Below are 71,091 nucleotides of genomic sequence, written 5' to 3'. Positions count from 1 at the left end.
TCTGACATCGAGCAGCGTGGTTCCAGCGGGGAGTCAGATAGTGAACAGGTAGCCTTTAGTAGTCTGCTGATTTACAACACACTCCTAGAGAAAGGTGGGTAGAGCCGTTCAAAGTCATCCAGGAAAACTTGGGAACAGAATTTTTGCTGTATATCAGCAGTAATTTAATGTTTAACTCTTTTTTCTTCTTCTTATTTTTTTATTAAAGTAAGAGGCGGGGAGGCAGAGAGACAGACTCCTGCATGCGCCCCAACTGGGATCCACCAGTAGGCCTGCTACAGGGCAATGCTCTGCCCATCTGGGGACACTGCTCCATTACTTGGCAACTGAACTATTTCAGCACCTGAGGTGAGGCCATGGAGCCATCCTCAGCAGCCGGGGTCAACTTGCTCAAACCGTTAGAGCCATGGCTGAGGGAGGAGAAAGGGGGAAAGGGAGAGGGAAGGGTAGAGAAGCAGATGGTCGCTTCTCCTGTGTGCCTTGACTGGGAATCGAACCCAGGACTTGTACATGCTGGACCGATGCTTTACCGCTGAGCCAAGTGGCCAGGGCAATATCTAGCTTTTTTTTTTTTTCTTTTAAGAGCGAATTTTTTTTTTTTAATTTAATTTAATTTTATTTTTTTAATGGGGCGACATCAATAAATCAGGATACATATATTCAAAGATAACATGTCCAGGTTATCTTGTTGTTCAATTATGTTGCATACCCATCACCCAAAGTCAGATTGTCCTCTGTCACCTTCTATCTAGTTTTCTTTGTGTCCCTCCCCCTCCCCCTTTCCCTCGCCCTCTCCCCCCTCCCCCCGTAACCACCACACTCTTATCAATGTCTCTTAGTCTCACTTTTATGTCCCACCTACGTATGGAATAAAGCAGTTCCTGGTTTTTTCTGATTTACTTATTTCACTTCGTATAATATTATCAAGATCCCACCATTTTGCTGTAAATGATCCGATGTCATCATTTCTTATGGCTGAGTAGTATTCCATAGTGTATATGTGCCACATCTTCTTTATCCAGTCATCTATTAATGGGCTTTTTGGTTGTTTCCATGTCCTGGCCACTGTGAACAATGCTGCAATGAACATGGGGCTGCATGTGTCTTTACGTATCAATGTTTCTGAGTTTTTGGTGTATATACCCAGTAGAGGGATTGCGGGGTCATAAGGTAGTTCTATTTTCAGTTTTTTGAGGAACCACCATACTTTCTTCCATAATGGTTGTACTACTTTACATTCCCACCAACAGTGTATGAGGGTTCCTTTTTCTCCACAGCCTCTCCAACATTTGCTATTACCTGTCTTGTAATAATAGCTAATCTAACAGGTGTGAGGTGGTATCTCATTACAGTTTTGATTTGCATTTCTCTAATAACTAACGAAGATGAGCATCTTTTCATATATCTGTTGGCCATTTGTATTTTTTCCTGGGAGAAGTGTCTGTTCATGTCCTCTTCCCATTTTTTTATTGGATTGTTTGTTTGTTTGTTGTTGAGTTTTATGAGTTCTTTGTATATTTTGGATATTAGGCCCTTATCTGAGCTGTTGTTTGAAAATATCATTTCCCACTTAGTTGGCTGTCTGTTTATTTTGTTATCAGTTTCTCTTGCTGAGCAAAAATTCTTAGTCTGATGTAGTCCCATTCATTAATTTTTGCCTTCACTTCTCTTGCCTTTGGAGTCAAATTCATAAAATGCTCTTTAAAACCCAGGTCCAGCCCTGGCCGGTTGGCTCAGCGGTAGAGCGTCGGCCTAGCGTGCGGAGGACCCGGGTTCGATTCCCGGCCAGGGCACACAGGAGAAGCGCTCATTTGCTTCTCCACCCCTCCGCCGCGCTTTCCTCTCTGTCTCTCTCTTCCCCTCCCGCAGCCAAGGCTCCATTGGAGCAAAGATGGCCCGGGCGCTGGGGATGGCTCTGTGGCCTCTGCCTCAGGCGCTAGAGTGGCTCTGGTCGCAACATGGCGACGCCCAGGATGGGCAGAGCATCGCCCCCTGGTGGGCAGAGCATCGCCCCTGGTGGGCGTGCCGGGTGGATCCCGGTCGGGCGCATGCGGGAGTCTGTCTGACTGTCTCTCCCTGTTTCCAGCTTCAGAAAAATGAAAAAAGAAAAAACAAAAACAAAAACAAAACAAAACAAAAAAAACCCAGGTCCATGAGTTTAGTACCTATGTCTTCTTCTATGTACTTAATTGTTTCAGGTCTTATGTTTAGATCTTTGATCCATTTTGAGTTAATTTTAGTACAGGGGGACAAACTGTAGTCCAGTTTCATTCTTTTGCATGTGGCTTTCCAGTTTTCCCAGCACCATTTATTGAAGAGGCTTTCTTTTCTCCATTGTGTGTTGTTGGCCCCTTTATCAAAAATTATTTGACCATATATATGTGGTTTTATTTCTGGGCTTTCTATTCTGTTCCATTGGTCTGAGTGTCTATTTTTCTGCCAATACCATGCTGTTTTGTCGTGGCCCTATAATATAGTTTGAAGTCAGGTATTGTAATGCCCCCAGCTTCATTCTTTTTCTTTAGGATTGCTTTGGCTATTCGGGGTTTTTTATAGTTCCATATAAATCTGGTGATTTTTTGCTCCATTTCTTTAAAAAATGGCATTGGAATTTTGATGGGAATTGCATTAAATTTGTATATTGCTTTGGGCAATATGGCCATCTTGATTATATTTATTCTTCCTAACCAAGAATAAGGAATATTCTTCCATCTCATTATATTTTTTTCGATTTCCCTTAACAATGGTTTATAGTTTTCATTATATAAATCCTTTACATTCTTTGTTATGTTTATTCCTAGGTATTTTATTTTTTGTTGTTGCAATCCTGAAGGGGATTATTCTTTTGAGTTCGTTCTCAAATGTTTTATTGTTGGCATATAGAAAGGCTATTGACTTCTGTATGTTAATTTTGTATCCTGCGATCTTACTGTATTGGCTTATTGTTTCTAGTAGTCTTTTTGTGGATTCTTTGGGGTTTTCAATGTGTAGGATCGTATCATCTGCAAAAAGTGATACCTTTACTTCTTCTTTTCCGATATGGATGCCTTTTATTTCTTTGTCTTGTCTGATTGCTCTGGCTAGAACCTTTAGTACCACATTAAATAAGAGTGGAGAGAGTGGACAACCCTGTCTTGTTCCTGATTTAAGGGGGAAAGCCTTCAGTTTAGTGCCATTTAATATGATGTTAGCTGATGGTTTATCATATATGGCCTTTATCATGTTGAGATATTTTCCTTCTATACCCATTTTGTTGAGAGTCTTAAACATAAAATTGTGTTGTATTTTATTGAAAGCCTTTTCTGCGTCTATTGATAAGATCATGTGGTTTTTGTTCTTTGTTTTGTTGATAATGGTGTATTACGTTAACTGTTTTACGCATGTTGAACCATCCTTGAGATTCTGGGATGAATCCCACTTGATCATGATGTATTATTTTTTTAATATGTTGTTGTATTCGATTTGCTAGTATTTTGTTTAGTATTTTAGCATCTGTATTCATTAGAGATATTGGTCTGTAGTTTTCTTTTTTTGTGCCATCCTTGCCTGGTTTTGGTATGAGGGTTATGTTGGCCTCATAAAATGTGTTTGGAAGTATTACTTCTTCTTCAATTTTTTGGAAGACTTTCAGTAGAATAGGAACGAAGTCTTCTTTGAATGTTTGATAAAATTCGCTGGTATAGCCATCAGGGCCTGGACTTTTATTTTTGGGGAGGTTTTTAATGGTTTTTTCTATTTCCTCTCTACTGATAGGTCTGTTTAGGCTTTCTGCTTCTTCTTGACTCAGTCTAGGAAGGTTGTATTGTTCTAGGAATTTATCCATTTCTTCTAGGTTGTTGAATTTAGTGGCATAAAGTTTTTCATAGTATTCTACAATAATTCTTTGTATATCTATGATATCCGGGGTGATTTCTCCTCTTTCATTTTGGATTTTGTTTATATGAGTTCTTTCTCTTTTTTCTTTGGTGAGTCTTGCCAAGGGTTTGTCAATTTTGTTGATCTTTTCAAAGAACCAGCTCCTTGTTCTATTAATTTTTTCTATAGTTTTTCTGTTCTCTATTTCATTTATTTCTGCTCTGAATTTTATTATCTCCTTTCTTCGGCTGGTTTTGGGTTGTCTTTGTTCTTCTTTTTCTAGTTCCTTAAGGTTTGAAGTTAAGTGGTTCACTTGGGCTCTCTCTTGTTTGTTCATATATGCTTGAAGTGATATGAACTTCCCTCTTATCACTGCTTTTGCTGCATCTCATAGATTCTCATATGCCATATTATATTTTCATTCGTCTGTATATATCTTTTGATCTCTGCACTTATTTCTTCTTTGACCCATTCATTTTTTAAAAGTATGTTGTTTAGTTTCCACATTTTTGTGGGATTTTTTTCCTCTTTTTTGCAGTTGAATTCTAGTTTCAAGGCTTTATGATCAGAAAATATGCTTGGTACAACTTTGATTTTTCTGAATTTGCTGATGTTGTTTTTGTGGCCCAACATATGGTCAATTCTTGAGAATGATCCATGTACACTGGAGAAAAATGTATACTCAGTCACTTTGGGATGAAATGTTTTGTATATGTCTATCATATCCAGGTGCTCTAGTGTTTTGTTTAAGGCCACTATATCTTTGTTGATTCTCTGTTTGGATGACTGATCTAGAGCCGTGAGCGGTGTATTGAGGTCTCCAAGTATGATTGTATTTTTGTCAGTTTTTGTTTTAAGGTCAATAAGTAGCTGTCTTATATATTTTGGTGCTCCTTGGTTTGGTGCATATATATTAAGAATTGTTATGTCTTCTTGATTCAGTGTCCCCTTAGCCATTATGAAATGGCCATTTTTGTCTCTGAGTACTTTTGCTGTCTTGTAGTCAGCATTATCAGATATGAGTATTGCTACGCCTGCTTTTTTTTGGATGTTATTTGCTTGGAGTATTGTTTTCCAGCCTTTCACTTTGAATTTGTTTTTATCCTTGTTACTTAGATGAGTTTCTTGTAGGCAGCATACAGTTGGATTTTCTTTTTTAATCCATTCTGCTACTCTGTGCCTTTTTATTGGTGAGTTTAATCCGTTTACATTTAGTGTAATTATTGACACTTGTGAGTTCCCTATTGCCATTTTATATATTGCTTTCTGTTAGTTTTGTGTCTTGTTTGATCCTTCTCTTTCGTTTTTCTATCTTTTGTTTTTATTTGGTTGTATTCCATACATCTTTCCTCTGTTGCTATCTTTTTTATCTCATGTGCTTCTGTGGTGGTTTTTTCAATGGTGGTTACCTTTAAGTAATGAAAAGCGTTCCTACCCTGTTCATTGTAGTGCACTATTTTGTGAGTACTTTTGCACTCCATCGTCCTTTGCTACTGTTAATCTCCATCCTTTCCCCCCCCCCCCTTTCTTTTTGTTGTTGTCACAGTTTAAATTTGGTTTTATTGTATTCTTTTTGGAGCTTTTACTTGTGGCTTTGTTTTTGTTTTTTTTTTGTTCTTTGTATCTGATTGGAGAACCCCCTTTAGTAATTCCTGTAGTGGGGGTTTTCTGATGATAAATTCCCTCATCTTTTCTGTATCTGTGAATGTTTTTATTTCTTCTTCATATTTGAAGGATAGCTTTGATGGGTATAGTATTCATGGCTGAAAGTTCCTATCTTTCGGGACTTTAAATATTGGGGTCCCCTCTCTTCTAGCTTGTAGAGTTTCTGCTGAGAAATCTGATGATAATCTAATGGGCCATCCTTTATATGTTGTATTCTTCTTTTCCCTGGGTGCCTTGAGAATTTTTTTCTTTGCCATTGGTTTGTGCCAATTTCATTATGATGTGTCTTGGAGTAGGTTTGTTGGGGTTATCGGAGTTCTGTTTGCTTCTTGAATTTGAGGCTTTAGTTCTTTCCACAGGCTTGGGAAGTTCTCATCTATTATTTGTTTGAGTATGTTCTTTATTCCATTTTCTCTCTCTTCTCCCTCTGATATACCTATTATTCTTATGTTATTCTTTTTGATGGAGTCAGATAATTCCTGTAGGGCTATCTCAATTTTTTAAATTTTTGAGTCTCTTTCTTATTCTCTCTGTTGTGCCTCAAGTTGCTTGTCTTCTATTTCACTAATCCTACCTTCTATCTGGCCTGTTCTATTAGCTAAGCTTGTTACCTCATTTTTCAGCTCTTGAATTGAGTTTTTCATCTCTGTTTGATTTGTTTTTATAGTTTCAATTTCCTTGGTAATATATTCTTTGTGTTCATTGAGTTGTTTTCTGAGCTCCCTAAATTGCCTTTCTGTGTTTTCTTGTATATCTTGGAGGATTTTTAGGATTTCTATTTAAAATTCTCTGTCGTTTAACTCCAAGGTTTCCAATATATTAATTTTTTTTTCCATAGATTTTTCCTCATCTATCTGTGTTACCTCTCTTTCTTTTGTATCCATGATATTTGATTTTCTCTTTTAATGGCATCTGAGGGTGGTTTTGTTGATAGTATTAATGAGATTTAATAAAGAATAAAAAGTTAAAAAAATAAAAAAATATCGAAAAGAGTTGTTTTTTTAAAAAAAATTAATAATTAAAGAAAAATAAAATAAAAATTTTTTAAAAAGGAAATTATTCCCCCCCCTCCTTTTTTCCTTTCTTCTCCTCTCCTCTCCCCTCTTTCTTGAGGAAATCTTGTGGTGAACTGTGAATTATATTGTACTAAATAGAACAAACAATGCCTGTAATGGAAGGCCTTAATTGGGGAGAAGTAATAAAGAAGCAAAAAACAAAAAACAAACAAAACAACAAAAAGGGGGGTATGGACCCACAAAAAGAAAATAAGGAAAAAATTTGGGTCAAGACTAAAATGATTTGCTTTTAGATGTTGGTTGACTAAGAGTTATGATGAGAGGAATAAGAGGGAAACAGGAAAATGGGGGGACAAATTTAAAAGTTACTATTGTATTTAGTGGAACAAGAACTAGAGAAAATGGAGAGCCAGGGATGGGAGCTCTGCTAGTGAGTTAAAAAGGTGAAGTAAAAAAACCCCAAAATGCCACAAACATAAGTTTGAGTCCCAGAGAAGATATTGTTCGTTTTTGAGGTTTGAATGAGAGGAGACGTAAAGAGAAAGGAAGAAACTAATATAGAGGGAGAAAAGAAAGAGAGAGAAAAAAAAGAGGGAACCAATAAAAGAAGAAAAAAGAAAAAAGATAGAGAGAGTTAAAGGGTTTTGGAGTGCAACCCTCATAGAGAGAAAGGAAGAGGAAAGAAAAGATAATGGGAGATGTAACACTTATGGGTAGTGTAGTTCAAGGAGAGGAGAGAGTAAGACCGGCAGAGAGTTAAACGACCAAATTGGAGGAGGAAAAAAAAAAAATCAAGAATGAAGATAAGAGAAACAAACGAACAAATATAATAAAATGGGATAGGTTATAAAGTCTGCGGATTATTCTTGATTTTGAGAGGTTATCTTCTTGCTTTTTCTTTTCTCTCCTTCTTCCTGGTCGGTGACTCTGTACCCCGGGTTCTGCCCCTTTGGCACGCTCAGGTAGAGGTTTGCAGTTGATAAGTCTCTATGGCGATGTCATGTATTGTGCTTCAGTCTCGTTGGCAGTCAAGGCTCATTAGCATTTATAGGCTCCGCCAGTGAGAGAGTCCATGTTCCTGGAGCCTTTCTCCTAGTCTTTCCTTCCTCAATTAGTAGCCTGATAATCCAGCTATGGGGTTGCTGCTGCCTCTGCCTGGATAGTAAGAGGTCAAAGAGCTGGCAACTCCCCACTCTCTTCCCACTCAGCACAGGGCTCTGGGTAAGGCTCAGTCAGTCAGAGCTGCTAGCATAATCAGGTGAGGCTTCCACCCACTGAAAGACCTCTGGCTCTGCCACTCTGTCCAGTAACACAGGTGGGCGCCCACTCCTGGGGCGCTTGGAGGAAACTCTCGCTCACTATCTGTGCGCAGACCAGGATATCAGGCTGGCAGTCTCACACTCTTGAGAAATCCCCGTCCGCACGGAAAAGTTCCAGGGTTGGAATTGGCTCTCACTCCATCCCCGTGCGCGGCTTTTTCAGGGCGCTGGGGCGGTCTGGAGATTCCACACACAAAAGGTCCCTGACTCTGCCCCTCTGTGGGATAATATGAGCACCCACTGCGGAGGCACTCGGAGGAATCTCTCGCCCACTATCTGCACGCGCCGACCCGGAGATCGGGAAAATGGTTGCCCCACTTGTCTTTCTTTGTCTGGGTTTGGCGCGAGTGTTAGCTTGTATTGACTGGTTTGCCACAGGCACCGTTTTTCCTCGGCTTGGATCTCCGTGCCACAGCCTGGTTCAGCTGTTTGTGCCGCGGCCTGGATCTATTCACCCCCTTTGCCCGCCTTAGTTTCTATATTCTCAGTTCCCAGTGAATGCAGCCCTGTTTAGGTTAGTGAGGAAGGCAGAGCATTTCTTACTCCCTATTTCCTTTGGGGTTTGATTATATATTTAGCCAATTTTTCGCTCGACCATACCTTCAGGTGTATTGCGAAACATCTGGAGGCTTCAAGGATAGGTTTTTCTGTTTCTGGTTGAAGATCTTGTTGAGTTTTGGGGGAGATTTATCGTTATCTCTTCCTACCGCGCCATTACTCTGACGTCATCTCTATCTAGCTCTTTATTTGTGTTTATTCAATACTAGTCTTAGCACTAGTCTGTCTAGCTTTAGTTTAACTAATTCACTTGGTTCCTTTTTTTAAAACAAAGGTTTGGCTTTGTACACACATGCACACTTGATATCTACCCATAAATATACTTTATTTTTTTTTAAACTTTTCCTCAGTGTCTGTTTTGTTAGCAACTGCACCATTACATTTTTCCCTTTTGCTTGTGGCTTTCCTGGTTCTGAGTCTCCTGTTACCTTTCTTTGCAACACTGCCCTTTTTCTGTGGTGAACTGTTTTAAGTAATGTTTAAATAAGTGTTAGCTACTATTATTATCATTAACATTTTTGAGGGCATATTATACATGTCAGGTACTCTTTTTTAACTGTCCTAATTTATCCTCAAGACTGCCCGGTGATTCAGTTCCTCATTCCCCCATATGACGGGTGGGGAGACTGGGGCACAGAAGCCCCATGTGTGCCCGGGGTCACCCCCAGGCAGTGGAGAGCTGTGAGCTCAGACCCACATCTGGTTCCAGCTCCCACAGGCTCACCAATCACGTCAGCTCCACTGCCTCAGTCATGCGAGGAGAAATGAAGGTCAAACTTATAACACATATAGAAATACTATTCCAGAGAAGCGTCTTCTTAGTAATTTTGAAGTAAAATACCATTTTGGAAAATTAGGAAATGTGTGAATAAAATGCTGACTTTTGATGAAGACAGTTTGGAAAGATACTAATTTATCCCAATGCCAGATACAAAATACTGTTCTCTGCTGAGGGCCACTTCTCCTTAATTATTTTTATTTTAAAGATCTTTCTTTAAATGTAATATTTAAGCCATGCAGAAAAGTATAAAGCAAAAGTGCAAAAAATTCTTATTTACCCAATTTAAGAAGGCATTGCCAACACAGTTTAAACTAGGAGTGGAGAGAGCTGTTAGGTCACCATTATGTTATTGTTCTTTTTTATGTCTAAATATCATAAAATTAACAGAATAATTATTTGGGGAAAACTAATGAGGGTGTATACAAGTTGAAGTGTCAGAAAAATCCATAAATTAAAAGAAAGTATGTATCTGATCATCGATTGGAGAGGAACTTCCTAAGAATAAAAAACAAAGGAAAGAAATAAAGTCAAAGATTGGCTAACCGAAAATTAAAGCCTTGAAAACTTTAAAAACACTACATATTTGCAATACAGTATCTTTGTATGTCGAGTTCTCAAAGAAAGTATAGTATTAAAAAAAGGAGATTGCCACTTCCCAGTATAAAAATTAGAAACATGCAAGGATTGCCATAAATATGAAAAAGCAACCAACCTATTAAGAAATTAAAATTAAAATTATGTTAAAATCATTTTCACTTGCCAAACTGGTACAAGTTAAGAAACTTAGTATTGGCAAGCTGAAAAGAAATGGGCACTCTTGTGTCCTGCTAGAACTCAATTTAAATGTGCCTTTTCAGAAGCTATCTTGGCAGTAAGTTTCATGGACCTGAAGTGGTTGATTAATTAAACGGAAGAGAGAGACAGTTGAACAGATACTGTTTAAAATGTTGTTTCTAGTAGATTCATGAATGAGTGTTATGGGGGGGCAAAGGAAAAGTGTGGAGAATTCTGCCTGAAGGCATCAAGATGTGTCAGAAAATCTGGAGTGTGAGGAATCTTCTGGGAAGAGACTTCCGGGCAAGTGTAATGTGTAGGACTGGCTGTGGAATTACTGGTGTGTGTGTGTCCTGCTGGATTCGGCTGGGGAGAGGGTACTGAATGGAGTGGTTAATGGTGATGCCGGAGAGAGTCCTGAGCCAGATGAGAGGGACTGTGTACATTGTGCTGTAGTTTTTATTTTGTTCTTCAAATGGAAGTCTTTCAACAAGAGACTGGTGTGTTTGGACTCGACGAGACCCTACTCTAAGGAGCTGTGGTGGAAGAAGCTGAGTGGAAGGTTTAAGTTGAACCTGATGGGTGGTGGTGCATTAGGAGAGCGTCCACGGGAACGCAGAGGTCGCCAGGCCATGACCTGGGGCCTGCCCAGTCAGGGCACACACGACAGGCAAGCGATAAACAACTACAGTGCAGCAACTGTGAGGTGATGCTTCTCGCTCCCCACCCTGTCCTGCCCTGTAAAAGCAATAAGAAAATCTTTAAAAGTGACAAGAATTAGATGAGTGGGAAGGGATGAAGGCGGGGTTTCAGGGACGCCTTGTCCTGTGCCGCCTAGTGTCAGACTTTTCAGTTTGAAAGGTACACAAAGGATGCTAAAATTGGGGCTTGGATACCCAGGAAGGCCTACTGAATTCAACCTCCTGAGCAAGAGGGTCAAAACCAGAGCTGAAAGTTACTTTATATGCAAGCCCAGAAAAATGAGTATATGCTATGTTGTCAAACATGTTAAGTGAATATATAATTATATCCGAGTTTGTATCTTTTCTCAAATATTCTGCATTCAGCATGTTTTGAAATAGAGTAATTTGAGTTGGTTTGTTTCCTTTTGGACTAGGGTAATCATCCATCAACCTACTTGGCCAATGATTCTCAGAGTCAACTCGCTGCATCAGAATTTATCTCAGGGTTTTTATTTAAAATGCAAATATTTTACTTTTCTTCAGTTTCATTATATCAGAATCTCTTGGATGTGCCCTGGGAACATGCATTATAACTATTCAGTAGCACTGGGAAAATTGTGTATACTAAAATTTTAGGGACCAGAGAGTGATCACAGATGAGACTCTAAGGACCAGATGAGTTTCTTGGCACACGCTAATTCATGAACACATGTATAAGCCATGAAAAAGTTCTATTTTTTTTAAATAGAGATGTTCGCCATATTAAATTATTGGATTGGATTGGAAAGGCCTGATATACTTCTGCTATAAGTCCATTTTATTTAGCCAAGATAACTTGCTAACGATGTTTATATACCTGTGACTTTTCCCTCACCTGTATAGTTTTTCATGGAGTATATAACTGTGGGTGACTCTTTGAGCAAGTAGGGTCCTCCTGGAATGGAGAAAGCCATGTTTTTTGGGTTTTTCAAAGGTTTTACTTATTTATTTTTAGAGAGAGAGAGAAAGGTGTGGAAGTGGGAAGCACCAACTCATAGTGTTGCTTCTTGTATGTGCCTTGACCCGGGCAAGCCTGGGATTTCAAACCGGTGACCTCAGCATTCCAGGTGGACACTTGAACCACTGCGCCACCACAGGGCAGGCAAAGCTATGTTCTTAATACTACTTCCCTTTTATACTAGAGTTTATATCACTATTCTATAAAAATGTGAGCTAACAATCTGGGCACTTTTATGAAGGGAATGTTGAAAATGTCAAGCTTTCATAGTTCTCCAAACTCTGGACATCAGGGCAGTTATATCTTCATCTGGGACTGATGGAGAGAACATTGCGTCTTATCCCCAAATGTTATCTTTGTCTCCAGTTGTCTGGTATTCTGGGACACACACCTGGCCAACATGATTATATGCATTTGTATATAAAGAGGAAGATTTCATTGTGTGTTTCCATCTTAATTTAATCATGTTATTTATAGATGGAGGGAAGGTTTACCATGTTCACAGCACATTCAAAGTATGATTTCTAGATTGTACCATATTAAACTGCTGTTTCTAAAGAGTGTTAGAGTATAAATTTGCCAACCTCCCATTGCAGATTGCTTGATTTGGCATTTAAAGACTGGGATTGGTCATTTGATGATGTTGATGGTGGTGATGATGATGATGATGACGATGTTTTTGATTTCTGAAGAAATAAATGGGGTAAATCAAAAAGTGAAAAATGAGTTATTTTAGTACATCCCAATTAGTGCATGTGGTTTGCACTTGAATTTTAATTATTTTTTACTCGTTTTAAATTTTACTGAGTTTTTAATAGTATATATTTGAAAAGTAGTTTTCAGAAAAGTTTCTAACTGAAATTTTTATGTTCAGTATAAAGTGAAATGCTATGTTCAGATTCTGGCTACATATTTTTCAATACAGTTGTAATTACCTAATTTTTTATCTTTGGAATGAAACATGTAGAAATAACAAAAGGAACTAATTACAGTACTTTCTGTTCATTCCAAAGAATTCATATCAGAGAAGTAAAATTGACAATGCTTTCAAGTTCCTACAACTGTATTAGTTTGTGAACATAGCATGGAGTTCCTTTCTTCCTCCACCCTTTTCTCCTTTGCTCTTTGCCTCCCTCTTTCCTTCTTTCTAACTTGCAAGAATTGAATTGAAACCGTTAAAACTTTGAAAGTCTTGTAAGTGCTGTGCAGTAGTTGTTTCTGACCTGGTTTTCTTGGTGATGCTGTAAAGTATTTGCTCTTTTGAAACTGACTGTTTCTCTTGCTGAACATTGCCAGTGATATGCTGTGAGAGTTCTTTGCTTTGAGAAGATGTAAAATAGTTTGGTTAATAGTGGCCGAAGTAGATTTGAATGAAAACCAAACCTCACAAGTTAAACCTTTTGCATGGAGTAGATTTAACCTAAGTAAGCACGTTGCAGAACATACTTAAATTGTGTAATTTGGGGGATCTGTTTATAACCAGGGAATACCAGCATATTTTTACATATATTTACTGCAATAATGTGCATGTTCCAAGTTCATAGATTTTAAGGGTGTCACATAGTCAAGTAGAACCTGGTCTACAGGCCCACTGTTCTTTCAGCTCATGAGGCAGCTGGCAGGCAGACCCCAGGTCAGACTGTGTTTACCTGAGCTACTCAGGGATGCATGGTCTCACCCCTATCGTCAGTTCACTGTGTTAAAACTGCGTGTTGTGTTTGTAGCCAATATAGGAAAATACAGGAAAGAATATAATTGCATGTGCCGAAAAATAAAGTAACACAGTAAATACGTTTTATGCATGATTTAGGTGTTAAAAGTATAGTTGGAAAACTATATAGTTTGATTATGTATCTGCAGTGCCTTTTCAAAGAATTTTAGTAATCTCTTAAAATTATTTCACTGTCTCAACTAACTATGTGTTTCCTTTCTTTCTAGCTAACTGCCTTCTATGAATGCAGTCATTATTCAAGGTGGTCATATTCTTCCAGTTAAAACAAGACTGAAATGTGATGGCCCAAAGTTTATTAAAAAGCTATATTTTCCTGAGAGACTGATATACACACACACACACATACATATATACACATATATAGTCCCTTTATTTCTGCAATATAAATTATAAATCTTAGATTTTTCTGGGCTCTTTGGAGCAACAGGTTGAACCAACAGTGATTGGTTAATATAGTAAGAACATATGCAACTCTTCCAAACTCGTTCCGTAAAGTTCTCTTGGCAGTCACTCACACTACATTGCACAAAAGGCTTGAGAAGCATTAAAGGAGTCATCTTTTCAGCTTCAACAGAGAGATTTCACCAGCATGTTTACCAGAAGAATCTGGAAATGGATTTCACTACAGTGACCTAGACTGCATCTTTTTAAGAAGTGACCATTATTCTGCACACGTGTATGTATATGTGTGTGTGTGTCCATACATATATGTAGTACACCACACATATATAGTACTGTAATACTACAAGAGGGTTTTCTAAACCTCCCACTTTATTTTTTATACTCAATCAGATATCATTACTACAGTAGTAACTATGCACTTGTATAAAGCCATAACATTGGGTTTGTGTCACTCATTGTGTATACCTGATGGAGCTGCATGTTCATGTTACTGTAACAAAAAATTTGACTTTATTATATCAGTTTCTAAATGCTTCATGATAGGCAACCTGACCCCTGTGAATGCCTTAATTTAATTTTTTCTAAGCCTCAGCCCTTTTCTGTATTAAAAAAAAACAAAACAACAAAAAAACTAGTGTTTACCAGCTCTTAGGATGCAAATTTGCTTTGCAGAAGAAAATAGTGCACTATTTTTACACATCATAATTATCGATGTCAGCCTCTTTTGATTGTATAAACAGAGTTTTTTAAGTATTGGTGATAGAAACAATAATGGATAGTATTAGAACTAATATATCTATTATGTATATCTATTTTTTATCCAGCCCTTTTCACAGACCTCAGTATTAGTGTGTGACTAGGAAATGTTTTCTCTGCTCAGAATTTGCTGGTTAAGGACATTTGTGACTATTTTTACATTTCACACTCAACATTCAAAAATTATCTCAAGTATAAAGGAAACTAAAACATACTGTAGATATATTTTAAATATTTAAATGTGATCCCTTAAACACACAGTCGTACATGGCAATATTTCAGTATTGGGTTGTGAAGAACTGGCGGCTGAGCGGAAGCGGCCTCAGAGGCACTTCCCTGGTGGTGTTAGTGCTGTTGGAGTTCCAGTCTCTGCAAGCGCCCATCTGCGGGACTTCTCATTGGCCCACAGAGCTGTCTGTTCGGTACTGCAACAGTCTGCATCAGTGATGAGCACCCCGTAGAAAATGATGTAGTCTTTTTATCAGTCTCTGCACACATACAACATGCACAGTTCGGTGTGATACTGAAATACATCATCTAATGTTTCAATGAAGGAACTAAGACATTTTTCATTGATTCTCTCTGGGGTCAGTGTGGAGATGTTGGAAGAGTCAGGTCCCCAATAGCGATGCTATTGTGGAAACTGAAGAGTGGCCTTTGGCCCACTGATGTCCTGAAACCGCCTCGCGTCCCTCCCCTGGTGCCCAGTCCGCATGCCCATGCCGTCTGTGCGGGCACTGGACACGCGTGCATAGGCCTGGTCCCTGGCAGGTGCATTTTGCAGCTCTGGTTTGGGGCACAGATTTTTTTTAAGGAGATTTAAAAATGAGAAATATATAAAATTTATATAGAATAAATATTTCCATTCATTAGACTTGTTAAAAGGAGACTGAATTAATATTTTATATAAAGATTTTGTTACACTATGGGAGGCTCTATCATATTATTCTGAATTGGAGAGTATATATATATATATTTTTAATAAACTATTAAGGTGAAATAATTTGAAGTTTACACATGAGTAATTGAGATATTTGAGTTAAAATGGCAGAAGTTTAAATTTTGAATGCTGTGTATAGTAGAGACTATGGAGAATCATGGTGTGGCGCAGCTGCACAGGGAATGTCATGTGACTTTTTGGGGGGAGACATTCTAAGGGGTGAAAATAAAATTTCTCCCATGGAGATTCTTCTTCACATTATATGGTTTGATGTAAGGGTTATAAGGTTATTTTTCAGCTGATGGAAATGTGCTTGATAAAGATTCTGACCTTGGGTAAGAACTTGCCTTGAACCCTGTTGCTGGTTCCATGTACATCCATGAATGGTGCATGCACCTGTCAGGTGTTCTCTTCCCAGCACTCATCAAAGTGATGTTGACTTAGTTTAACAACCAGATGTTGTGCCAGCTTCTCTTTTTCTTGAGGCTCCAAAGCTCCCAAGATATATATAAGAAAACCAAAAGTTGTTTGTTTCCTCACACCTGATTTCTCCTAGAGCCATAAATACCTCCTCTTGAGAACTAAGAAGTAGTGAATACTGGGATTTTCTTAGTTGGATTTTTGTACTTTTTGTGGGGATAGCAAGACAGAAATAGAAGGAAAACTGGTATTACTGTTGAGAATTAGTGTATAGTGAATTTTGGAAAAGTATTTAAAAAGTGCTATCTAGAAACAAGATTTTTTTTTTTAATCTGAACATTTCAAATGCTGTAGCTTAAGGGTAAGTATACCAACAAATCTAAAGTACAGGTCAGTGTTCTTAGAGCGAGCCTGTGCCGGAGTTCCAGGAGCCCGGCCCTCAGGGGTCTCCCCGGACCAGGCCTCTGGAGGGCCTGGAGGAGAACCCTCTCGGTTGCCAAACCGCAGGTTCGGAAGTTACGCTGCTGTCGTTCATGTGTTCTCCTAGATTCTGGTGGTAGAGAAACGTAAGACACTATGTTACCTTGTTGAAACTTGCTTTAAGAAATGTTTTTAAAAACCTGGTGAGAGTGAGTCCTCCCAAGTCTCTCAGTTGCTACTGCTACTGACTCACCTGCCCTCCCTGGAACAGGGCTTCAGTTTCCCTGGTTGTGAAGACACCATGGCTGATCTGTAAAGCACTTTGAAAACAGGCGCTGTGAGACAGTGCTGGATATTATGCTGGGGTCCTCTTACTCCCTTCCCCCTAATGATGCATTTTGTTTGGAAGTGTAATAAGTTATGAACTGCATGGTTTAGATAATCATAAGTATTTGATCGGCTGTCCCCTTTGAACAAAAATCGTATCCCCTTGATATTTCTTTTTAAAAAAAATTTGCATCTTTGTAGTAATGTAATTGTATTTTATGCCTGCTTTTTATATTAAAAAATAAATCAATAAGACATAAGCATTTTCATACTTTTACTGTGAAGTATGCCTGGAATGCTGCAACCTAAAATTGACCGCCCAAACTCGCCTTCCCTACAGGATGGGTATAGCAGACAAGTCCTAACCAAGGTTACAGGCTTGGGCATTTTCGGCCATCAATTTGTGCACGGAGAAATACCAAATGGAGAACTTCTGCTCGGAATTGGTCTCCGATTTGGATTTGGTGGGAGGGGCTTGCAAACCTGGGTCAAGGGCAAAGAGAGGGGCAGGGTACTTGTTTTATCAGAAATAGGGCGTTGACAGGTGGTTTTCTAGAAGGAATTCCTTTGGTCATCGGTGGGTTCTTTTCCAAGATACTACTGGCTGGCTGGCCTGGGCCAGGTTATGAGTGCCTTCATCTATAAGGGGAGGCCGCTTCCTGCTTACAGGGTTGTTTGGTGAACGCATCTAAGAAAATATATTCTTAAAGGAGTTGCTGCAGTGGATAAAGCGTCGACCTGGAAATGCTGAGGTCGCCGGTTTGAAACCCTGGGCTTGCCTGGTCAAGGCACATATGGGAGTTGATGCTTCCAGCTCCTCCTCCCTTCTCTCTCTCTCTGTCTCTCCCTCTCCTCTCTAAAATGAACAAATAAAAAATTAAAAAATAAAATAAAAGCACCATGAGATTGTTGGAGAAAACACTAAATTTATAAGAAAAAAAAAAAGGAGTTGCTTTAAACTGATAAAGTACTAACTTTTAAAAGTATTTAAATATTTGTTGGACTAAAATCACGTAGTTTGTATTTATACTAATGGTCAGATTGTAACTGCATATGAGGAAGGATTTACTTGGATTTTTTAAAAAGTGACAACTATGATTTTAAAAACTACATAATGGTTGATTTATTTTTAGAAGCCAGGTTTCTCTTCCTGCTTGCCCCAGCCAGTAGTTCTAAAAGGATTAACCAGTTTGTACTTTTCAAGTAGCACGTTACATAACTGAAAACTAATCACATTAAAACACAGTTTTAAGACTCAGCAGAGTTCAAAATATGAAAGTTTATTTTACATAGGAAACAAACATCTAATAAACATCATTTATTTACTGCATATATATATGGGAGAATAATGCCACTCAGTTATATGGGGAAAGAGGGTTTTATAAACTTTCGGAAAAGCACAGCATACAGGAATCTTGTCATGTTCAGAACATAACTGAGAACCTAGCAGTATACCCTTTACTGCATGTATTTATATTTTCAATACACAAACCTGGTTGAGGTAAACTGTATTTTGTACCAAATTTTAATAATGGTTAATCGTATATATATGACCCTTTATAAAATGGCAGCACTGTGCTAGAATCAGAACAAGAATTGCTTCATCATAGAGATTAAATCCAATAGTACTTTTGTTAGGAATTTCTTAAAGGCACAGTATGAAGTTAAAGGACTACTTTGGTATGTGATCTCAAGCCATCTACATTTTTACTTGCCCTGCTCTACTTGCTGTAGCCTAAGGAGGAATTATACTATGCTACAATACAATAAGGCCATCCTGTTATATCTTTGTTACCATCAGACATTAGTCCCAGAAGTGAACCCTAGTAGCCGATTACAATTCTGCTTCTGACTGAACAAAATCCCACTCCATGCTCATTAGTGCTGTGCAGAGGACTTCTTTCTTGCCTTTTTTTTTTTTTTTTTCTTGTATTTTTCTGAAGCTGGAAATGGTGAGGCAGTCAGACAGACTCCTGCATGCGCCCGACCAGGATCCACCCGGCACGCCCACCAGGGGGCAATGCTCTGCCCATCCGGGGCATCACTCTGTCGCTACCAGAGCCACTCTAGCGCCTGAGGCAGAGGCCAAGGAGCCATCCCCAGCGCCCGGGCCATCTTTTGCTCCAGTGGAACCTGGGCTGCGGGAGGGGAAGAGAGACAGGAGAGGGGGAGGGGTAGAGAAGCAGATGGGCGCCTCTCCTGTGTGCCCTGGCTGGGAATCAAACCCGGGACTTCCATATGCCAGGCTGACGCTCTACCACTAAGCCAACCGGCCAGGGCCCAGAGGGCTTCTTAAAAGATTATAAAAGCTGAAAACTAGATGTAGTTAGCTCTTTGGAAAAAACTTAAAATCATGAGTTTTAAGGGTCAGAGTGATCTCAAAATGGGTTCTTGGTGATTTCCATCCATCACCAACCTTCTCAATGCAGATGTCTGAGCCCTAACAACCTGGGGGGGGGGGAGGGGATGGGAAATCATTGTTATACAAGGGTTCAAATGGCTTTTTTTAATATTCCTTTGGCTTCAAAGTTTCTGAAATGATTCACTAAATTTATACAAGACCTTGATTTAGCAATGAGCTTTTCTTTCCTTTGGTTCAGTTATTCGAAACCCACTTTGTAAGTCACGTGTCCATCATTCAGCCTTTACAGCTGTCTTCCGGTAGCGAAGAACGGTAGCGGTCACCCAGAGATTTAAAGCCAGCATGACCACAAAACGTATAAGGACTGAAAAAGAGAAAAAGTATATATTATATACTATTTTCACATTATAAAACAAAACCATTCTGTTCTAGAAGCCTAAATAAAGTGTACACCTTCCCCGACAATTAAACAGCTACAGATCATGAGAACTTGTGAAGGACTTTGGTCCCAAATACAGTTCCAAGTATTTCTGGGAAAAAATGATCTTCCTATTGTGACTACCATTGGCCACTTGGCCTGACTGTGAGTAGTAATTTATCATCTTCAGTGTTTAAATTGGAGGAATCTGGTTCTAGCTGATAAATATTATAATTTTTTAAACCCTCTTTACTCATGTTTAAGTCTTAAGGGTAGTGAGTTGTGTCTCAGAACACGCCATGTAAGGGCAAGGTGGTATATCCAGCCTTCTGTTCAGGTAATTGAAAAACAGGCACAAACACCAAGCATACTTTATATTGAGGTAACCACGAAAATGTGTCTCTTCAAAATGTATTTTAAAAATAATGGTGATGTGAGGACCACTCTCCTGATAAGTAAGTTTCATGAGGTTTAATGTATCTTTGTGGTGTAAACCACTTATATTAGCTAAACTGGCTTTATGATACACTGATCAATTTCAGGAACAACTGTCATCTTAGATATAAAACAAATCACCATGAGAACATTAGCAATCTTTTCACTTTCAATCAGTAGGTTTGTCTTGTTTCATTATGGTTTGACTCTTCTTTCTTTTTTTTTTATTTTTATTTATTTATTTTTTATTTTTTTGTATTTTTCTGAAGCTGGAAACGGGGAGAGACAGTCAGACTCCCGCATGCGCCTGACCGGGATCCACCCGGCACGCCCACCAGGGGGCGATGCTCTGCCCCTCCGGGGCGTCGCTCTGCCGCGACCAGAGCCACTCTAGCGCCTGGGGCAGAGGCCAAGGAGCCATCCCCAGCGCCAGGGCCATCTTTGCTCCAATGGAGCCTTGGCTGCGGGAGGGGAAGAGAGAGACAGAGAGGAAGGAGGGGGGGGGTGGAGAAGCAAATGGGCGCTTCTCCTATGTGCCCTGGCCGGGAATCGAACCCGGGTCCCCCGCACGCCGACGCTCTACCGCTGGACTCTTCTTTCTACACAGAGTTCAAGTTCTGCAGAGAAGCCTTCCCGTCTCCCTTTTCCCCATTTGACCCAAGTTTATGCTTTGACAGCAACACTTTTAATCTCTTTCTAAGCTGATAGAAAGTATTTGAGCCAAAGCAACAACCTCCAGGAAGGGACCAACACGCACCCCATTGTTCTGTAGCAACAGTCTCAAAACCTACATGCACAATTTGGGAGTTAAAAAACATAGCCTAAGGAATTACTCCAAGTCTGTTCAGGGTAAACCAAGGATGTCCTCCATCATAGAATCCCTTTAAAAAACAAGATGCGGACATTTGGTCAAATGATTCTGTCACTCCGCTGCTTTAAAGGCTCTCAGCTGCTTGTGGGCAGTTCTCTGAGGCTCTGGACCATTTTGCCACTGCGCCACCCCACCCTCCTCAGAGTCCCCCCTCCCACTCCTGCAGCCCGCCTGGTACTCAGTCTGAGGCTAGGCCTTGACGCCTCTGCTCGTGACCTTCACAGATGCTGCTCCTTGTAACCGTCTCTTCCACCTTCTCCAGGTCTCTCTCACCTTCAGTTGACTCCCGACTTCCTCCAACTGGGTCAGGTTCTCATTTGGTGCTTCTGCCCCCTCTCAAAACATTTTACAGTATCTTTCAACAGCTAGTTGTGAGATTACTGTCCGTTTCCACTGGTAGAGTGGGAATTCCACAAAAACAGGAATTGACCGCGCAGGGGTCCCCAAACTTTTTACACAGAGGGCCAGTTCACTGTCCCTCAGACTGTTGGAGGGCCGCCACATACAGTGCTCCTCTCACTGACCACCAATGAAAGAGGTGCCCCTTCTGGAAGAGCGGCGGGGGGGCGGGATAAATGGCCTCAGGGGGCCTCATGCGGCCCACAGGCCGTAGTTTGGGGATGCCTGGTTGTGCATACTCTGCCAGGTACTATGGAAGCAGGTGCTCCGTACAAGACCAGTGACCAGGAGACCAACAGCACATCAGCTGGTCTCTAACCTGACTACCCAGGGGGCCACGTGCACCTGCTAAACCCCTAAGACATTTACAAACGAAGGAGGCAAAATGGCACAACACTTAAAAAGGAAGTGAGCGAAAATATTTTGCTTACTTGTAAGATCACTGGTGGTCATTAACGTTGTTACTATTCTTGCTGAAAAAGAAAATTTGGGGCAATAAATAGCAAGTTGCTTCCCAAACACCCCCCTACCCCCAAAAGTGACTTTTGAATATCTCATTTACATATTGAGCTTCTGAAAAGATTTCATTTAAAGAAAGGTTCCTAAAATGTTTTTAAATCACTGCACTCTAGCCCACTGATTTTATAAATAAAGGAAACCGAGGCCTAGGAATGGTTACGATTTTCCTAAGGGTCTAACGAGAATGTTTAGTTTAACTCATTTTTTTTTTTGGTATGGCACTTCACTCGGGAAAGTGGCCAGTTTAAACTGTCCCATGTGAACTGAGAGAGCCACACTAGACCGACAACTCAAGGCAGGCTTTTCCCTAACCCCAAACCAACCCATGCAAAGCTCCCCCTCTGCCTTTTATTTTGGCATATACTGACAATAGTTTTCTGGTCTTGTCTTCCAGCTACACTCAGCCCCTGAAAGGCAGAGACCAAATCTTAATCAAATGTCTGTTGCCAGTTTGGATAACCCAAGGGTTTCCACACAGAGTCCTGGTGAACGGCTGTTGATTAAATCAGCGATTTAAACAGGATAGAAGGGTCTTAACACAGATGGAGAGGAGATTCCATCCAGTTAGGAAAGTGCCAACTAAGAGGATTCCCAAGTTGCCTCTTATAAAGGCTGTAAATAAATGGTATGTGGCAGTACCTGGCTGCAGGGTGAACTGGACCAGAGTGACCACAGGAAATGAGGGTAAGTGCTGGATGCACACTGCATTCATTTCCAAGTTGGGGCTGAAGTCGTTAGCCTCAGCTATTAAGCTAGGCTGGGTTTAAAGCTGGTTCATCCCCCCCCTCCCCATAAAACTATAGCCCTCTATCTTCCATTCAACAAACATGTAAGTACTTGTTAAGCACAGAATCCCACGCAAAACAGACTGAAAGGTAATGCATGGTCTCTGTAGTCACAAGCTCTGAAGATTCCCTAACAGAGAATTTAATCAGCAATATTTAAAGGTTAAAATGCCTGCAGATAAAATTCAAGAGCTAGTAAAACACACCTCCAATTAGCAAGCCCAGAAGTCATATAAATATATCTAATCATATAGATCAGTGGTCCTCAACCCCCGGGCCGCGGACTGGTACTGGTCTGCAAAGAAAGAATAAATAATTTACATTGTTTCCGTTTTATTTATATTTAAGTCTGAACGATGTTTTATTTTTAAAAAATGACCAGATTCCCTCTGTTATATCCGTCTAAGACTCACTCTTGACGCTTGTCTCGGTCACGTGATACATTTATCCGTCCCACCCTAAAGGCCGGTCCATGAAAATATTTTCTGACATTAAACCAGTCCGTGGCCCAAAAAAGGTTGGGGATCACTGATACAGATAGTATATGTATATAGGACACTAACAAAAATTAGAGAGCTAGTAACATATCTAATTAGCAATTCCAGAAGGCGTGTGTGTATATATTCTAAATAACTCTGGACATAAAGGCCCCTACCAGCAACCCTAGATAAAATGGGCCCATAAGATATAGAAGAAACATGAAGAAGTAGAATTCAAATATCTACAACTACTAAACCTGATTCATGGGATAGCTCTAAATTTTAAAGTGTTTCTACCTAAATATATTTGTATTTCGGGCAGTTCCTATAAGAACCCAAATACATAGTGGGAAATCTCAAGGAGACCGAGCTATGGCTCCGGAAACACCCTGCTGCTACCAATTATATCTGACCTGAAAAGCTGACGTCTCATTTTCATCTCCTTAATCTGTCACACCACAAAGAGTCAACAGTTTAAAACAAGTTAGTGGATTCAATGTAATCATGCTCCTGACACTTTCCCAAAGAGTGGAAACTCAATACTGTGCTCTCTGGGTGAAAGATGTGCCTGCACTTTTTTTTGTAGCAGTTGGAGTGTGGCTCTTGCAGACAAGGGAGAGCAGTCCGCCTTAAGTCGCCTTGGCCACGTGGGCATTGGGAGGTTCTATCTGAGTAGCTATTTGCAAGGGACTAAGGCTGGCAGGGACTGGCTTCCTCTGGGTAGATGCTGGAAGCCTGAAAGGAAAGCCCCCCCCCCCCCCAAGTCTGCTCTTACTGGCACAGGTGTAGGACGCCAGGCTCCAGGTGACAGCGCTCACAGCCCCCGAGTCCCGTGTCTTCCACAGGGATTGCAGCTGAGCGAACTTACTGGCTGCACTGATGAGCGTGCAGAAATTCTGTGTGCACAGGAAACGGGGGAGTTAGGAATTCCTTAGTTAAAAAAACAAAAAACCAGGCACCAGAGGGGGAAAGTGTGTTTGAAGCCAAAGTGTCAGGTCAGGTAGCAATAACCAATCTGCACAAGGGCAAAGCTCAATTTAGTGAAAAAGAATGCGACAGGGAGGCATTCACTTATAACCCACCAAGCTCACCGCCCACTGAGTGACAGCCTGAAGCTCTTGTGAGGATGAGAGTAAGAGTCACTACTTGGCCCCAAGCTCATCTACCCCACCTGCCACACAGAGAGGTGCATGTGGCTGTCACTGTGTTTTAGGGTCTGGGGAAAGCCACGGGGCTTTGACCTGATGGGCTCAGAGTCAAAGTGGCAGCTAAGCAGCGGCTCTGCATCCCTGGCCCTGCAAGGAGCCCACGTAGCAGTGCACCAGGCCCCGCGCCCAGGGCAAGGAGAGATTAGTGAGAGCCTCCAGTCCGCTGGAACACGCCTTCGGGCGGCAGGGTGAGCGAGGTGAGAGGGAGGCCGGTGAGTGGCCGCCGGCACGGCCATCACCCACGTTTGTGCTGGCAATGCAGAAACAGAAGAGGGATGAGTATTCGGATTGTGGATATATTCTGAGGAGCAGCTGTCGAGGTTGATTCCCAGCACCAGGGTTTCGGGCCCATCAAGGGGAGAATTGGGATGCTGTTCACTAAGATGAGCGGCAGGACCTCCAGGGCTGGAGGTCAGCACTCGGTGCCCACCACCATGAGCACCCCAGACATCCCGGCACCTGTGGTTGGATAACCATCCGCAGAATGTGCTGGAGCCCTGGGGCCCCTCATTGAAGAAGTCAGGGAGATGAGAGGCAACCCGAGAAACACTAGGAAGTCTAGGGTATTCTGAAGTCCAAACTCTTTCTCCTCCTCCCTGTGGCTCCACAACCTCAAGCCAGCATCTTGTCCCCGAGGTCCCGGTGCGTGCCACAGCATAGGCACCAGAAAACCCTTGGGGACAGCAAAAGCACAGAGCCTGCATGCGCTTCACACTCCACGAGGGGAAAAGGAAACAATTTCATGAACTTCATATTAGGGCACCGGTGTGTGGTTAGAAAGAGAGTTCCCTGAGACCGGCACAGAAGAACTAAAAAACTCCTGTGTCCTTTGACCTCTGCACCTGGTTCCTGCCGGGTTTGTCGCCCCAAACAGCCAGAACCACATCAACTCAGCCAGCAGTAGCAGCTAAGACTCTAAGGCAGGCGTCCCCAAACTACGGCCCGGCCCGCGGGCCGCATGCGGCCCCCTGAGGCCATTTATCCAGCCCTCCTCCTCACTTCCAGAAGGGGCACCTCTTTCATTGGTGGTCAGTGAGAGGAGCATTGTATGTGGCGGCCCTCCAATGGTCTGAGGGACAGTGAACTGGCCCCCTGTGTAAAAAGTTTGGGGACCCTGCTAAGGGATGTTTTTTGGAGGGTGGCCAAATTTAGCAAATAAAAATTCAAGGCAACCAGTTAAATTTAAAGTTCAGTTTAACAACAACAAAAATTTTATATATATATATATATATATATATATATATATATATATATATTTTTTTTTTTTTTTTTTTTTTTTTTTTGTATTTTTCTGAAGTTGGAAACGGGGAGGCAGTCAGACAGACTCCCGCATGTGCCCGACCGGAATCCACCGACATGCCCAGCAGGGGGCGATGCTCTGCCCATCTGGGGCGTCACTCTGTTTCAACCAGAGCCATTCTAGTGCCTGAGGCAGAGGCCACAGAGCCATCCTCAGCGCCCGGGCCAACTTTGCTCCAATGGAGCCTTGGCTGCGGGAGGGGAAGAGAGAGACAGAGAGGAAGGAGAGGGGGAGGGGTGGAGAAGCAGATGGGCGCTTCTCCTGTGTGCCCTGGCCGGGAATCAAACCCGGGACTCCTGCACGCCAGGCCGACGATCTACCACTGAGCCAACTGGCCAGGGCCTATATATTTTTTTTAACGTATGTCCCCTGCAATGTTTGGGACACAATTACACTAAAAAGTGATTCACTGTTAGCATCGCAACCCTACTTATTTGTTCTCTCACCAGGTTGAAACATGGCATAGTTAAGTCCAAGAAAAAGTCATAGATGAGATGTTGGGGGAGAAGGGGATGAACTCATGAGCTGGGTGTGGCAGGCAGTGACGTGTGACCACCAATCAGTTCTCTCCCCTCTCTGGCTGCGCGGAAATGTTCGCTTGGTCACCTTAGAGAGAACATCTGTGGTGGAATGCTTCCTGACTCACTACCAGAACCCTATTCTCACAGCATGGGAGTTTCGGTCCTAAACCAAGAAGGGAAGAAGTCTAGGGCTTACCTACCCTTCTCCAGGGAGGGCAAAGATATTGGCATGGGTGGGGGTGGGGCAAATTTAAAAAAAATAACGAGTATGTGGCCAATTTGTAATTATTAACCAGACAGGAAGCTCGCTATACTCAGTTCTTCATTCCACTGCTAACCACCTCCCCAGTCAGACTCTCTATGGCCCTGGAAAAGGAAGTAAAAAACTTGCCATACATTGAGATGAGAATGATGTCTGTTACTGTTACTATTCAGAGAGCATGGCTCTTTCTTCTCGCTATCCTTTGGTACGGCTGAAATGTTAACACCTTGAACATTTGATCTATCAAGTTCTTTGCAGGGCAGGTGACAGGGAGAGGATGGAGTGACAGACTACTATTTTGCAGCTGGTACTCACCATGGCCAGGTCTATGATCCACTTCTGCAGGGTGAGGACAAACCAAGATGTCACAAATCTGACCAAGCATTAAGGAAGTGGCTGGGCCACCAGCTCCACCAGCCCCCACCAGGGCTCATGGAAACAAAGCCAGACCCCAGGGGTTCCACCTGGAAGTCCACTGTGGAACTGGGGCCGCTCTTCTAGAACTTGTCAGACTTGGAAAAGACAAAGATGGTTTCACGTGCACACGCGCTATGAGTTCACAAAAACAGACGCGGATCATGGAAGAAAATTACAGAGAAGTCTGTGTTCGTGGATTGTTCCTAGGGCTGGGGATATCCCAGATGATTTTCACTTCCGACTTCATGCCCCACCGTGCAGACATTGCCCATGTAATGTCACAAGTTAAGCTCTTACAAGAGGAGCCAACATTATAAAGTAGGCATGTCCTGCAAAACTGGTATCACACAAAACTCTCCACTGATTTCCCTTTTTCACTAACTCCTGTGTAAAAATGATAGAGCAGGGACAGCAAAGCTAGCAGAGGAGGAACAGTATCTGATTTTCATCCAGCTCAGTGATGTTGAGGAACAGAGAGCACAGCTCGAGGGGCTGAAGCAAAAACAGGAGAGGAAGTGGTCAGGCAGCAAGGGACCACTGGGACCTCTGCTGTGACGTTGGGCAAGTTCATTTCTATGTCTCAACCTTAGTTTGTTTAACTGCAAAATGGACTTAACATTCCCTGCCCTATCTCCCCAGTCAATGCCTTGTTGCTCATTGTAGGAACTCAACAGGTTGCTGTAATTATAATTGATACCATTATTTAAATCAGGCGTCCCCAAACTACTGCCTGGGCTGCATGTGGCCCCCTGAGGCCATTTATCCGGCCCCCTGCCGCACTTCCGGAAGGGGCACCTCTTTCATTGGTGGTCAGTGAGAGGAGCACTGTATGTGGCAGCCCTCCAACGGTCTGAGGGACAGTGTACTGGCCCCCTGTGTAAAAAGTTTGGGGACCTCTGAAAATGGACGGACTGAAATAGACAATACTTTGTGCTATATGTCAGTAGACTAACTACTAGCAACTTGGTCAACACCAGAAAGGCAGCATGAATGCAGGTGGATGAAACCTGGTTTTGAAAAGTCTCTAAAGCAATTTTTAAATTAACTTGTGTGTGTGGAGGGAAGAGTGCTGTCCCATATTGTCCAATATTGTACTGTTGCATCTCATTCCATTCATCCCTGGTAGACATTTCATAAAACACGACCACCAATAGCAGCTACTGAGATCTTAAACCAAAAAGACATGTATCAGTCAAAGTCCCTGCTGTCAGCACCCCGGGGCCCGTCTCCAATTCTCCAAAGCCAAAAGCCAAAAGGATACAGAGTGAGGTAGGGCACTGCCTGGTACACGTTCCCGTTGAAGTGGAACACGCAGAGCAGCAGGATGACATCTGGAGGGAAAGGCTCTGAGTGAGAGGGAGGAGGGGTCCCCAGGGCCATGCTGGGCACGGAGGGCTTAGTTACCTTGTACGATTAGAATGGGGTACTCCAGGTAGGTCAGCAGCGGGTACTCGTAGTAACACTGGTACCGGAGAAACACCAGGAACCTGGGGAGAGCAGGGCACACCTGAACTCGGGAGACCCGACCAGCTACACTCAAGAGCACAGGCTTCCTGGGAAAACCTTAGAGCGGGTGGCTGCAGCCCGCAGATGTCAAGGAGGGAGGTTGGGAACAAAAAAGATGGAATGTTCATTTAATAACCTCCACAAGTTTGGAGCATCCAATACTGGCTGGGCCCTGGGCAGAATCTAATGGTCTGTCAAGTCCCTTAGGATGGCCCCTTACAAACGATTTTTACAAAGGACTTTCCACTGACCGGGAATAATGCCTGTCCCTGCCACTGGAAACCTGTCCTGGACAGCTGTTCCAGTAAGAGCAAAAATGACAGCAGCCGCCTGTCAGGCAGTTCCTGCAATGGTCTGTCCGGACCCCTCCCTGATCGCCAACCACCCCTGACCTCCCAAGGTCCCCTCTGTGCCTAGTCCTCTCACTGGTGTCACTGTGCATGACCCCAGCCACCAGTGCGTGCTGATCCCTGCAGGACTATTAGACAAGCCACCTCTGGTGCCACCATCAGGCTCTGCTGTCCAGGGGAGCCGCATCCCGCTGCCAGAGATGGTTTTTGCTAAGGTAAACTGTGGATAAAGTGCCAAGTGACATGGCTGGGTAAAGGTCAAACCTTTACCTCTCATTTCAGGAAGGAGTGGCAGGGTGTGGACAGCCTTTGGGGCTCCACAGCCCCCCTACCCCGCAGGGCCTAGCCTCGTTCCCCCCACCCCCGCACCCTGCAGGGGCCCGCCTCCTCTTCCCCAGCTCTGGACTCCCCTTGAGACCCAGGCTGCTCTCCTGGACCTTCCACCCTCCTACACACACCCTCTGCCCGCCACCCCCCACCTGAACAAACACTGCAGCCACTTTGAGCCAATGTCCGCCATCCTCCAGGGCACCTCTCTACTTCCAATCCTTGCCATCCAGCCTGGGGGCCCAGGTGATAGAGTCACTCCCAAACCGGTAAGAGGGCACACACCTTCCTCTCAACCAAGCCTTTCCAGGTGAAGCCTCTCATTAGGTGGGCACAGGGGCAGGTCCCCTCTGGGCGGGTGGGAGATAGCTCATCTCCACCAGATCTCTGCCTCCCTCCTTTCCAGCCTGCAGTCCTGATCCCAGGGCCCACCAACCAGGCTGCTCTTCCAGGGCCTGCTTCTGTGGAGGGCAAGCCCTCGGAACCTCTGGGGAGATGGGGGGGGGGGGGCAGAAGCCAGGAGGCTCAGCCTAGTGAGGAGCAAGGGCTTCATGTGCCAGGCTTTCCCACTAACTCGAGTCTTCCCAACCAAGTTGTGCCACTCTGAGACTGCGTGTAGGTCTTTAAATACTGAGCCAGAGCACCCACTCCGAATTTCCGACGGGTGAACTACCTCTAGGAGCAGTCTCTGTTGGTATTCCCCACCCCACCCCCCCCGCCCCGCCCCGCCCCGCCCCGCCATCAAGTACCCTTCCTCCACTGCCTCCGGAGCTCTCCATTCTCCCTATCGGGCCCCGCTCCGCCCCAAAACGTGGAGTTTTAAAAAGACACAGAATCCCTAGAAAAAGTCCAACCCGTCGTTCTACAAGTGAGGAAACTGAGGTGAGAGACAGGAAATAAGGGTAGGCGGTGGGCTTAGGGAAAATGTACTGTCAAAACCCTCTTGCGGAGGGTAATTCTCTGAGAAATGCATCCTAGGCAGTTCCGTCCTCCTGCGAACCTCAGAGTGCGCCTGTTCTTGGCACTTGGACAAACCTAGCTGGTGCCTCCCACGGCTGCAATTGTATGTGCTGTATTTTTACACGATCGGCAGTACGGGAGGTCTCACCACCACCTGGTGAGCCATGCAGTGCCCTATGACATCACCGCGGTTAAGAGGTCCCTAGGCGACAGAAATATTTCAGCTCCATTTTAATCTTATGGAACCACCGTGGGACATCGTAGACCTAAACGTCTTTATGCGACAGGTGACTGTATATGAGATTCTTCAGGCGCAAAGACGCCTGTCACAGCCAGACGGTCGGTTTTTTCACTAACGGGGCAGCGGTGGTTCGCTGGGTGCCGGTTTTCTCATCTGTAAAGTGGCGTGGGCTATCAATTTCTTACCAAACAGGTTGGTGGGCAGCGAATAACAAAGGCAGTGAGTGGCCCGGGGAAGTGTCGCTCCCTCCGCTCCGCCCGCCCTACTTCACGTCACGCGCGGCTCTCGGGGCTCCTGCAAGCCAGGGGCGGGGTGAGGAGGGCCCTTACCCCGCCAGCTCCAGAAGCAAGCTTGGGAGGCTGAGGCCCCGCGCGCTGCGCGCCGCCAGCAGGGCGGAGATCTGCGGCAGCTTCAGCGCCGCGCACACGAGCAGCGTGCTCCAGTTGCAGAACCACAGCAGCCCCGGGGCCATGGCGTCTGCGGCTCAGGCGCTCGAGGGTCGCAGGGCTCGGCGGATCCGGCTGCGGCGGGAGGGGCAGCCGCTCAGCAAGCGGACGCCGGGCTCGCCCAGTCCTTCCGCCTTCCCTGGCCCGGGGCTTCCGTGGATGCCCGGGCCGCCCCACCCCGCCCTGGCCCGGCCCACCCCGACCCGTCCCCGGCTCCCGGGCCGCCCCGCCCTGTCTGGGTCCGCCGAGCGCGGCCCACACCTCCCATTCGTCTCCGCCCCCGGCTCCCGGGCCGCCCCGGCCCATCCCAGGCCCGCAGTGAGTCAGCCTTGCCCTGCGCAAGAATACACTCGCCGCTGATTCACTTTTCCGTGTTAGATTGGCTCGCGCACTTCTGAGTGCGCGCCCCCACAGGTCCGCTTTCCCACGGGTTAGATGGGCAGAGACTGCCCGGAAGGGCAAACGGGCACCCCATGCGGGGAAATGGACCGTTTGGTTGGCATTTTCACTTCCTAAAAGTGTTTTTCTTTGTTTCACTCACTAAGCATTTCCTTCATTAAAACTTGTAACGACCTTAACTACCCGCCTTCGCAGGCCGCACCCTGCTCTCCGTGCAGACGGGAAACAGACCTGGAGAGGCCTGAGGACTAGCTGCGCTCCCGCGGGGCCTGGCGGATGCCTGTTCCGTTCATTTACTGTGGGATCGTGCGGCGGAGCGTGGGAGCGCCCCGCCCAACCCCTGGAAGCCTCCTTCTTGGGCGCTAGGGTCTCAGACCTTCTGAAGCCCTTCCCATCCCCCAGGTCTTGCACTAGAGCACTCCGGAGTGAACATTTTTCTTAAGAAGATAAAATAGATTTCTATGGATAAAAGAAGGTAACTTAGACGACACAAAATGAGGGGGTGAGGTGCATTTCAAACCTTTAAAATCGCGTGTTCATTGAGTCCTGGCTATGACATAGTAAAAGCCACAAAATGCAAAGCCAGAATCCAGGATGGCTGGTTTGCGCTCTGCACCTCGGCCTCTATCTGCTCCATCCTTCCATTCTCCCTGCTCCACCTGCCCACACCTGGCCACCATCCCCTCCCTCTGGAAAAAAAATGACAACCCAGTTGGTCTTGAGTCCTCCCAAAGGTAATGGAGAACAGGATGTCTAGAAGGAAACTTTTCAGAGGAAACCAAAGGTTGTGTGTGTGTGTACGTGTTTAGTTCTCATCTTTTTGACATCCTGAAATATCTACAGGTGAGATATTATGAAGTCAGGAATTTGTCTTAAAATATTGGGGGTTTGGGAGGGAGGGTGGAGATATAGATGAGACAGGATTAGTGAGATGATAATTTTAAGTCGGTTATGGTAAATAATAAGGGGACTTCGTTCAGTCATATATAGATACACACACACATTTTCTGTATATACTCACATACATTATGGATACAATATATATCTCTCTCACACACACATACCCACAATTTTCTTTTTTTTCTCACAATTTTCTTTTTAACAAAACTCCAGCTTTGCAGACACAGCAAGTTGAGGAGCATGATTGCCACCATGATGGCTGAGTCTATGCTGATCTCAGGGCAGAGATCGTGCCTGCCCTCCACGGCGTCTGTCCCTGCCTCTTCCAAGTTACAGTGCTCTGCTGCTCCGAACACAAGTAACCTGCTGTACTGGGCCATGGACCTGCATTTAATGAGTTCTCAGATGCCACAGGACAGAGCACGAGTGTGCCTCCATCAGGCAAGGAGGGGGAGCTGCCTCTACAAGGGGTGAAGGGAGTAGGTCAGTAGGTCAGGAGCACGGAGGAGTGTGGGAAAATGGTCAGGAATTAGACTGTAGTCCTGAGGCAAGTCTTTGGTGCGGACTTTGGAACACCAAGTCCTGTGGGGCCAGAACGCTGCCCCAGCAGGAAGCATCTGATCCCTATAGCCTTTTCCTGCATACCTGAAAGCTATTAGCTAATCACCCTTCTCTGCACCTGAATCCATTCTAGACTAATTTGACCCAGGCTAATTTGCTTGCGGAGCAAAGACACCAATAAATATGATGAAGCTGCAGAGATCTGGGCTCTCAGTCCTAGAGGCTGGGAGTCCTCTGTACCCATCTTTTCTGTTTGTTGTGTCTTGTGTGTTTTTTCTTAAGTCCTGCAGCGCCTTCCTTTTGTGCACACCCATTGCTGAGCTGGTCGCGGCAGAGGAGGAACACCTCTGCTCCCCCTGGACTGAGTCTCAAGTATGCCGAAGTGTAATTTCAGGTTATGTATGCAGGGGTCATCTAGACCAGGGGTCCCCAAACTGCAGACCGCATGCGGCCCCCTGAGGCCATTTATCCGGCCCCGGCCGCACTTCCAGAAGGGACACCTCTTTCATTGGTGGTCAGTGAGAGGAGCACAGGATGCACCGCAAAGCGCGGCATCACTCACTACAGTACTACTTCCGGTGACGCGGACGCATGCGTCGCAGCTCCGGAAGCCCGTCATATCACTTGTTACGGCTAGCAGTGACAAATATAGAACCGGCATCGAGACATTGACTATCTCATTAGCCAAAAGCAGGCCCATAGTTCCCATTGAAATACTGGTCAGTTTGTTGATTTAAATTTACTTGTTATTTATTTTAAATATTGTATTTGTTCCCGTTTTGTTTTTTTACTTTAGAATAAGATATGTGCTGTGTGCATAGGGATTTGTTCATAGTTTTTTTATAGTCCGGCCCTCCAACGGTCTGAGGGACAGTGAACTGGCCCCCTGTGTAAAAAGTTTGGGGACCCCTGATCTAGACAGTTGACTGAGTGCCCCCCAGGGGTCCAGTAAAGTCAGCTACCATATTTCCCCATGTATAAGACGTTCCCATGTATAAGACACAGCTTAATTTTAGGGCCCGAAATTATTTTTAAAAATGTATTACATAAAGTGATTGAACTCAAGTTTTATTCATCATAAAATTTATGCAACTCCTCATCACTGTCAAAACTACTGTTCATTAGCTTGTCCTCATCCGTGTCTAATAAGGAATCACTGTCTTCATATATTGCCTCATCCTCAGTTCCATCTATGGCAGCGGTTCTCAACCTGTGGGTCGCGACCCCGGTGGGGGCCGAACAACAAATATGTATTTCCAATGGCTTTAGGCGACCCCTGTGTTTTGGTCGTTCGACCCCCGCCGGGGTCGCGACCCACAAGTTGAGAACCGCTGATCTATGGCATTTGAAATGCCACAACCACTGTATAAGACGCACCCAGTTTTTAGACCCCAAATTTTTCCAAAAAGGGCACGTCTTATACATGGGTAAATATGGCAATTCTCAGATACCATGATTCAGGAGCAAGCTGTGTGGTAAACATCATGCTGGCCTCTGCCCTGGTTAGATTGCAAATCAGTGGACACTTCCTGCTTACAGGAAAAGTAAAGTGGGGAAGATGCTTTCCTACAGGTATGAAAGGTCTAGAGCAGCAGCAGTGACAACTACAGTAGCTTCCAGAATCTGCAGCGAGGTGCCTGCTGTGGGGTCACGTGTTTCACTCTCATTCTGTCATTTTGCTTCTTTATTGAAGCAAGGAGGCTGTTCCCAGTCCTCTGTGCTCCCAGTTGGAAGTTCTGGGTCCAGACACAAGGCAGTGGCTCCCTCTTCACCCTGCCCACCTTGGCTCTAACTGTTCTAGGAATGGCCCCAGGACCAGCTGCCCTTCATATTCCAGGATCTCTGTGAGGCAAAGCCCTCCTCCTCTGGCATGGAGACGACACTGACTCTTGATCGGCCAAGGACCGGAGCTTCCTGCTTGGGGTCAGCTGGCGGAGGCAGGGTTGCAGGGAGATACTTCTGCCTGGCTGTAAGCCTTTCCCTGCGAGGGCTGCTTTGCATGGAGCCCGGGATGTGGCTGATGTGGGGACTCAGGTGTCACGCAGCCTTTGCTGCCCTCCCAACACTGGCTCTTACAGACTGTGTGACCTTGGGCAAGCCCTTAGCTTCCCTAGGCCTCAGTGTCTACCTTTTAAAATGGGGATAATCACACCCACCCAATAGGTTATTGAGAGGTACACAGTAGGTGTTCCTTATATGGTGCTTCCCCTACCTAGTACAAACTAGCAAAATGTTGTTGGGATTTGTAGGCACTGGCTCCTGAAAGTGTGGGGGCAGGTTCTTCCAGGTAGAGCCAGGCTTTGGCCCTGCAGGAAGGTGTTCAAGGCCCAGCCCCGCACCCAACTGGAACATGTCAACGGGGACTGGCGTTCTGTTGTGCACACCCCTCCCACCCCACCCCCATGTCTCTCCAGCCTGTAATGAGTGTCTACTTCTAGAGGGACTCTCCCGACATTGCGGGGGCCATGGTCAGCTGCAGCCTCCCTCTACCGCACACACACTCACCCACCTGGGGCTGCGACCCCCCCCTCCTTGCCTCCCTCCTCCCCTCCCTCTCCTTGCCTCCCCTCCCCCCCGCCCCTCCTACACAGGCTGCAGCTCCTCTTCCAGCTTCTTTTTCCAGACTCCTTCCACGAAGAAGTAATCCAGGCCAGTAAGAGTTTTTCCCAGAGGTGTGTCCACCCTGCTGCCCACAGCCCGGTTAGAGGAAAGCCGGACAGTGACAGGAAAGGGAGGTACTTGAAATGCTCCGGCAGCTTGACGGGCCCCTTCTTACCACCCTGAGGAGAGGGGACAGTTCCTGTCACAAGGGTGGAAAACACCTAAGACATATGTGGTGGCAGTGCCACGGGTTTTATTCTTTTTGTTTTGTTTTTAAAGACAGACCCTTCATTAGCATTGTTAGGGCAGTGCGGGGTACCTGAAGGGACCCTCGGGGCAAGCCCCCCCAGCTGCATTCCGGTAAGTCAGGGGTGAAGCCGGTTATCGTACACAAGTGCGGGCTCTCGAGGGGCGGAGCATGGAAAGACCATTGGCTTCTGTGCTCGCTCAAGCGTTGAGCTGTAGAGCCCGTGCAGGCTGGGTTTGGTGTTTGGTGGTTTTTCTTGAACTTTAACACACACACAGAGAAGGACACAAATTGTACCTGTCCAGTTCTACAAATTTGCACCAGGTGAACACGCCTGTGTACTCAGCTCAGGATGTAGAACAGGGTCAGCCCCGAGATGCCTCCTTGCCCCTCAGTCACTGTCCCCCACCCCTACCCCAAGGCTACCTGGACTCCACCGCTCACACCTCAGGTTGGTGGGGTCTGGTTTTGAACTTGATCTACATGGGATTGTGTGTGGGTTCTTTCACTCAAAGGGCACTGGGAGATTGATCCGTGTTTTTGTGTGGGTTGCCGTTCATTCATTCCCCTGGCACAGGGTATTCAGTTGTGCAATTTCTATGGATATTCCTCAGATTGTTTATCTAGTCTGTGTTTGTGTTGTTTCCAGTGTGAGGTCTCGTGAGGAGTGCTGCTCTGAACATTGGGATTTATGCATTCTGGGGACTTCTGTAACTGATGGGTGACCAGGGAGTGAATGTAAGACTTCGGAACGATCTGGAGAGCGGGGCAGGCCCTCAGCCCTCCCCGCCACTGTTTGTGGTCAACTTAGGGCTGCTTTGTGTCAAGTAGAAGGGGCAGGACCAGTTCTGTAATGAGATTCTGGCTTTCTCCTGGGAAAGTCTGTGCGGAGGAGTCCCCGGTGCCAGGCATAATGCGGCTCTCTGTGGTCAGGTGCCACGTGGCCCTTAGCACCGAGAGGCTCTGTAGGGTGGAGGCCCAAAACAGGAGCTCAGCGTAGGATGACAGGACCCATGAGCTGAACTTTCTATCCCAGAGCAGACAGAAACCCAGCAAGGCCAGCACTGCCAACGTGAACCCTTCCCTAACCTTTGCAAGATCCGTGTCACTGTGGCCACCACCTTGGTTGACTCACTACCCGCTCATTTTCCACATGGTTCTCCGACCACTCTTCTTACGGCCAGATTCCTCCTTCCGTTTGCTCACTCACCCAGCACAACTCAGTGTTACTTTACTGGACACGGGGGGTAGGTGAGGGTGCAGGAATGAAGTCCCCTTTGTTCTTTCTCCTAGGGAGCCCACAGCCTGATGCAGTGGATCACTGTGGCATGACACACGATACCGAAGGAATGGGTTAGATATGCCAGTGAGTACAGAACATAGTGAGCTGGAGAAACCCGCTTAGGAAGGGGAGGTTTCCCAGGAGAGGAGGCATTTGAGTGGGGTCTTGAAGGATGACTAAGAGTCCGTCAGGCTGACAGGTGGGGAGGAGCGTTTCAGGCAGGGAACGGCATACACATAGGTGTGGAGAAGAGAGTGTGGGATGAGCGAGGGAAGCAGGATTAAACTTCAGTTCGTCTGAAAGGTACAGGCTTATTGAAGGATTTTAAGCTGGGGAGAGATGTGATCAGGTTTGCAGTTTAGGGGAAATTATTCAAATAAGATAGATCGGAGGTTGTGCTCTTTGAGGCAGGAATTAGTTCACAAAATATTTTACCCCAACTCATGTCCAAGTGGGGCACGCCACATGTCACCACACAGTGCTGATGTCCTCAAGAGGGGAAGATAGTTCAGCAGCAGATGGCCATCATTTCCAGTTGGTTCATCTTACTATAATCAAGGAACATCAGGAAAAATTAACTTCTAAGTGCTCCACACAAGTATTTTTTTTTCCCCTTCAAACTCCAGGTTTCTTGGAACAAGACTGTTTTTTATCTGTCTCCACACACCCCAGCATCTAGTATACCGTGGATTCTCAATAAATGTTTGGTGAGTGAACGCACCTTCCGAGTGCCAGTGAGGCTGAGGGGAAGGAACTTCGGCTTACCGTGGGGTCAGAGTCTTTCAGGAGCTCCAGTTCTGAGCCCTGCAGAGGAAAGCACATTGGCAGAGTCAGTTCTTCCGGTGACATTGTCACAGGTGACGTTCGCTGTGTCAGATGTATCAGTCGATGCCACTGACGTGTTTATTACCTCATGAAGGAATGAAAATAATTTTTAAGGGAAACAAAGTCCATGCATCAAGCAAGTGTTTATGGTTCATGTTATAAAAGGAACACATTTCCATACCCAGGGGTGTTTCCTGGAGTGGAAACTGTGACAGGATCGTGAGGAAACCAGTGAGTGATGCACTCTGACCACGTGCTTCTGCCTTGTCACCAGGCCACTGGGGGAGTCCTCAAGTGTTTTGTGAGGAAAAATGGGCTGTCACTTCCCCAAATCCATGTCACCTTCCAGGGGATGTGGTGAGGGAGGTGGGGAAAGCAGGAAAAAGAGAGAGTGACCACAAGAAACCAGTTACTTGTGCTGGTAATTTTTATTTTAATCTACTTTGTAAAAGTCAAAATGATTCTTAAGACTCATAATAAAAGTAGTCTTCTCTGCCCCAGTTCTCACTGTCCCTGAGCCCCCTGGGCTAGAGTCAGTTTCTGGTCTTTTCCCTGTTTCTGCACCTGCTTTTGGCTGCCCTCCCTGTCTGCCTGTCTGTCCCCACTGCAGCTTGCAGTGGGCGTTGTTGGGTCCAGTGAATGCAGGAAGGGATGTCCTCCCTGTGGGTCAGCCGGCCAGCATCTCTCTCCAGATGGCTGTCCCAGCTTCCTGGCCTGCTGGGTCCAGCTGGGTGGGGGTATTCCAGAGGACAGGGTGGGGGTATTCCAGGGGACGGGATGGGACCCCAGCTGGGTGGGGGTGTTCCAGAGGACAGGGTGGGGGTATTCCAGGGGACGGGATGGGACCCCAGCTGGGTGGGGGTATTCCAGAGGACAGGGTGGGGGTATTCCAGGGGACGGGATGGGACCCCAGCTGGGTGGGGGTGTTCCAGAGGACGGGATGGGACCCCAGCTGGGTGGGGGTGTTCCAGAGGACGGGATGGGACCCCAGCTGGGTGGGGGTGTTCCAGGGGACGGGATGGGACCCGAGCTGGGTGGGGGTGTTCCAGGGGACGGGATGGGACCCGAGCTGGGTGGGGGTGTTCCAGAGGACGGGATGGGACCCGAGCTGGGTGGGGGTATTCCAGGGGACGGGATGAGATCCCAGCTGGGTGGGGGTATTCCAGGGGACGGGATGGGACCCCAGCTGGGTGGGGGTATTCCAGGGGACGGGATGGGACCCCAGCTGGGTGGGGGTGTTCCAGAGGATGGGATGGGACCCCAGCTGGGTGGGGGTGTTCCAAAGGCCTGGGTGAGACCCCCACAGTGAACACTGCAAAGATGCACTGGCTACGCTCCCTGACCCTTACTTGCCTCTCCCTCTCCTCTCCAGGCCCGAGGCCAGCTCTCTACTCTCATCCCAGGCTCTCCGCTCCTGGGCCCTGGCACTTTCCCACCAACGCACTTTGCTTGGCTCCCCTCTGACCTCAGTCTCTCCTTCTCCAGAAGCTTCCTGGACCCCAAGTAGGGCTGGAGTCAGGCTGGGGCTCAGGTATGAAGGGTGGGCGGGACATGCACTCACCAGTGCTTCTGGCCCCGCCTCTCGGCCTCCTGCAGCTCCCTCCACAGCTTGTCCTGCTGCACACCACCAGTGGGTGGGGCCAGGCCACCCTGGGCCCTGGTGGGGATGAAGGCTGGTGGCCCGGTGGAAGGTAGTCAGTACCCAGCTGATGTGGTTTTCTGGAGCCCAGAGATGGGGTGGCTTCCCACGGGTGCGTGTGCGCGCATGTGTGTATGTGTATGAGAGAGAGCGACCGGCACTTGTGCTTGAGCTTGGGCGTCTTCTGAGACTCCCCCTCTTTCCTGTCACCAGGAGAGCCTCTGCAGGGGTCCTTGTCACCGCCCCTCTGGACCCGGAGAGCTCAGAGTGGCCGAGGGGACCGGGCCCTCCAGGCTGGGACAGCAGCTAAGCCCAGTTGTGTTTTGAGCTCTTACCTCTGTTGACTTTTGTCCTGGGGACAGGGCAGCTTCCCAGTGTGCCCAGGAAATGGCGGGCCATGTGTGTGAGTGTGTGTGTGTGTGTGTGTGTGTGTGCATGTGTGCGTGCATGCGCGTGTGTTACATCTGAGCCCCAGGGTGGCATGGGGAGAGTTCCTGAGTCTCTGCCGTGCCCAGCTCAGCTGCCCCTTGGCTGTGCCCCCAGACCCCCAACTGCAGACCTCAGTACAGCACTGGGGAGCTGGAGGGGCCCAGAGGCCTGACTTCTGGGGCAGGAGGGAAAGACCCCAGCTCTCAGACAGGACGTGGGTTTTGTCTGAGAGGATCAGCCTCCTGATCCTCGGTCGTTACCACAGGACTTTGGGAGCCACTGCCCTTCTGAGGCATGTGAAGGAACAGTAATGAAGCTGTTCTGCCTCTCGGGTGTGCCCCTGAGAGGCTGGGGTGCGGCGTGATAGGCTGGGTGTGCTTACAGGTCAGAGGCCCTGTGGCACGCTCTCTGGGGATGGGGAAGCTGTTAGGAGTTAGGCCAGGTGAGGGAACATTGGCGACACCACATGATTAATCAATCTATTCCCACTGCGGAAACCTGGCGGCTTTACAAAGCGCTCCTCCTTCCCAACCAGGACCCTCCCCGCCACCCTGGGCAGGAATTCCTACCCTCACTCTTTAGATGAAGACACTGGGGCCCTCACCAGCATGGGCGAGTGACTGCCTGAGGTCCCTTAGTTACTGTCTGACCCTCAGCCTTGAGTTGAGACCATCTGAAGGAAACAGGGAGAACCCAGGTGGGGGGCTCAGGTTCTGAACCGGGAGCTGTGACTGCTCTTACCCAGGCAGCCTGAATTTGCCCTGTGGCCCCAGGTGTCTCAGCCGGGCTTGGCTGACACCCTCAGACACCTCTGGTGGCTTCTGCCCCAGCCTTCAGGTCCCACAGCTTCCCGCTCTGTGCTGAACGTGACAGCAGCTTCACTGTCCTTCCCGAGGCCGATCCAGCCGGGCATGGGGAGATGTGCACAAGGCACCCTGGGGCGCGGGGCAAGTTCAGCCAGCACATCTGAGCTCGCTCTGTGTGCCAGCCCTGGCACCTCGTCAGGCTTCTGCGTTCATCTAAGAGCACCAAGGAGCTAGGAAAGGAACTTCCAGGCAGAGACTTTGGGGTGAGTGCAAAGGCTTGGATGCAAGAGAGAGCCCGGCAGTATTTGGGGGAAACTGGAGGAAGAGGCCAGGACTGAGGCTGGAGGGTGGGTCCCAGGCCACAGGTGGGACTCTGTTTGGAGCTGTGCCCAGGGTTTGCGTGCAGTGGGCACGATGCTGCTGGCTCACAGCCCCAGGGGAGTGAGTTGCAGGATAAAGAAACATCAGGAAGAGGACAAGAAGCAGGTGAGGTGGCCATTGCAGTGCTCCAGGTAGAGGAGTTGTTATTTGCAGGGGAAAAGCATCCCACATAAACGGTTTTATTCTGGCTACCGAAATATACACTCAGTGGTTTATATTCTGAAGACTGTGGGTTTCCGAGGTTGGGGCCACTTTTAAGCACTAGAGGAAACATTCTGGGGCCTCCTCTTTATCATCATTATTCTGTAGCTAAAGGCATGTTAGGAAAGACGTTGAATTGGGATTGATTGCATTGCAACACACGTCTGGGACAGCAGGGGGCAGCCTGGAGCTTTGCAACCTCTGGTCTGGAATCAGCAATTACCTCTTCATCCCAGGGCCCCTGGTAGGAAGCCAGAAGCCTCTAGGATCTGTGGCACTTTGCTTCTCTATGACCATTTCCTAACTAAGACAGAACATGAGTGTAGCATCTGGAGAAGGTTTCCTCCAGGTGTTGGACAAAGGAACAGTGGATCTGGGCAGGGGACACTTTAAATGTTAGACAACAGTTAGAGCTGAACCCTGCCATGCTGAGCCGGCAGAACTGGTGGTGGGGTGGCCGCTGGTCTCCCAGGTGTCTCTGCCTGAGGCCACGCTGGCAGTAGAGCTCAAGGAGCTGGGGCAATTGGGGAGAATCAGCCTGGGGTGGGCAGCTTAGGAAGCTGGGGTGAGTGACAGGGGGTGGAGGTGGGGTTGGGGGGTGGGGTTAACTGGGCAGCAGAGGCAGGTCTCTGGGACTGCAGCTGGCAGGGGGAAGTTCAGGTGTCCATCATTCCAGGCCAAAGGCAGGCACTCCCTCCTCTGACCAGCCCAGAAGGTGAGTCCTCCCTCCTCTGGCTCAGGAGCTCAGTGTGTGTATCTAAGAAGACCCTCCCCAGTAGAGCTGTAACCTCCTGTCCTCTGTCTTTCACAGGGACCCCATGCCCGGCCCACGGCCTACTGTCGCATGGGTTTTGGGGCCAGGCAGGCAGGAGGCCTCGGTTGGGAGCCCACCTTTGCACTGCCCTGTCCTGCTGGGGCAGGAGGTGACCTTGGCCTTGCCTACCTGGCCTTTAGGGGCAGCTGGAGTGGGCAGAATGACCAGACAGAAAGGGAGCCTGGCCCTGGCTGGTTGGCTCAGTGGTAGAGCGTCGGCCTGGCGTGTAGGATTCCCGGGTTCGATTCCCGGCCAGGGCACACAGGAGAAGTGCCTATCTGCTTCTCCACCCCTCCCCCTCTCCTTCCTCTCTGTCTCTCTCTTCCCCTCCCACATCCAAGGCTCCATTGGAGCAAAGTTTGCCCGGGCGCTGAGGATGGTTCTGTGGCTTCTGCCTCAGGCGCTAGAATGGCTCTGATTGTGGCAGAGCGATGCCCCAGATGGGCAGAGCATCGCCCCCGGTGAGCATGCCGGGTGGATCCCGGTCGGGCGCATGCAGGAATCTGTCTGACTGCCTCCTGTTTCCAACTTCAGAAAAATGAAGAAAAAAAAAAAAAAAACAGAAAGGAAGCCTGACTGGCAAGTCTGACTGAAGTGTTTCAGTGGTGCAGGCACCCCAATGGCTGTGGTCAAGGTGGGGACACCTGCTTATAGCCCTGCCTACCTGAGAGCCTCTACAGGCACGAGCTCTCTCAGCCTGGTGGGTGGGCAGACCCGGGCGGAGGGCATACCTTCTGTCAGGGATGTTGCCATCCAGATCCTCCGCTGCTCCCCAAGGCTGAAGGCTGTCCCCGAAGTGGAGCGGGGGTGAGTGTGACATCCCTGCCACAGAGGGGACTTCAGCAGAAACTACTGCTGCAGGGGAGTCTTCGCTGAGCCCGAGCTGAGGCTGACAACCTGAGGTCCCTTCAGTCCTGGGGTTGTGTGGGTCCAAGTCCCCACCCTCTGATGTCCTGGAGTACCCTCCTGCCCCGCACCTGGGCAGAGGGGTATTGGAGTCACTGTGTCAACTTGCACATGTCCCTGCCCCGTCTCTGCATCCCGTCTGGGCTGCTCCCCATTCAGATGCCGTGTCCACACTTAGACTGTTTGCGTGACCTTCTCCCCTCAAACCACCAGCAGCAACCCATCTCCTCACCCCCCCACTCAAGGTCCCGCCCACAGTCCTAATGGTGAGGAGCCACTTACCAAAGGCCCCCCAGGGGCCTCCTTCCCCCTCTTGCTTCTCTCTTTCTTTTCCTCCTACAGCCATAGCTTAATTTGCCTCAGGTGCTAAGAAGAGCTCAGTTGCTGAGCAATGGAGCAATGCCTCAGATGGGCAGAGCATCGCCCCCGAGTGGGCTTGTCAGCTGGATTCCAGTGGAGTGCATGCAGGAGTCTGTCTCTGCCTCCCCTCCTCTCAAAAAAAGAAAAGGGAAAAGGAAAAGTAGGAATAAAGCTCCCGTGTCCTGGTTCTGCTGGTGATGGTGGTGGTGCTGCTGGGTCCTACACCTTGGGTGTGACTTTAAGCACCTAAATGCTCAATTTTATTTAATCCTAGCAACAACCAGAGGAGGTAGTGTGTTAGCTAATTTTATGAGTCATTGACTGGAACAATTGATCAAACATTACCTTAAGTTTGTCTATGACAGTGTCTCCAGATGAGACTCATGTTTGGATCAGTTGACTGAGTAAGGCACATGGCCCTGGGGTCCCCAGTGTGGGTGGGCCTCACCCAGTCAGTTGAAGACATGACTGGCGCAGAGAAGCTGAGTGAGAGGGAGCTCTTCCTGCCTGAGTGCTGAGCTGGCACGTCGGTCTCTTGCCTTTGGACTTGAGCTGAAAAATCAGCTCTTTTTGGGTGTATTTGGACTAGAACTTACACCTTGGACTCTCCCAGGCCTCCAGCTCACCAGCCTCATATCCGGGGACTTCTCGGCCTCCCTAAGCACAGGAGCCAAGTCCTTATAACAAAGCTCTTTACATACGCACATACACGTTCCCCGCAGAGCCCTGACTCAGACAGACAGGTGTGGCTGTCTCCAGTCTACAGATGAGACAACTACAGTCCGGAGGAGTTTGCTGGGGGAGGGGGAAGTCAGTCAGAGAAGCACAGACTCGGCCACCTTGTCCTGGCCACTGTGCTCGGCTGTCCACCAGGCCTAGGTCTGTGCGCTGTCTCCACAGCCTCTTGGTGAACCGCCTGAGCCCCCTGGAACAGGTGCCTGAGGGTCACGGTGAGCTGTCTCCTCCGAGGACAAGGGCTAGGAGCTGGGGAAGAGGAAAGGATGGATGGGAATGCCCCTCCTTGGTTTTCAAGGAAGGGACAGAGATGGGATATCTGTGTTCTCAGGTCTGGTGGGTGGGGAGGCTGGGACAGATGCAGCCTCTGTGACAAGTGACAGGACACAGCCCAGAAAGTCAGGCCGCATGGCGTCTGTCTGACAGCATGCTGTGGAGGCCTCTTTTCGCTGCTCCTGTGTCCTTTTCCCAGGGGGAATCTTCTGTTCCGATCAGGGCAGGGAGGGGAGACTTGTTAAAGGATAATCACTGATGGTGATTGGAGGAGGAAGTAATATTTGAAGTGAACAGTGGGGAGATACAAGCGTTCGCTTGGGGGCTGTGAAACCAAGTTGGGCAGAAGAATATTTTGTCGACTAATGGAACTTTCACAATCTCCTGCTTATTACGTTGCCCATATTAGCCTTGCTTTGATTCCTGCAGAGGCCAACAGCTGCCTCAGACAGGTAGGTTCTGTGAACTGGTGGGGAAATCTGTACTCAGCTGAGGTCCCTGGGAGACTCCGCGGACCTAGCCCAGCCCTGGGCGGGGGCCCTCAGCATCCGTGGCTGCACCGTCTGTCCAGGAGGATATTTGCTCCAGATGATTAGCCTTCATGGTGTGTCTGAACTGTAGGCCCCTCTCTCGGTAGAGTGAGGTCTGCCTCCTGGGAAGGAGACCGTGTTTGTGTTTGCATCTTGCGATGTCCCTGAGATCCAGTGTCCTAGAATGGGATGCCTCTTGCATTTTGCATTAGGGCTGCAATTCATTTAGAAATTTCATATGCAGGAAGGTGGTAAGACACAGAGAAAGACAGCGGGCAAGCACTTAGTGGTCTAGATGGCAGGGGAGTGTCCCTGCCTGCCCCTGCTCACCCATCTGCACTGACACTCAAAATGCAGAGTGCCGTGTGGCAAGGCCGGCGAGGCTGTGCAGGAGGACACGGCGCCTCCATGGGGCAGGCTGGGCCAAGTCCCTGCCCCGCCAATTTCTAGTTTTTGTGTCTCAGAACCTCTCCCTTTGGAAGAAAATGGTAATCAAAACAGTCACCCAATGGGGTTATGTCAGACGTGAAGTGTCACAGGTTACGTGTAAAGTTCTTAGAGACCTCCCTGGCAGCTAGTGAGGGTAAGGCTGGCTCATGTCATTATGATTGTATGAAGCCCACTGGGTAGAGTGACCCTGAGGACATCCCTGTGGTCCCCAGAGGGTCCCCAGTGCTGGCTCTGCAAGCCTTGTTGCAGCTAGGACAGCTCCCAGCGAGGAACCGAAGGCCGCCCTGGAAAGGTACCCTGTACGGCCTTGTGTTGGGAGACTGGCCCACTGGAAGAGAGAGGTAGTCACTGTCCTCTGCAGCTGCCGCTGGCCTGGCCAGGTTCTTTGTTCGTGCCCCATGCCCCGTTGGGAGCCTTGTTTATCTTGGTTTGCCTGCCAGCGGGCCTGATTTTCACTTTCTCAACAATTATGCAGATCTTAGCCATCAACAGCTGGGAGCTCATTTAAGCCAGCACATGATCGTTGTCCCCAATAGAAACTGAAGCAAGACTTTCCCTCAGCCTCGGGACCGCACCTGCGTGCCAGCTCCACCAGGCTGGCCTCACCTTACATCTTCCTGCTGGTTGGACCTTGGTACCTCCCTCACCCCCTGCCCCGTGCTTGGCAATTCATGTGCCACTCGGGTCTCAGATCACAAATCATCCCTCATAAACTGTGACCACTAATAATGAGCGCCCCACCCAGCTCTCTGGCAGTCTCTGTCCCCACGTTCTTTCCTTCTTAGCATGTATCACTCGTATTATTTTCCTTCTTGTCTGTTTCCCTCAATAAAGGTAAAACGTTGCAGGTGCATCTCCGGCCAGAATGGTGCCTGGTGTGTAGTAGGTGCTCAGTAAACAGCTGTGGAAGGAGCGAGGGAGGCAGGCATATCCCTCTCTCACATGAGCCTTCCTGGTTTGAGCCTTAGGATTCCAAGGGCTTGGAAGGGCAGATCTGAGGTCATGGGGCCAGCATCCCTCAGGGGGCAGCGGTCCCTTCTGCAGTGCCCCCCCCCCCCACTTGCCTCTGTCAGACTATTGCCATGGCAGAGAGCTTGGTTCCAGCACTTTCCCCTTAGGAACGCCTTTCTTACTGATTCTGCTCCCTGGCCTCTGTTCTGCCCTCTAGAGCTGCCAAGAATGACACGTGATGGCTGTCCGAGTAGTTGAGGATGTCTCTCAGACCGCCAATGAGTTGCCTTTCCTCCAAGACGAGCCCCTGGTCTCTCCAGACATTCTCCCACGGCATGGGTGCCGGGTGCCCCACCTCCATCTCTGTATATCAGGCACCCTGAAAAGTTTCAGGGTGTCCTTCAAGGCGTCTGTAAAACCCTTGTTATCATTTGTCGTATTCTCTGCAGGTGTGCAGTTTTGTGGTGGGGAGAGGATCTGTGGTTGCCATCAGTTTTTCAAAGGATCCTCGACCTCAGTGGTTCAGAAACTTCTAGAATCCCAGCGGTATCTAGACTTTCGGGGCAGGCCTGCTGTCCTGATGCACAGAGGGCGTTTTCCTCCTCGATAATGAGCACCCATTCGAGGTAGCGTTTCCCTGAATCCTCACCATGCTGGTTCTTCAGCGTGTTCCGTTCTCTTTCTGTGAGTAATAACAGGGTCCTGACAGTGTAGGTTTTGATCTGTTTTGGGGCCATGGTGTCCAATGTATCAAGCTCAAGATTATTATAAACCTTTCTGCTGCCTCTCATCATTAGGTAGTAACTTTGCTGTCTTATAAAGTGCACTGTCCTTTTTTTCTATTAATAAATGTTTGACTGATTTTTCTTTCCCTGTCCATTTATTTTGAATTATGAGAGTCTGTATGCTTGAGGTGTTTCTCTCATAAACAGCATCAAGCTGTCCTAAATTAAAAAAAAAATTCAGTCTGACAACTTCTATCTCTCAAGTTTAGTTCATTTATACTTTTCATAATTATCGATAACTTGGATTTTTCTACAATTCTATTTCAGATGTTCTGTTTATCCTGCTTTAATTATTTCCCATTTCTTCTATTTTGAAATAAATTTTATTTTTCTTTTTTATCTCTTTGAAAAATCGCCTATCATTTTTTTTTAATAATTTTATTTTTAATGGGGCGACATCAATAAATCAGGATACATATATTCAAAGATAACAACTCCAGGTTATCTTGTCGTTCACTTATGTTGCATACCCATCACCCAAAGTCAGATTGTCCTGTCACCTTCTATCTAGTTTTCTTTGTGCCCCTCCCCTTCCCCCTTCCCCTATCCCTCTCCCCCCTCCCCCCGTAACCACCACACTCTTATCAATGTCTCTTAGTTTCACTTTTATGTCCCACCTACGTATGGAATAATGCAGTTCCTGGTTTTTTCTGATTTGCTTATTTCACTTCGTATAATGTTATCAAGATCCCACCATTTTGCTGTAAATGATCCGATGTCATCATTTCTTATGGCTGAGTAGTATTCCATAGTGTATATGTGCCACATCTTCTTTATCCAGTCACCTATTGACAGGCTTTTTGGTTGTTTCCATGTCCTGGCCACTGTGAACAATGCTGCAATGAACATGGGGCTGCATGTGTCTTTACGTATCAATGTTTCTGAGTTTTTGGGATATATACCCAGTAGAGGGATTGCTGGATCATAAGGTAATTCTATTTTCAGTTTTTTGAGGAACCACCATACTTTCTTCCATAATGGTTGTACTACTTTACATTCCCACCAACAGTGTATGAGGGTTCCTTTTTCTCCACAGCCTCTCCAACATTTGTTATTACCTGTCTTGTTAATAATAGCTAATCTAACAGGTGTGAGGTGGTATCTCATTGCAGTTTTGATTTGCATTTCTCTAATAACTAACGAAGATGAGCATCTTTTCATATATCTGTTGGCCATTTGTATTTCTTCCTGGGAGAAGTGTCTGTTCATGTCCTCTTCCCATTTTTTTATTGGATTGTTTGTTTGTTGTTGAGTTTTATGAGTTCTTTGTATATTTTGGATATTAGGCCCTTATCTGAGCTGTTGTTTGAAAATATCATTTCCCATTTAGTTGGCTGTCTGTTTATTTTGTTATCAGTTCCTCTTGCTGAGCAAAAACTTCTTAGTCTGATGTAGTCCCATTCATTAATTTTTGCCTTCACTTCTCTTGCCATTGGAGACAAATTCATAAAATGCTCTTTAAAACCCAGGTCCATGAGTTTAGTACCTATGTCTTCTTCTATGCACTTAATTGTTTCAGGTCTTATGTTTAGATCTTTGATCCATTTTGAGTTAATTTTAGTACTGGGGGACAGACTGTAGTCCAGTTTCATTCTTTTGCATGAGGCTTTCCAGTTTTCCCAGCACCATTTGTTGAAGAGGCTTTCTTTTCTCCATTGTGTGTTCTTGGCCCCTTTATCAAAAATTATTTGACTATATATATGTGGTTTTATTTCTGGGTTTTCTATTCTGTTCCATTGGTCTGAGTGTCTATTTTTCTGCCAATACCATGCTGTTTTGTCGTGGCCCTATAATATAGTTTGAAGTCAGGTATTGTAATGCCCCCAGCTTCATTCTTTTTCTTTAGGATAGCTTTGGCTATTCGGGGTTTTTTATAGTTCCATATAAATCTGATGATTTTTTGCTCCATTTCTTTAAAAAATGTCATTGGCATTTTGATGGGAATTGCATTAAATTTGTATATTGCTTTGGGTAATATGGCCATCTTGATTATATTTATTCTTCCTAACCAAGAACAAGGTATATTCTTCCATCTCATTATATCTTTTTCTATTTCCCTTAACAATGGTTTATAGTTTTCATTATATAAGTCCTTTACATTCTTTGTTATGTTTATTCCTAAGTATTTTATTTTTTTTGTTGCAATCATGAAGGGGATTGTTCTTTTGAGTTCGTTCTCAAATGTTTCATTGTTGGCATATAGAAAGGCTATTGACTTCTGTATGTTAATTTTGTATCCTGCAACCTTACTGTATTGGCTTATTGTTTCTAGTAGTCTTTTTGTGGATTCTTTGGGATTTTCGATGTATAGGATCATATCATCTGCAAAAAGTGATACCTTTACTTCTTCTTTTCCGATATGAATGCCTTTTATTTCTTTGTCTTGTCTGATTGCTCTGGCTAGAACCTCTAGTACCACATTAAATAAGAGTGGAGAGAGTGGACAACCCTGTCTTGTTCCTGATTTAAGGGGGAAAGCCTTCAGTTTAGTTCCATTTAATATGATGTTAGCTGATGGTTTATCTTATATGGCCTTTATCATGTTGAGATATTTTCCTTCTATACCCATTTTGTTGAGAGTCTTAAACATAAAATTGTGTTGTATTTTATTGAAAGCCTTTTCTGCGTCTATTGATAAGATCATGTGGTTTTTGTTCTTTGTTTTGTTGATATGGTGTATTACATTAACCGTTTTACGTATGTTGAACCATCCTTGAGATTCTGGGATAAATCCCACTTGATCATGATGTATTATCTTTTTAATATGTTGTTGTATTTGATTTGCTAGTATTTTGTTTAGTATTTTAGCATCTGTATTCATTAGAGATATTGGTCTGTAGTTTTCTTTTTTGTGCAGTCCTTGCCTGGTTTTGGTATGAGGGTTATGTTGGCCTCATAAAATGTGTTTGGAAGTATTGCTTCTTCTTCAATTTTTTGGAAGACTTTCAGTAGAATAGGAACGAAGTCTTCTTTGACTGTTTGATAAAATTCGCTGGTATAGCCATCAGGGCCTGGACTTTTATTTTTGGGGAGGTTTTTAATGGTTTTTTCTATTTCTTTTCTACTAATAGGCCTGTTTAGGCTTTCTGCTTCTTGTTGACTCAGTCTAGGAAGGTTGTATTTTTCTAGGAATTTATCCATTTCTTCTAGGTTGTTGAATTTAGTGGCATAAAGTTTTTCATAGTATTCTACAATAATTCTTTGTATATCTATGATATCCGGGGTGATTTCTCCTCTTTCATTTTGGATTTTGTTTATATGAGTTCTTTCTCTTTTTTCTTTGGTGAGTCTTGCCAAGGGTTTGTCAATTTTGTTGATCTTTTCAAAGAACCAGCTCCTTGTTCTATTAATTTTTTCTATAGTTTTTCTGTTCTCTATTTCATTTATTTCTGCTCTGATTTTTATTATCTCCTTTCTTCAGCTGGTTTTGGGTTGTCTTTGTTCTTCTTTTTCTAGTTCCTTAAGGTTTGAAGTTAAGTGGTTCACTTGGGCTCTCTCTTGTTTGTTCATATATGCTTGAAGTGATATGAACTTCCCTCTTATCACTGCTTTTGCTGCATCCCATAGATTCTGATATGCCGTATTGTCATTTTCATTCGTCTGTATATATCTTTTGATCTCTGCACTTATTTCTTCTTTGACCCATTCATTTTTTAAAAGTATGTTGTTTAGTTTCCACATTTTTGTGGGATTTTTTTCCTCTTTTTTGCAGTTGAATTCTAGTTTCAAGGCTTTATGATCAGAAAATATGCTTGGTACAACTTCGATTTTTCTGAATTTGCTGATGTTGTTTTTGTGGCCCAACATATGGTCAATTCTTGAGAATGATCCATGTACACTGGAGAAAAATGTATACTCAGTCACTTTGGGATGAAATGTTTTGTATATGTCTATCATATCCAGGTGCTCTAGTGTTTTGTTTAAGGCCACTATATCTTTGTTGATTCTCTGTTTGGATGACTGATCTAGAGCCGTGAGCGGTGTATTGAGGTCTCCAAGTATGATTGTATTTTTGTCAGTTTTTGTTTTAAGGTAAATAAGTAGCTGTCTTATATATTTTGGTGCTCCTTGGTTTGGTGCATATATATTAAGAATTGTTATGTCTTCTTGATTCAGTGTCCCCTTAGCCATTATGAAATGGCCATTTTTGTCTCTGAGTACTTTTGCTGTCTTGTAGTCAGCATTATCAGATATGAGTATTGCTACGCCTGCTTTTTTTTGGATGTTATTTGCTTGGAGTATTGTTTTCCAGCCTTTCACTTTGAATTTGTTTTTATCCTTGTTACTTAGATGAGTTTCTTGTAGGCAGCATATAGTTGGATTTTTTTTAATCCATTCTGCTACTCTGTGCCTTTTTATTGGTGAGTTTAATCCGTTTACATTTAGTATAATTATTGACACTTGTGAGTTCCCTATTGCCATTTTATATATTGCTTTCTGTTAGTTTTGTGTCTTGTTTGATCCTTCTCTTTCGTTTTTCTATCTTTTGTTTTTATTTGATTGTATTCCATACATCTTTCCTCTGTTGCTATCTTTTTTATCTCATGTGCTTCTGTGGTGGTTTTTTCAATGGTGGTTACCTTTATGTAATGAAAAGGGTTCCTACCCTGTTCATTGTAGCGCACGATTTTGTGAGTACTTTTGCACTCCATCGTCCTTTGCTACTGTTAATCTCCATCCTCTCCCCCCCTTTCTTTTTGTTGTTGTCACAGTTTAAATTTGGTTTTATTGTGTTCTTCTTGGAGCTTTTACTTGTGGCTTTGTTTTTTTTTTGTTCTTTGTATCTGATTGGAGAATCCCCTTTAGTAATTCCTGGAGTGGGGGTTTTTTGATGATAAATTCCCTCATCTTTTCTGTATCTGTGAATGTTTTTATTTCTCCTTCATATTTAAAGGATAGCTTTGATGGGTATAGTATTCGTGGCTGGAAGTTCCTCTCTTTCAGGACTTTAAATATTGGGGTCCACTCTCTTCTAGCTTGTAGAGTTTCTGCTGAGAAATCTGATGATAATTTAATGGGCCTTCCTTTATATGTTGTATTCTTCTTTTCCCTGGGTGCCTTGAGAATTTTTTCTTTGCCGTTGGTTTGTGCCAATTTCATTATGATATGCCTTGGAGTAGGTTTGTTGGGGTTAAGAAAACTTGGAGTTCTGTTTGCTTCTTGAATTTGAGGCTTTAGTTCTTTCCACAGGCTTGGGAAGTTCTCATCTATTATTTGTTTGAGTATTTTCTCCATTCCATTTTCTCTCTCTTCTCCCTCTGATATACCTATTATTCTTATGTTATTCTTTTTGATGGAGTCAGATAATTCTTGTAGAGCTATCTCATTTTTTTAAATTTTTGAGTCCCTTTCTTCTTCTCTCTGTTGTGCCTCAAGTTGCTTGTCTTCTATTTCACTAACCCTGTCTTCTATCTGGCCTGTTCTATTAGCTAAGCTTGTTACCTCATTTTTCAGCTCGTGAATTGAGTTTTTTATCTCTTTTTGATTTGCTTTTATAGTTTCAATTTCCTTGGAAATATATTCTTTGTGTTCATTGAGTTGTTTTCTGAGCTCCCTAAATTGCCTTTCTGTGTTTTCTTGTATATCTCGGAGGATTTTTAGGATTTCTATCTTGAATTCTCTGTCATTTAGCTCCAAGGTTTCCAATATATTAAATTTTTTCTCCATAGATTTTTCCTCATCTAGCTGTGTTACCTCTCTTTCTTTTGTATCCATGATATTCGATTTTCTCTTCCTTAATGGCATCTGAGGGTGGTTTTGTTGATAGTATTAATGAGATTTAATAAAGAATAAAAAGTTTAAAAAAGTCAAAAATCAAAAAGAGTTGTTTTTTTTAAAAAAATTAATAATGAAATAAAAATTAAATAAAAATTAAAAAAAAAAGAAATTATTCCCCCCCCCTCCTTTTTTCCTCTTCTCTCCTCTCCTCTCCCCTCTTTCTTGAGAAAATCTTGTGGTGAACTGTGAATTATATTGTACTAAATAGAACAAACAATGCCTGTAATGGAGGGCCTGAATTGGGGAGAAGTAATAAAGGGGCAAAAAAAAAAAAAAAAAAAAGAAAGAAAAAAAAGGGCATATGGGCCCACAAAAAGCAAATAAGAAAAAAAAATTGGGTCAAGAATAAAATGATTTGCTTTTAAGTGTTGTTTGACTAAGAGTTATGATGAGAGGAATAAGAGGGAAACAGGAAAATGGGGGGACAAATTAAAAAATTACTATTGTATTTAGTAGAACAAGAACTAGATAAAATGGAGAGCCAGGGATGGGTGCACTGCTAGTGTGTTAAAAAGGTGAAGTAAAAACCCCCCAAAATGCCACAAACATAAGTTCATAAGTTTGAGTCCCAGAGAAGATATTGTTCGTTATTGAGGTTTGAATGAGAGGAGACGTAAAGGAGAAAGGAAGAAACTAATATAGAGGGAGAAAAGAAAGAGAGAGAGAGAGAAAAAAGAGGGAACCACTAAAAAAAGAAAAAAGAAAAAAGAGGAGAGAGAGAGAGAGTTAAGGGTTTTGGAGTGCAACCCTCATAGAGAGAAAGGAAGAGGAAAGAAAAGATAATGGGAGATGTAACACTTATGGGTAGTGTAGTTCAAGGAGAGGAAAGAGTAAGACCAGCAGAGAGTTAAATGACCAAATTGGAGGAGGAATAAAAAATATCAAGAATGAAGATAAGAGAAACAAACAAACAAATATAATAAAATGGGATAGGCTATAAAGTCTGCGTATTATTCTTGATTTTGAGAGGTTATCTTCTTGCTTTTTCTTTTTTCTTCTTCTTCCTGGTCGGTGACTCTGTACCTCGGGTTCTGCCCCTTTGGCACGCTCAGGTAGAGGTTTGCAGTTGATAAGTCTCTATGGCGATGTCGTGTATTGTGCTTCAGTCTTGTTGGCAGTCGAGGCTTATTAGCATTTATAGGCTCTGCCAGTGAGAGAGTCCGTGTTCCTGGAGCCTTTCTCCTAGTCTTTCCTTCCTCAATTAGTAGCCTGATAATCCAGCTATGGGGTTGCTGCTACCTCTGCCTGGATAGTAAGAGGCTCAAAGAGCTGGCAACTCCCCACTCAGCACAGGGCTCTGGGTAAGGCTCAGTCAGTCAGAGCTGCTAGCATAATCAGGTGGGGCTTCCGCCCACTCAAAGACCTCTGGCTCTGCCACTCTGTGGGATAACACGGGCGCGCACTGCTGAGGCACTTGGAGGAATCTCTCGCCCACTATCTGTGCACGCAGATCAGGATATCAGGCCAGCAGTCTCACACTCTGAGTGAAACCCCCACCTGCATGGAAAAGTTCCAGCGTTGGAATTGGCTCTCGCTCTGTCCCCGGGCGCGGCTTTTTCAAGGTGCTGGGGCGGCCCGAGATTCCACTTTTTGGCCCACACAAAGGCCCCTGACTCTGCCCCTCTGTGGGATAACACGGGCGGGCACTGCCGAGGCACTCAGAGGAATCTCTCGCTCACTATCTGCGCTCGCAGACCAGCATATCAGGCCAGCAGTCTCACCTGAGTGAAACCCCCACCCACACGGAAAAGTTCCAGCATTGGAATTGGCTCTCGCTCCGTCCCCATGCACAGCTTTCCCAGGGCGCTGGAGCAGCCCGGAGATTCTGCTTTTGGCCCACACAGAGGCCTCTGACTCTGCCCCTCTGTGGGTTAACACAGGTGCCCACTCCTGAGGTGCTGGGAGGAATCTCTCGCTCACTCTCCGTGCGCGCTGACCAGGATATCAGGCCAGCCACCTTACCCTCTGAGTGAATCCCCCTCCCGCACGGAAAAGTTCCAGCATTGGAATTAGTTCTCGCTCCCTCTCCGTGTGCGGCTTTCCCAGGGCGCTGGGGCGGCCCGGAGATTCTGCTTTCGGCCCACACAAAGGCCCCTGACTCTGCCTCTCTGTGGGACAACACGGGCGCCCACTCCCGTGGCTTTGGAAGGAATCTCTCGCCTACTATCTTCGCGCGCCGACCTGGAGATTGGGGAAAATGGCTGCCCTGCTTGTCTTTCTTTGTCTGGGTTTGGCGCGAGTGTTAGCTTGTATTGCCCGGGTTGCCACAGGAACAGTTTTTCCTCGGCCTGGATCTCTGTGCCACAGCCTGGTTCAGCCGTTTGTGCCATGGCCTGGATCTATTCACCCCCTTTGCCCGCCTCAGTTTCTATATTCTCAGTTCCTAGTGAAAGCCGCCCTGTTTAGGTTAGTGAGGAAGGCGGAGCATTTCTTACTCCCTATTTCCTTCGGGGTTTGATTATATATTTAGCCAATTTTTCGCTCGACCATACCTTCGGGTGTATTGCGAAACATCTGGAGGCTCCAAGGATAGGTTTTTCTGTTTCTGGTTGAAGATCTTGTTGAGTTTGGGGGGAGATTTATCAGTATCGCTTCCTACCGCGCCATTACTCTGACGTCATCTCCTGCCTATCATTTTAGTGACTGTATTTAAATTTTTTACCCTACCTATATAACTCATTTTCTCAAGTTCTACAATGTTTCTATCCTCCCAAACATTTTATATAAAGTACAAAAAACTTAGAATGCTTTCACTATAAACCCTCGTCCAACTGGGCATAATATTTCCGCCTGATAGTTTGGTTCCACCTTGTTTTGATACCCCTCAGATTAATTACAACTTTAAAAAAATTATTCAGTGCATGGAGGGGAGGCAGAGAGACTCCAGCATGTGCCCCGACCAGGATTCAACCAGAAAGCCCACCAGGGGGCGATGCTCTGCCCATCTAGTCATTGCTCCATTGCTCAGCAATGGAGCTCTTAGCACCTGTGGCAGAGGCCATGGAGCCATCCTCAGTGCCTGGGACCAACTCACTCTAGTCAAGCCATGGCTGTGGGATGTGGAGAGAGAGAGAGAGGCGAGAGAAGGAGGGATAGAGAAACAGATGGGCGCTTCTCCTGTGTGCCCTGACCAGGAACCAACCTGGGACTTCCACATGCTGGGCCAACGCTCTACCACTGAGTCAACCAGTCAGGGCCTAGTAATAACTTTGATTTAGTCACTGCTTGTTCTGCTTTCCTGGCACACTTACTACTTTCTTTGCTTGTTTCAGTTCTTTCGTGTGGGTTCACTTTTCTTCTCTTTGAAGCATATCTTTTACTGAAGAGATACTAGAAAGCTCATTAATTTCTGTTTGTCTGTAAACATCTTTATTTTTCATCATCCTCCAACGATAGCTGCACCCGATATCCAGTCCTCCTTCTGCAGTCATTTTTTTCTTAGCACTGTGGAAATAATACTGCATCATCTGCTGGTGTCTGATGGCTGTCCCCTGACCTCAGTGCTCTCAAGGGTCTGGCCCCTTCTGTCTTGTCGCTTTCTAGGTCTTCTCCTTGCCTCTGATCTGTCATTTTAATTCAGTGTGCTGAGATGTGGCATCCTTCTCGAGACGAGTGCCCAAGGCTGGTTCTTCTGTTTAGTCCTTTGCATGTCGGTTGTCTATTATTTCCTGCTGGACATGTGTGTACAGGTCCTTCATCCTAGTCTGTGTCTCTCCCAGCTTCTCCTTTACATTCTTCCCAACTCTCTGCCTCCCTCATTGTCACAGGAAAGGCACCAGTTGCCATCTGTCATGGGTCAGTCCTGGGTGCTGCTGCTGCTGATGCTATTACAAAAAATTGTGATAACACATGGACAATTTTCTTGCTAAAATAAAGACTATTTGGCTCCATGGCTTCCCTCAGGGATGTCACCTAATGACCTTATCAAACTGAAATGAGATCCGTCCCTGGTGACTGTGCCCTGGCCCCCAGCCAATTAGTGCTTTCCTTTTCACTAGTCATTTAAAAACCACTCCTTGCGAGCACAGGGCTCCAAATTCATCAGTCTTGCTAGTGTGTTTCCAGAACTTACCTTCTCGTTCTTGAACACTGGAGGGCATCTCCCTGTCTACAGTCTACTGACCTCTTTCCCCTTTCCTGGTTTCTGCCATGTTCCTGCATTTGAGCTGTGAGGTCTTCCAGTTTCCTGGGTTACAGACTGCCTCGTTCTGAAAACGTAAAATGAGTTAATGTGACCAGCAATGTCTTTACCATCTCTCTCTTATCTGAGGATTGCAATCCGGCTGGTGTGAGAAGTCTGGCAACAGCAAATGAGTAGATCAGAGCTGAAGTTCCATCAGTCGATGTCAGGTCACCCAGTGAAGGTTAAGGACTGAGCGAATGGAAAACATACGCCCCTCTCCCCCGCCTCCAATAAATAGGGTGCAGGTGAAATCTCCAGACCGGGAAGGGGAAGCGACTACAAAGTCACTTGGCTCCTTTCTTTCCCAGGCCACACGCCTGCCCCTTGCCCAGGTCCCATGGCCACCGGAAGCATCAGACATGCAGCACAGCCTGAGCAGGGGGGTGGCATCAGCGGCTAGGTTTGTAACCTGTGGAATGTTGTTTATCCGTTTTACATTCTCCTAGGTGCTCATCAACCTTTAAAAAATATTTTATTTTTATGGCTTGCTGTGTACATAGCGCCTGCCCCTCCTGGTTTAGTTTTTGCTGTAAAATGAGGGGAAGTGGTGGACTGGACAGTATCTCAGGGACCTGCTGATCCAGAGCTGGAATTTTAGCTACAGGGGTGCGGGGAAACCAAGGCGTCAGGGGGGCTTCCGTGCTGATGGGGCTGATCTCCCCTGACAGCTCAGTGTGGGGTTCGCATCCACTTCTTTCAAACTGGGAAGGGTAGTTTACGATGGCAGGGTGTGGGACCAGGAGGCACCAATGGAGTCTCAGCCGCAGCTGGGCTGTTGATGTATAAGTCAGCGACGCTGCTCTGGTCCTTCCCCAAACTCGCCTTCTGGGCTGATTCCTTAGCCTTCTGAGAAGCCCAGAAACTTGTTACAATTACAGCAAGATGCAGGCAAAGCAGAGGCTGAAATTCCATGACCTAGAAATATTTTTTAATATTTCCGTCAGGAAGGCGGACAACTATTGGAGGCTCACGGCTGAATCCTACGAGGTAGGCAGAGGCACTGACAGTCCGCACATGTCTTGAGCTGGAATCTCCCTTTCCTGTTTGCAGAAGGCACTTGCTTTGGCTCAGGACCCGTGGTGGTGACTATGAAACAATGAGCGGCATCGGAGGGCCCCGGAAAAGCACTGTGTCTGCCCAGAACTCACCTTAGGACTGTTTGTGGCGGTGCCTTCACTGCAGGGGACACACAGGGCTGCTTGAGGACCATCTGGAGAGTCTGTGCCAGGTTTGGGGCCCACAGCTTCTTCCTCCGTGGCCCTCATCTCTTCATTCCCCTCCAGGTCCCATTCTCTGCCCCCACCGCCACCCCCAGCACCCAGCGAGCCTTCCCACTCCAACCTGAGCACATGGCACAGAGCAGCCTCCACCATCAGCGCCCATGGCTGCCCACCCTTGGCTTGCACCTCTTGCCCTCCACGTTTTGGCTTCTGACCACCCCCCCCATCTCCTTCCTGTTTCTCACCTGGCCTCCCTTTGCTCCAGCCTCACCAAACCACTTGTTATCCCCTTAGATGTTTCCGGCGTGCCTGGGGTGTCACCTTCCCAGAACGAGCCTCCCCCTGCAGGACCCGGGGGGCACCATCACTGAAGAGCCTTCCTGTTCCCCCTCCCCCATCTGGATGAGGCACTCCGCCCCCCCACCTGCCCTGCCAGGCACGCTGCCTGCTGGTGGCATCTGAGTCCACTTCTAGGAATCACAGGACAGGTCCAAGCTCATGTCCCTCACAGGGGCCTCGGGAGGCCTGGCCCGCTGCCTCCACGCAGGACAATGATGCAGCCCAGCCCAGCCTCTCTGTGGTTCTGGCTGAGGCAGCCTGCACAGATCTGCATCCTGCCCCCTGGCAGAGGCTGATCTCGAGGCATTCCTGACAACCCACCTGCAGCCGCTCTCCCAACCCGCCACGTGGGCATCAGTATCCTAGCTCACGGGAGTACAGAGACGGTTTCTCTCATAGACACCAGGCAGAGTGGGCCGGCCCCCCATCCAATCCGCTCCCCTGTCCCCACCCAAGCAATGTCCACAGTGCTTCTCCCATGCCTGCCCGGCCCACATCGGCTCCGCCCACACTGGTTGACTTGCAGTGGCCTCTTGCTGGCCCGTGCCCCTAAGCTGTCCTCTGCAAATGGCCGTAGGGAGAATGCTCTCTGCCTCCCTCTCTTCCTGCTGCAGACTCTCTTCCAGGTGCTCAGAGGCTCGCGCTGACCCCCCTATCTAACTTGAATCTAAGGGCTGGTGTACATAGCCCATGGGCCTGCAGCCCACGGCGCTGATTCCTCTGCCTCCCACACAGGTGTCATCACCGTGGGGCAGGGGCAGTGAGAGCCGTGCTGGCGGGAATGAGGATCCACCATGGGGCCCAGCGCTGCTCATTCACTAATTCATGTGGTCACACGCTTCCTCATTGGACAAATAGTTATTGACCCGTGTGATTTGTTGTGCCGAGGGCCAGATAAAGGCTCAGGAAGCAGTTTTCATGCGCCTCCCAGCCAGGTGCCAAATGGCTTCTCTGGGGTCACCAGCCAGTTCGGGCTGGGCCAGGGCCATCGCTGAGGACCCTCGGCCCCTGTCTTCAGCGCTCCCCCATGAACCTGCTCCACAGAATCTAGACCAGCAGGTTCATTCCCTGCGTGAGTGCCAGGGTCCTGGGCATGCACATTAGATGTAACTGATGACATAATTATAGAAGTGGGCGACACCCCGAGCTTTCTTAACCACCCCCTTGCTCTCATCATATACCGCCCCAGAACTCACTGCAGTGGTTTGTCACCATTTCCAAAGTAGCCCGTACTAACTCTTAATTATCAGCCAGGCCTGCAGATGAGTAAATAAATATGCACGCCAGCCCACATGCTATAATTAGCACCACCATTTAGCTAAAGAAAAGTAGAGACGTTTTAATTCCAGGCCTCTGCCTGAATGTCGAGTGGCTGCTAGGGAACAACTCGTGTGTTAACATGTTTGGTTCTGAGCAAGAGGCAGGCGGCGGAGTCCGGAGATGGGTTTCTGTACGTGGGGATGGGATGCACTCCCCACATTTCGGTTCTGGGTTTGCATCCCACAGCTGAGCTAATGGGGTGACTGTATTGCTCAGGCATTTCTGACAGTTACATTGAATGGTGAGTTTTGCATACAATTTCTAACTGTACTTGTCTAACAAGTTGGCATCGTTCACAGGCACTGTTCTAGGCAGTGACTTGCTTTCACGGAGACACAGCAAGACACAGGACTTGCTTTCACGGAGCTTACTTTTTCATGGGTGCGGACAAAGAAGGCAAGCAGTGAACAGGTATATACCTAAGTATGTAATGCACACAAAATGCCAGATGGTAGGGCATGCTGCCAAGAAATGAGAGTCAAGACAAAGGGCCAGAGAGGGACAGAGGGTGCCATCTTAGGTAGGGGGTTGGGGAGAGTCTGATGAAGTGACCCTTCAGGAGCGACCTGTAGGAAATGAGGGAGTGATGTGATACGTAGGAAAAGAGGGAGAACAGCAAGTGTAAATGCTTTGAGGCAGGAGTCTGCCTGGCGTGTCCAAAGACCAGGGAGAAGACCAGTGTCCCAGAGCAGAGTGAGCAGGGGAGGGTAAGGAGAGAGATGGGCAAGGAGGCCAGGGCCAGAGCCGATGGCCTAAGGGCCACACTGAGATGTCACTCGGAGGAGGATGGTTCTGAACAGAGGTGTGATGCGATTCAGCTTCCGTTTCAACAGGATCATTCTGGCTTTGTGGTGACTAGATTGGGGTGGGGGCGCGTGTGTAAGGAGACAGCCCGCCAGGGGAGGCTGCTGCGTTCCTTCGGACAGGAGGCCGTGCTGGGGTGATGGAGCATGGGGACTCACAAGCCGGCCCGGGCCGGGCTGCCAGACCCCAGTCCTGGCCATGTGGTTCCGGACACGTTGTGAAAGCACTTGGGTGCCCCATTTTACTCACCTGGAAAAATGAGGATAATAACATTTCCTCTCTCAGTGATTCTCAAAGTGTGGCCCTCGGGCCAGCCCCACCAACATCACTCCCTGGAAATGTGAGTTCTCAAGCCTCACCCAAGACCTGCTGCTTCAGAACCCACAAGGGTGGGGCTGCCAGGTAAATTACAGGATGTTCAGGTCAGTTTGAGTTTCGGACATGATGAATACTCTCCACGCAATACGTGGGACACACGTCTATTAAAACATTATTGGTCATTCACCTGAAATTCAAATGTAACTGGATGTCCTGTATTTTCATTTGCTAAGTCTGTACCACATCTGGGCTGGAGCCCAGCAACCTGGGTGTTAAGGAGACTCTGGGGACACTGGAGGGCTACAAGCTCAGGACAATGGCTGGCATGGGGCGGTGCTGGGGAGCTGTCACTATGACCACCCAGTACTGGCTGGTGCAGGGAACAGTGGAGCCCTGAGCTGCGGTGAGCTGGCTGAGGGCGAGCAGGTGCGGCCCCTTCTCCATGGGGGCTCTGGTGCTGGAAGGTGGGGTGACATCCAGAGGGATTGCACTGGCTCCTTCTGCCGGGATGAGACCAGAGTAAGAAGGGAGTGCGTCCTTCCACGGGGCTCAGGGGCTGGAGACCATGCGACCCCCCTCATTCAGCAATTACAGCCTCTCATCAAATTCAGTAACCAAGCAGGCACACAGTCTGGAAGCCAGCTTCCTACGGCACTGCAGCGAACAGGTTTCTGTCTCTGTGTTGCTCCGGCGGCTTAGCCCAGCCCTTGGGCTGATGGGGGGGGGGCATGAGTTGCTCCCCTTTAAGTGTCAACTGAGCAGCTTAGATCATGAGGCTGACATTTATTCAAAAAGACCATGAGGGACACGTGCTTCCTGGTCTCACGGAAATAACAGACACGTGCGTCCTAATCACAACTGGAAGAAGACGGCCATCCACGGCTCCAGCCGCAGTCGATAAATTCCAATTAGGTGGGATTTAAGAGACATATTTTCATGATGAAGAAAAAGCACCTGCCAGTTTAATTGAATTTTCTTTTCTCCTGGCTCAATTGCTCAGCACACCATTACCTCCAGCAAGTGCTGCTGTTTGCTCCCCGACTTGCGGACTTGTGACCATCTGGAAATCTGAGATAGTAGCAGCCTGTTCTGGGGTTGGTGTGGGGCCCCAGGGAGACAATGTGTGTGAAACCCTCGCCAGAGCCCAGTGCTTCGTAAGTGTTTGGTAAATCCTAGGTCATCACACGTCATTGATCTGGACAGCCCCGTGGAAAGCAGTCATTTGAGAACTGCCTTGCTGTGTGGTGGACAGAAGCTATGTTTGGGGTTCACTTGTGAAGGGTGGTAATTCGACCTGTGCGTTAGAAATCTGACACTGTGCATTGGAATTAACAAGAAGAGAAAGGTTTAGGCCAGTGCTTCTCAAATCTTAGGTCTGTAGGAGCCACCTGGGAAGCTGGTTAAGTTTCAGATTCTGACTCAGCAGATCTCAGGTGGGACTGGAGAAACCATTTCTCACAAACTTATCTGACCACAAACTTATCTGAGGTGTCAGGCTACCAGCATAGCTTGGGCATGACTGGTGCTGTGGGCACTGCTTGGTGGTTATTCAGGAACAGGGGTGAGCTCTTGGAGGGCAGGACCCAATGGATTTTGAATGAATGATTGAACAAGCATGGTATCTGATGCTCAGCATGCAATTAACAATTGTTCATTGCTCCAAATGCCATAAACATGTCCTCCAGCAGAGAGGTCATTGGGTGACCCTTGGATTTATAGTACAGTGTTTCACCACAGATTCCCTTTAGGTCAGCTCTTCTGAATACATTCCAAGCCGGATTTAATTGGTTGGGCTTTCAGATTTCAGGCACCCACTTATTCCATAGAGGAAATGCACCCCTGGGCTCAGGACAGTCACCTGGTGGATGCCCAGGTGTGGGGCAGTTATCCCTACTGGCCTGGCTGCTGGCTGCAGGTCGGAATACTGTGTTCCATCACCCCATCCACGGGGACCCCCCAGCACATTGCCCATCGCCTGTGGGTTTGCTCCCGGTGTGCTGTCTGCTTGGGTGCCGCCCACATTTTGATCCTAGACCCCGAGACCACATTTGAAGGACTGGGTCCTCATTGGCAAGGAGGTCACCCCCCCATTCTTCTCTCCCTTGGTGTTACCCCCCAGGAGATCTCTCCCCAGCCTGCACGAGCAGGTATGAAGCCTACGGGGCTTGATTTTTAAAATTGAGCTATAATGTACAGGCCGTAAGAGTCACCCATTTCAAGTGTGCCGTTCAGTGGTTTTAAGTATATTCACAAAATTGGGCAGCCACCACTGCCATCTAATTTAAGAAGCTTTTCTTACCCCCGAAGAGGCTCTGTACCTACAAGCCTACAAGCAGTCATTCTCCATTACCCCCTGCCCCCTGCCCCAGCAACTGCTAGCCTTTCTGTCTCTATGCCTTGGCCTAGTGCAGACATTCCCTATAAATTAAGTCACACAATATCGGTGGCTTTTTGTTTCGGGCTTCTTTCTCTGAGCATAATGTTTTCAAGGCTCATCCATGTTGTTGCGTGGATCAGTCCTTCATCCCTTTTTCTGAACAAAAATTTCCCATTATGTAGCCATATACCCCTCCATGTTCAGAGCTGCAGTCTTCACAATTGCTTCAACATGGATGCAACCCAAGGCTCCACTGACAAGTGAAGGGATAATCAACATGGGATGTTACTCAGCCTTAAGAAGAAGGAAATTCTGAAATACTGTATGTTGCAACATGGGTGAGCCCTGAGGAAGACATCATGCCAAGTGAAGTAAGCCAGGCACAGAAGGACAAATCACATATGATTCCATGTATACGAGGTGGTTCCCAGAGCGGTGAAAAGTTGTAGAGACAGAACGTAGCCTGAGGGTCACCAGGGACTGGTGGTGGGAAGTGGAAAGTTACTGTTTGATGGGGACAAAGTTTTACAAGGTGAAGAGAGTCTGGAGATGATGCTGGCGACGGCCTCATGGTGTTGTAAATGTAGTTACTACCACTGAACTGTGCACTTAAAATGGTAAAGATGGTAACTTTTATGTGTATTTTACTGTAATAAAAAAAAAACTGGAGAAGAAACTTCGAGGGGAATTTGGCAGAGTCGCCACCAGTGAAGTGAGGGAAAGAAGTGGTGACGTTGAACTTGTCGTGTTACCTGTCTCGTTTTAACTCAGCCAGACTGTGGACGGTGGCTGCTTTCGGTGAGGAGGACCAGGTGTCATGTTGACATCTTGTGTTCTGGGTAATTTCTGTTATGCCAAGAAACACGTGTCCACAGAGCTTATCTGTTACAAGCGCAATTTTGCAGTCTTTTTCTACGGGCGGTGTTCACACGGCAGTGATACTGGAGAAAACGTGCTTTAAAAATTCATTATTATGAAGCCTTTGCGATGCTCTCTGGCTCATCGCCGAAGCCAGCAGTCTGTTCGCTCCCGTGTGCCCTGTGCTTTGATGCCAGCGGCTCTGTGCCACTGGAAGCAGAGCAGCTCTCTTCTGTCCTGTATCCAGCTCCAAAGAAAGCAGTGGTGAATTGGGTTTATTCCTTTGGTGGCTGTTGAAGCAATACCCTGGGACTATTGAATTCATTCTGGTGCTGCCCGACACATCCACAGAACTGAGGAACCACCACTGAAAAAATACAAGCTTGTGATTGCCTTAATTGCCCATCTGAGAGGCTCTTCCATGCCTGGATAGTTAACAAAAACAAAAACAAAAACCAGCCTGCTGGTAATTAGAAGATAGGTGACTGGTGAGCTTTCTGGGGCGAGCAGGGAGGTGATGGAGAAGGAAAACGCACATGGTGGGGTCTCCCATGTGATAGCTAGCATCCCCCAGCCCACTTGGGGCCCCTTTTAGTCTAAGACATGTTGTTAAGATTGTGGGTCCCATATATTTCTATACAGCAATGGGAAAAAGAAAAGGAAACAGGTAACTTTGGGGTTTGGCGACAACAAAATGCCTCTGCAATCATTGTATATTTCAAGAGGGTTGCACAGAAAAAGGCAATTCGGTTTGATATTTTCACTTTTTTATTTTTTAAGTTTTCCATTGATTTGGGAGAAGGGGGGAGGGAGGGAGAGAGAGAGAGAGAGAGAGAGAGAAACTTCAACTTGTTCCACTCGGCTGTTCCATCTAGTTGTGCACTTGTTGAATGCTTCTCGTAGGAAACTGTGACCTAGGTGTATGGGAATGATGCTCTATCCACTGAGCAGCCTGGCCAGGGGTTGCGCGTTTTCCCTTAAACTTTGAACACTCTCTCTTGCTCAGGGATCTGGAATTTTAAGTGGGCTAACCAAACTTGACGTGAACATTTTGCGACTTCACTAGTAAGTTTTGACAAAGGCCTAAAGGACATGAATTGAAATTGCAGCTAGGCATGGCATGACCGATCTCAGAGATGTTGGGGGAATTTTTAGAGATTAGAGGAAGATCAAACCCAGACGTGAGAGTAAGCATTTAGCAAAAATGACCCAAAAGCCCAGTGGCATTAGTCCGTGTTATAGACTGAATGTGTGTGTCCCTCTCAGACTCATTTTGAAATCCTAAGCACCCCGGCAACCCTGCTTCACCCAGCCATCAGCGGCTTAGCCGACCCTCACCCTTCCTCCCTGCCAGGAGATGACAGTCACACAAGGCTCAGAGTTCTTCTAAGTGGGAAGTCGGGGTCTTGCTCCTGATGATCTGGGAAATGTCTGCGGAGCCTCCTTTTGCCTCGGCGTGCCCAGCGCTGCGCCCTCTACTTCGTCTGGCTTGCACACTTTCAGTTTCCAATAAGACAGTTCTGGACCTTAACTGGGAAAATTCTGGGATGCTGAACTAGTCGTATACGGTCACCAGCCTCGTGTTGTCGCTGGTAGGTGGGGCTGGGAGAAGCCTGTGGTGGAGAAGGACCGACAAGCACAACCCTCGCAATACACAGACCTGAGATCACAGGGCAGGCTCACGATCAGTCCAGCTCTGTGACTGGCTATACGGGTTATAGACGCCACACAGTGTGGGCTTATAAAGGAGACTATGCCCAGGACGTGGTCCTCAGGATCAGTGGTTTTCCAGCAAAGCAAGCTCAGGGACCAAGAAACAGCACCCTGAGGTCCATCCTGTTGAGAGTGGGAAATAAAACCCTGGGACCCACACTTTCTTGATGCTTTTGCGATTGTGATGCTTTGTTCATGACAAACCTCTGTGCATTTCAACACCTCAGGTTGTCATGAACACAGCTCAGATTTAGGGTATTTTCCCCAACAAATTGTTTAAAGTGTGTTTGACAAATTCAAGACATCATCATCATCATCATCACTGTATATCCATGAATGAATATTTATTACATAAGAAACCTTTCTATGTCAGTCTTCAGCCAATTTTTTTTTGTGTATTTTTCTGAAGTTGGAAATGGGGAGGCAGTCAGACAGACTCCCGCATGCGCCTGACCGAGATCCACCCAGCATGCTCACCAGGGGGCGATGCTCTGCCCATCTGGGGCATCGCTCTGTTGCAACCAGAGCCATTCTAGTGCCTGAGGCAGAGGCCATAGAGCCATTCCCAGTGCCCGGGCCAACTTTGCTCCAAAGGAGCCTTGGCTGCGGGAGGGGAAGAGAGAGACAGAGAGGAAGGAGAGGGGGAGGGGTGGAGAAGCAGATGGGCGCTTCTCCTGTGTGCCCTGGCTGGGAATCGAACCCGGGACTCCTGCATGCCAGGCCAACGCTCTACCACTGAGCCAACCGGCCAGGGCCTCTTCAGTCAATTTTTGCAGTTGTTGTTAAAGCACTTTAGTTACTTATCTTGTGATTAATTTATGTCATTACTTAGACAAATGGGTGACAGCCTGACAAACATTAGAAATGGCTAATTAGATTCTAGGCTGAGTGATTCTCTATGGCAGAAATTCAAGAGTGCTCTGTTGGTCTTCCTGTACCTGCTACTTACACCTGGGATTTCTTTAACAAGTTTCTTTCCTGATATGGACTGTATGTTTGCCCCCCTGCCCCCGAAACCCCCATTCCCATCAGAGTGGAGACATATCATGCAAATTACTCCTTGGACAAGTAGTTCCGGGGCTTACATTCGCACTAAAGTGTAAATGACTACTACCAGATCTGGATACTAACAGTGGGTGCAGGAGCAGAAGGACCACAGAGTGAAAGGCTTAGAAGAGAGCCTGTCAGCTAGTGAGTTGACAGGGGTGATAGAAACAGAGCTGGCTCTGCTAATGGAGGCCACTATGTAGAGTAAGGAAAATAGTTCTGGATTCAGGTCTCAACTGCATCACTTACTGGCTGAGTAACCATGGGCAGGTAACAACCTCTCTGGGGGTGAAGTTGCCCACCTCACGGGCTGTTTCAGAGTTAAACGTGATGACACGTGTGCCGAGCACAGAACAGGTGTTGACTGGCACCGTGTACCTGCTCTCTCTGTCCCTCCCACACCGATGCTCGCAGTGCTGACTCAGTTCTGCATCTCCCAGTATAGCTGCGCCTGTAGTCAGAGCAGCAGTGCATGGGCAGAGCTTGCCATTGCTGTCCCCACTGTCCTCAGGAATGTGGCAGGGGTCCGCTGGGCACTGCTTCTACCAGCTGAGGGAGAGAGGGAGTGTGTGTGTCATGGGGGTGAGTAGGTGGGGGGGGAGAATGCTTGTGAAGCTCTTACACAGGGCTTAGCTCGGTCAGTGCACAATGAGCGTTAACTGGTGTTCATCGGGTAGATGCCCGAAAGCGGAGGTGAATTTGGGGTCACCCCTTTTATTGACCACCTGTCTTTGGAGGTGCTCAGCAGGCTCCCCCACAGGCAGGCCCAGGCCCAGTGCTCTGCTGACCGTCAAGGCCCCGCCTAACTGGTCTGCCACCTCTCACACCCTGGCCCCAGTGGGCTCTCCACTCTGGTCAGCGGGTCTCCTCACTGGCGCGGGGCCGTGTGGTGTGTCCTTCTTGTCACTGTTCCTCTGGTCTGGAATGACCTCCCATCTCCCATCATGCCCTGCCCAACCCGCTGTCGTCACGCCTTTTTCTACCAAATCCCACAGGCTCTGTCCTCATTGGCTGCTCTGTTCTGCCTCCCATACCACAGGCCATGCTCTGAGCATCACGAAGTCTGGCATCAGATGAGGAGCTCCATGGCCTGCAAGCAGGGAGAGGCAGGGCAACAGCTCTGCCTTCTGGGCCCTGGCTGGGTAGCTCAGCTGGTTAGAGTGCTGTCCTGACATGCCGAGGTTGTGGGTTCAATCCCTGGTCAGGGCACATATACGAGTATCAGCCAATGAATGCATACATAAGTGGAACAACAAAATTTATGTTTCTCTTTCTGAAAATCATAAATTAAGGGGGATAAAAAAACCAGTTCTGCTTTCTGACTAGGCTGTGTGCCAGGAACTTGAGAAAGGGGGATCCATATCTTTATAACAAAGGACCAACAATTTGATGTCGAGATCACCTTGGACTGGACATGGTGGTGGTGGTAGATGTAGCATGGAGTCATGGTGTCATCTGACTTCGAGGAGGAAGCAAGGGGTGAGGCTATTGGTGGTCCTGCCACTGAGGTCCCTTTATGTCACCTCAGTCAGCTGCCAAGGGTCTGGAGCTCTGCTTGAACACATCGGTTTGTTTGCTGTTTTCAATATTTATTGCCTAATGAAATGACAAGTTGTGTGGGATGCAGCTGTCTTGTCAGTGAGGAAGGAGAGTAATTAAGTGTTAAAATTATATTGCTTCAATCCCTTGAGCTGTCCTTGCTTCATATAAATTGAATGACTATGAAAGATCTCAGGGCTGGCTCAGTAAATGGCCTGTCACATCCGGTAGGAAGGGAACTCCACTCTCAACAAGACCTTCTGGGTGGCTCATGTCAGCATGACAAATGGACCATGCTTTCCGTTCTTGATAATGATCATTTGTCACCTTGGGGTTGCAGAGGAACAGCCTGGCAGTGGCTCATTTGCCTAATCTGCTGAAGATAAAGATGTCTGTCAGGGAGAACTGTGAGCCCCCCTGGGGTGCTGGGGGCACCTGAGGCCAAGTTTGGTCAATGGCAAAGCCCAGGGCACTGCTTGTCCAGGTCTCCCCACAGCCTGGCCTGGCCCAGCCCTGCCCAGCTTTCTGTGGGAGACTGTGTGATAAGCCCAGACTGGACCTTCCTGCTCCAACACCCCCACCCCCAGCAAACTGCTCCCCCTCTTCACCCCTCTCCTTATTTCTGATTCTAGGACCAAATCCCATTCTTGGCCTAATAACTTTTTTAAATTGTGGTAAAATAGATATGACATTGTATTTATGACTTTAACCACTTATAGATCTGCCATTCAACGGCATTCAATATATTCACAGTGCTATGCAATCATCATCACTATCTATACCTTACACTTTTTTAATCATCCCAACATAGACTTTGCACCCCTTAAACAATAACTCACCCTTCTCCTTCCTACCAGCCCCTGGTGACCCCTGTCCTACCTTCTGTTTCTGTAAACTTGCCCACTCTCCATGCCTCATAGAGGTGGAATCATGCCGTGTTTGCCTGTTTGGCTTATTTTACTTACCATGTTTTCAAGGTTCGTTCTTATTGTAGCATATATCAAAGTTCCCTTCTTTTTATCGCTGTATAATATATATTTTGTGTGTGATAGGGACAGAGAGAGACAGAGAGAGGGACAGACAGACAGGAAGGCAGAGAGATGAGAAGCATCAATTCTTTTTTGTGTTACCTTAGTTGTTCATTGATTGCTTTCTCATCTGTACAGCAGACAGAGTGACCCCTTGCTCAAGCCAGTGACCTTGGGCTCAAGCTGGTGAGCCTTGCTCAAACCAGATTGAGCCTATGCTCAAGCTGGCGACCTCAGGGTTTTGAACCTGGGTCCTCCATGTCCTAGTTTGATGCCTGGTCAGGCTATTCCATCAATTTCTGTGTTTACCACTAGGCGGTTTAGGAAAGAGCCCAGGCAGCCTTGCTCACTGCATTGGTCACTGCTCAGGCTTGGGAGTAGCCATTATCCTTGGCCTTGAGGCCAGGTCTCTCTGCTGTCTTATCCTTGAGGACAGAGCAGTCTTCTCTACCAGTGCCTCTTTGACTCCAGGTTTACAAGGGAAACTTGAGGAGAATACGGAAGAAACCAAGAGCAGGCTCTTTTCTGGATCCCGTGAAGCGATGATAAGATGCTAACACACCCTGAGTAGAAAATCTATTTGGTCAGAGATAACTAGTCCCACAAAGCTACCCTCCGTTCTGTTGCCATGGGACAGTGGAAGGTGACTGCTCTGTTCATCTCGAGGTCCAGCCAGTGTCCCTGCAGGGCTAAGAACTGCTGACCTCCCGGGTTAGTTGGTGAGATTTAATGTTGCTCCACTGGGCCATGCCCTCACATTTCTTATGACTCATTGTGCATTCGGGGGCCTCGCGTTGAATAAAGATGTGGTCTGAGTCATGGCATTCATGTTGCCATTATCTGACCATAGAGTCACTGAGCGTTCAGTCTCAGAGAGACCCAAGACTCCTTCTGCTGACAGGTGAGGAAACTGAGGCCCAGGGAAGTGGTGGATGGTGCCAAGGTTCCTCAGCTGGTAGTTACTCATCCAGCTGTGACCTGGTCATGTCTGGGGGAGATGTGCAGTCACGGGACACAGCTGGTCCCAGATGCAACCAGAGTGCTGCTCAATTCCACTTGTCACTTAGCATCCCAGTACTTCTGGTCAGAAAGACCCTTTTTAATCCCAAAATATTTAGCTTTCTGAAGATGATGCTGGATGATGTTATATTCTTGAAGCGTTGCTCATGGTTTATTGCTTTTAAAGGAGACAAGTAACCAAGTATAGTAGAACAGTGGTCCCTAACCTTTTTTGGGCCACGGACCAGTTAAATGTCAGAAAATATTTTCACAGACCAGCCTTTAGGGTGGGACAGATAAATGTATCACGTGACTGAGACAAGCATCAAGAGTGAGTCTTAGATGGATGTAACAGAGGGAATCTGGTCATTTTTTAAAAATAAAACATTGTTCAGACTTAAATATAAGTAAAACAGAAATAATGTAAGTTATTTATTCTTTCTCTGCGGACTGGTACCAAATGGCCCACGGATTGGTACTGGTCTGCAGGCCGGGGGTTGGGGACCACTGCAATAGAACATTGTGCAACTAGATGCTGAGGATGTCACATGAAATATGAGAACACAGAGAACGGTACAAATGAGCTCTCCTCATGAACACAGCAGCCAGGTCAGGGAATGTCAAAGACAGATCAGTTAGAGTCAGGGTCAGTGCTAGTGACACAACAAAACCACAGAGACTCAGCCACACAGAGCTTTATTATCTCACATAGAAGTCCAGAGGTAGGTGCTGTGAACTGAATGTTTGTATCTCCCCACTGCCCCCACAAATTCCTAAAAACCTTACCCCCAACATGATGGTATTTGGAGGTGGCATCTTGGGAGGTGATTAGGTCACGAAGGTGGAGCCCTCATGAATGGGATTAGTGCTCTCATAAAGGAGATTTCAGAGAGCTCCCTCACACTATTGCATAACGTCATTTAATGGCTGATGCCATTAGATGGGAAAGAGCAATGAGGCATACAAATTAGAAAGGAGGAGGTAAAATGATCATTCTTGTCAGATGTTATCATTGTTTAGCTGAAAAACCCAAAAGGACCAC

The 71,091-nt window shown here is 46.7% G+C and overlaps 2 protein-coding genes across 2 annotated transcripts; both read right to left on the bottom strand.

Annotated features, from left to right (window-relative positions):
• Positions 1-17,904: 17,904 nt before the first annotated feature.
• Positions 17,905-30,601, bottom strand: SLC66A3 (solute carrier family 66 member 3). The gene is made up of 7 exons (XM_066386067.1): positions 30,335-30,601; positions 28,026-28,108; positions 27,883-27,952; positions 26,520-26,577; positions 23,689-23,809; positions 21,562-21,603; positions 17,905-19,371 (listed from the first exon to the last, which is right to left on the bottom strand). Exons 1-7 carry the CDS (start codon positions 30,475-30,477, stop codon positions 19,280-19,282), a joined length of 609 nt encoding a protein of 202 aa, XP_066242164.1. The 5' UTR covers positions 30,478-30,601; the 3' UTR covers positions 17,905-19,279.
• Positions 30,602-34,894: 4,293 nt separating this feature from the next.
• Positions 34,895-39,033, bottom strand: C5H2orf50 (chromosome 5 C2orf50 homolog). The gene is given in 5 exon segments (XM_066386570.1): positions 34,895-35,053; positions 35,056-35,091; positions 37,207-37,229; positions 37,232-37,245; positions 38,828-39,033. Coding segments are annotated over 5 exon segments (438 nt in total).
• Positions 39,034-71,091: the final 32,058 nt, after the last annotated feature.

Source organism: Saccopteryx leptura, chromosome 5 (assembly GCF_036850995.1).
Source record: "Saccopteryx leptura isolate mSacLep1 chromosome 5, mSacLep1_pri_phased_curated, whole genome shotgun sequence".
Lineage (NCBI taxonomy): Eukaryota > Metazoa > Chordata > Mammalia > Chiroptera > Emballonuridae > Saccopteryx > Saccopteryx leptura.
The sequence above is the reverse complement of the archived record's forward strand: the minus strand, read 5'-3'. Positions and strand labels throughout refer to the sequence as shown.

Bases quoted from the DNA above. Each gene is read 5' to 3' on its own strand.
- SLC66A3 (XM_066386067.1), bottom strand. From the start codon at position 30,477: ATGGCCCCGGGGCTGCTGTGGTTCTGCAACTGGAGCACGCTGCTCGTG. The intron at 26,578-27,882 runs GTATCCTTTTGG...ATGCTTGGTCAG, and splicing joins GCAGTGCCCTACCTCACTCT to ATTTGTGACATCTTGGTTTG. The intron at 19,372-21,561 runs GTAAGCAAAATA...TCTCTTTTTCAG, and splicing joins GACCACCAGTGATCTTACAA to TCCTTATACGTTTTGTGGTC.